General features: G+C 42.2%; 1 protein-coding gene across 1 annotated transcript; it reads left to right on the top strand.

The window, feature by feature from the left end:
• The first annotated feature begins 14,880 nt into the window (after positions 1-14,880).
• On the top strand, positions 14,881-51,570 carry CPZ (carboxypeptidase Z). Its single transcript, XM_050896590.1, has 11 exons — positions 14,881-15,213; positions 27,458-27,481; positions 28,725-29,099; positions 29,891-30,103; positions 32,214-32,410; positions 33,648-33,809; positions 40,734-40,892; positions 45,090-45,225; positions 46,312-46,451; positions 49,124-49,223; positions 51,019-51,570. Exons 1-11 carry the CDS (start codon positions 15,126-15,128, stop codon positions 51,372-51,374), a joined length of 1,950 nt encoding a protein of 649 aa, XP_050752547.1. The 5' UTR covers positions 14,881-15,125; the 3' UTR covers positions 51,375-51,570.
• The last annotated feature ends 20,519 nt before the right edge of the window (positions 51,571-72,089 follow it).

Below are 72,089 nucleotides of genomic sequence, written 5' to 3'. Positions count from 1 at the left end.
AATTCCGTAGCCTCACTGAAGAACAGGCATGTTATTCACCTGGGTAAATCAGCACCTAATAAACTTTTGCAAATAACCTGTGCAGCTCAGTGATTACTGAGTACATATTTACCTTATCTTAACATGAGTAATGCTGGTACTGAACTTAAATTTCAGAGCTAATTGCAATGTTAGGCTTATTACATGGTTAAGCACGTGGGAACCAAAGTTCTTTAATGCAAGTGCTCTTATACGACCAGAGAGTGATCGTGCTCTTTACAACTCTGGGTTAAAATTTGAGCTTTTTGAGAAATTTAGCAGCATTAAGCCTTGTTGAATAAAATGACCTGTGACAAGATGTTCAAACTCATCTAGGCAAAGTGCTTTAAAAACAAAACAAACAAACAAAAAAAACCCCAAAAACTAAAACCCAAACTGAAGAGAACTATCCTGTGTGAGTGGGAAGGTTTGACTACATCACCTGGAGGGCATATTTTCTGTTTTATTGAAGGCTTTTTTTCCCAAAAATAATTATGTGCACTTGTGCATGCAGAATGAACAAGCAACTGTGTGTCTGTCTCAAAAGCACATAGCATATTTCAGGATTGTGAAGAGCAAATGGCTTGTTCGGTCTGGTTCAGGAGGACACCTGGTTTGTGGGAGGTGTTAATTACACAAGTAAATTAGAGGTTCTGCTTTCTATTTTTGGAAAGCAGGTCCAATTAATATTTAATGGCTCAGCTGGAGACACAGCAGAGGTGACCTTAAGAAAGGTTGTAAATATATGAATATCTTTCAGTGCCAGAAGCTTGGGAGAGCAAAATGTCACCTGGCACAGTATATGCAACCAGCTCCTTCTCTGAGCTGGAGCTGCTTTTCCCTGTGGCTTATGAATGTGACACAGGCCAAATGACTGGTCCCATTTCTGTATATCCCTGGTTCTTCTCCCTTTAACAGCAGGTTTTCCTTGCCAGGACGTGAGGGTGCATGATGCAAACTAGGTGCTTCTGCTCTTTTCTGTAAGTGAGCAATGCATGAACCATGAGTTCATGGCCTCCCAGAACCTGGCCTCCCAGCCAGGCTTCTCATACATTGTCCATGCAAAAGAGACATATTGCAAAGCATGTAAGTTAGATGTTATAGGGTCCATATGGTTAAAGGTATTTTTGAGTGTTGAGAACTACAGATCATTCCAGTCCACTCACATCACTGTTTTAACCAGATGCCTTCAGAAATGTTATAAACTGTAACAGAAGCATCTTCATTTCTGAGTCCAATCCAGTATCACAAGTGTGCAAGTTGCTGAGCAGTCCACCGTGGACAGTAAAGACTCTCCAGACAAAAACCAAAAACATCGCCTTTGGGACATAACCTAAGTTATTTGTTGCGTATGTTTCATCCATTTCACTGCATCCTGCTGTTTGCACATGGCATATACAAGTTTGTATCCAGCAAATTTGGAGCAAATTATTCAGCATGTGTTTAAGTTTCCAAGTTTCCTTTCCTAAACAAAATGGATTGAAACCTTGAAACACTTTCCAAGAAGACCCTTGCTTCTCATGCCTAGCCCTAGAGTAGCTTTACTTAACTGATTTTCTCAATTTGAATTTTTTTTTTTCAACTGAAGGCTTAGCACTCTAATAGTATTTCTGTGAAGCCTGACCTTAAGTGGCAGACTCATTACCACCTTCTTTTCACTTTCATAATTCCTGTCTTTACATATCCAACCACCCTGTTCTCTTTGCTTGCAGCTGTCAGCCCTGACACACATTTTCAGGATGTTTTATCGAAACCCAATAAATTGCTCAGTGCCCTTGCTCCATGGCATGGAACTGGAGACTGCGTTTGTGTGTGCATCCTCACGAGAATATTTAAGCATGTTTTAGGTCTTCTGTTTCATATTTGTCCTTATTCATGGTAAAACAAAATGTCGATAGGTGCTACATGACCTTTGTTTTACAAATGATTGCTGATCACTCCTTACAGGTGCATAGCTCAGACTGGCTTTCAGCTTGAAATCTGGCTTTTCAGCTAATCAGGCTCTTACTGTTGTCATTGCTGATGAAGCCTGCTTTAGGCATTTAAAATGTCTTTTGGGCTCCCCACACAGTAGTCTGAATACTTCATTATCTTTTTATTCTTACTACCTTGCTGGAAGCCAGGGAAGCACTAAACTGCTTTTATCAGAAGACCTGAGGCACAGACAGATGAAAGACCACACAGCCAAGAAAGGATTAAATTACATGAAACACAGTTTAGAAGATACCTAGGAATGGAAGACAAACCCTTGCATCCTGACTCTATCTGTTGATCTTTTGCTCAGTTTCTCAGGCTTTCAAAAATGTGCTTCTCATGATGGCTGGGGATACCTCAGAGTTGACAGTGGAGCTGAATTTCTGGGAGAAAGCTATTTAGGATACAAGAACGAGATGTTCCTCCTCCCATCCTGAGGAGCTTGTCACACCAGCACCATGTAAAAAGGAGTGACAGACACCCCTTACTCATAAAACACACCTGCATGTGTTGAAGCCATAGCTCCCGTTTATGCTGTTCTAGATGGAGACAGATGGTGTGAGAGCTCAAGCTGGAATCTCTCTTCTTGGAGAATGTCATCTTGGCCAGGCTGGAAGCTAGGTAGAAAGGGGTCCTGCTCTCCCTCCATACAAACAAGAATTTGGGATGCTGTGTCTGAGAGAGCATGGACTCCATGTACATGATGGTGAAGTTTAGTGGGTAGGGCACTTATTACAAAGGGGGAGATGATGCTCCTGCTCCTCTTCTGAGGGCTGCTGTTGTGGTTTAACTGCAGCTGTGCAACTAAGCATCACACAGCTGCTCGCTCACTCCCCCCTGGTGGGATGGGGGAGAGAATCAGAAGGGTAAAAGTGAGAAAACTCGTGGGTTGAGATAAAGACAGTTTAATAGGGAAAGCAAAAGCCGCGCACACAAGCAAAGCAAAACAAGGAATTCATTCACCACTTCCCATCGGCAGGCAGGTGTTCAGCCATCTCCAGGAAAGCAGGGCTCCATCACGCGTAACGGTTACTTGGGAAGACAAACACCATTACTCCGAACGTCCCCCTGCCTCCTTCTTCTTCCCCCAGCTTTATATGCTGAGCATGACGTCATATGGTATGGAATACCCCTTTGGTCAGTTGGGGTCAGCTGTCCCAGCTGTGTCCCCTCCCAACTTCTTGTGCACCCCCAGCCTACTCGCTGGTGGGGTGGTGTGAGAAGCAGAAAAGGCCTTGGCTCTGTGCTCAGCAATAAGGAAAACATCCCTGTGTTATCAACACTGTTTTCAGCACAAATCCAAAACATAACCCCATACTGGCTACTATGAAGAAAATTAACTCTACCTCGGCCAAAACCAGCATAGCTGCTTGTATCTGTATTGCATCCCACTCTTTTTTTAGTGGGCAGAGGCATAACTGAAGGGGAAAATACATTAAGGGTGAGGGTAAGATCCTGGCTTCACTGACTTCAGGTGGAGGTAAGCCAAGATTTTACTTGAAGGTTTTCATCAGTAGAGTCCAAGTCTGAATTTGCAGAAATCTTTCCAAAAGACCATGTAAGACCAGCTCATTTAAGAAGTCTACTCACTGAATTAATCACATTTAAAAACAAACAAACAAACAAACTTGCGTTCTTGTATGTCCTAGCAAAACATATTAACGGCACTGAACGGAAATGTAATCTGAGGTGTAAGTTTTTCTTCAAATGATGACATAAAGATATTAAGCAGACTGAAAATGCAGATGGTATGGGTAGAGAGGAAGCTGCTCTCCAGTCCTCTGACAGTCACTTACACCTCTGAGCCCTTTTTTTCCCCTAAGGTTTCTCATGTCTTTCTGTGTATACCCCTGATGTCCTCTCTCTGAAGGATACCTGTGGCTTGCTGAGCATCTACAGTCATTCCAGCCAACCAGATTTGGCACTTGTAAGCTCCTTTCTTCTAGACCCAGAGGAACACTGTGACAGTGGTTCTGAAAAGTGATTCAAACCCAGGGTTTGTTCCTTCCTTCTTAAAAATCCTATTTATTCTTATTATTCATAAATTCCTATCTACTCAGTCATTGTCATCTCTGGGCTTAGAGCTGAACAGATACAGGAACAGCAGCATTTGCTCTTTGCATCTCTGCTGGCCTGTGCTCCCTTTGCAACTGCTGAAAGCTCAATCTCCATGCTTCCTCCACCTTCATCACCTTTTAAAGTCTCTACCTGGCCTCTGGTTTCTCATGCCACCTGAAAGCCAGGCTATTCATACCCCTTCTTTCTTTCATGCATTCCGTCAGGCTATTGTGGTGGCATTCTCACTTCTTTTTTTTTTTCCTGTGGTTTTGGTTTTCTGCAGGGTTTTTTGTTGGTTTTTAATTAGTTTTCCACTGACAGCCTTTTCAGTTTTTAATTTTGTGCATCTGAGCAGGATTGTAACATGCAAATTAAATAAACTAGAAAGAAAGCTGTGCCTCTCACTTTTCTGTGCTCAACAAAAAAAACAGGGAAAGGAATCAAACCAAGAATCTTACTGAATCTATTTTGTCCCTTGGGATTACAGCCTACCAATTTCTGCAGTTGGTGGCACACAGGGAGTAGTAATATGACTACTGTCACATTCTCACTTTCAGATAAAATCACCAGATATCCATTTATGGCTGAATCAAGGTGTTCAGCATGAATTCCTCATAAAAATAAAATTATTTTTTTTGGAGCTTCAAGAAAACTTCCCACCTATTGTCCCAATAAGCCTCATGAAGATTGGATGGAAATGCAACCTACCCAATATGGATGCATAGTGGGTTTCTCTGGGCTTGTTCTGCAATGGATAAATGTCTCTTATTGCCCTGGCAGCTCATAGCCTCTGCTTCCAATGCTGATGCTCTCAGGTTCAGCCCTTAGAGTGTCAGTCACCTTTTGACTTTCAATTGTACATGACATGAACGTGCAAAAAGACAGATAAATGGATCCCAGGACCTTTTGCCTTGTAATTTCCCATACTGCTGCTGCATTGATTTGATGAGTCTTGAGAGTAGCTGTTGCTTGGCAACTTGAAGCTAAACAGGTCCAACATAAGGTGGAGTATGTAAATAGCTTGCTTTGAGCCAGCAAGGTTTCTTGACATCCTGACTTCCTCACAGAGGAAAGTTGGAGGTTGGACTTGCCTCCTGGTGCAATGTAGTTTACTTCAAGGAGAAAGAAGGAGCTATTGAGAGCTGTGTCTAGCACGATAATCTGTAGAAAAATGGAAAAATTCAGCTCCTGAAGGAATTTCTCTGGATATCGGTGCTCCAAAGGTGTCCTGCTTAGCAGTGGTTTAAAGGAAGGTCCTGACTAATCAAAATTTTGACACATAAAGTTAATTTTTTTGAGCCACTGGTTCTTTTTTGTTCCCTAATCTTAGTAAAAGAATAGAGGATAACTCAGTGAAATGAACAGTTGAGGGAAATTAGAAAAATACAAATCCCTAGTTGCCATGGGGAGATCACTGTCGCAGTAGCTCAGGGAGCTAATAGCATGGCTAGGATGACCGACGACAGCTTTTGAGCTGCTAATGGTGTTATCCTGAAGCCTTGCAGGCTGAAGAAACCTCTCCCATAGAGCTTAGTTTGATATGTGGACGATAAGGCATTTCTCATATCTGTACAAAACTTAGCAGTTCTGGATCAGATCTTTAACCAGAGCAACATCATGATATCAGTAGCAGTAGATTACTTTACACTGGCAGAGGTTTTAATCCAAAATGCTGGCTTTTTGAAAAGCAGGGAGAAGGATTTGACTAATTGATGGAGCTGTTCCCAGAGTTTAGCCCATGGCTGGTATTGTTCCGAATTTAGCCTATGGCTGGTAATTAAGACCCTATGGCCTTTCTTTTACTCTCCCCGACTGCCCTGTTCTTGTTCATTTGACCCTTCATAACTGTGGTTTGGCCTGTCCTATACAACTTATTTTTTCAGACTCCTGAATATCCAATTAGTCATTATTTGGGCAAGAAAAAAACATATTCAGCAGCTCAAATTATTTCTCACAATGAGTCAATGCTTAAGCCCCCATCCTATTTGTTACCGCTCTCCAAATCCCTTCCAATTTGTTAATGCTTTTCCTGAGATGAAAACACTCATGCTTTTAATGTCATTGGATGCACAACAACGTGACAGAAGGGTGGCACATAGCAGCGCTATGCGGGACTCTAGCTGAACCCTGGAACAAGTCACATGAGGCAGCCCTGAACCAGTGACACCCCACCACCACCACCCCAGATATTGTTACAAACTACATTTGAAAAAGATGTCCATATTTAGGAACTAATGACTTTCTTACAAATAACTTAGGGAGCTGAGATGCTGCATATGGGTCTGGCATGGGTTATGCCCATATAGACTTTGATAAAGCTGGGAGAACAGCTCCGTAGAGCAGGCAGGCTGTTTGCGATGCCTCTGTGGGGCTGGGTATCATGCTGCTGAATATGCTGGCTGCATGGGATCCTGCATGGTCCCAAGGATGGCCTCCAACCTGGTCTCTCTACTTTTGCTATCCCTATCCAGCACCTTTGGTCTTTGTTTTTTGTAGGCAATTCAGCACATCTTCAATCTGAGAACGGCAAGTGGAGCTTGCCTGAATCCCGCAGGCTAGAAATACTGTCTTCCAAAGGTTGTCTGGAAAAAACAGACCTTACAATTGTTTTATATTTGGTCTCTGTAGTTTCCACCGATGGTGGAAGAAAATAAAAACTGAACTAAAATTCCTTATCTGTTAAAAGACTCTCTATTTAGGGAGAATTTTGGTTGTGCCACTCTAAAGACTTGGAACCTTGATATAGAAAAAAAATCTTAAGACACTTAAAAATGATCACGGCCCAGGTATTTAGTTGGACGTAGACTCTCAGTATACTGATATGTAATTTTAAAGTGCCTAAATACCTTTAAAAACATCCAGTTTTAACTGGTTTAACAGCCTCTTTCTCCTGGCTTTCAGGGAGGTTTGGGTCTTGATTTGACTCGTAAGTTTATTTCTGAAAGTGAAGTTGAAATCCTCAGAGCTCTCATGCCAATATCATCCGAAATGGCTACTGGTCCTTGCTGTCTGAGTTTAACACACGGTTTTCCGGGGAGTGTCAGCCTTGGAGGGCCTGATTTTTTTTGGAAAGTGCTGAGAATCTGCCTTCAAGGAATCAGGGTCTGTTAAGTGTTTCCCCCATCGGGTATCTACAAACTAAAGCACTCAAAGTCACTTTTTCAAAATGCTTCCCAGAACCTCTGCAAATGTGCGAAGCAAGCCCTAGAGGACTTCTTTTGAATGTTTTGGCATTAATGTTCTGCGAGACAGGGAGAAGAGACGAAGTGAAATGAGTCTCAAAATAGGATTGTCAAGTTCTTTTCTGGTATAGCTTACATTAATTTTTAATACTCTATCTGTGATCAGAAGAAAAGAAAGACCTTTAGTTCTCAGCACAGATCTTTTTTGAGCAGACTTATTTTTCTTTGTGGCCATTATATATTCAGCTCCATGATTCACCAGCTTATTTTTATTATTTCTCTTACTTTACGGGAGTCAGGCAGAGTCACCTGTGGGCCTCATCTTGAACTAAAACTGCAAAATGCATTACCAATAATCCTGCTTTGCTACTTTACATGTGGGAGTAATAAGAGGCAGTCTTTGAGAGGATAACAAGGTCCTCATGTCAGTTCTATCTTTTTAATGATGACGACGTTTAAATAGTGTTGTGTGCTTATAGCAGGGTTTGGTGATTGGTGCGTGTTATTTTGCACATGTTCTCCTGGATATAGAATCATATTTATTACTGTCGTCCCTTTGTGGTCTCATTCTACCATCTGGTGCCAGGTTCCCTTCCAGGTTTTTGTATCACTTGTGCCTTTGATCATGGCTGAATTTTAACTAGACATCATTTTCTCCTGTCATCAAAAGAAACTTTCTGAGCGGCTTCTTTTTTTACTGATTAGCCCAAGCAAGCACAGAGATCACCTGAAGGGTATGCTAAAAGAAAGGCATGTATTCAGTTGAATCTTTCTGGGATGGTAAGGCCTTCTCCTTCTTTAATTGCATTCCTCTGCATTATGATAAGATCAGTTCAGTGGATCACCTGGAAGCGGTATAAGGAAATAATTTTGTGGGTCATTGACTTAGTTAATCTGTGACAAGTCAGAAGATGAAAACAGAATTTAATTACCACTGACAGTACTTGTATTGAATTTAAATGATTTAAATATTTTTCAAGAGCTGCAATTTTTTTTTTTTTACATTTATTATATTTCACCAGGGACAAAAGAAGTATCTGTGACTCTAATATTAATAGGGGGAAAAAACCCCACCCACTCATTGCTTGCTTTTGTTTCCAGCATATGAGGAAAAACTGGGGGAAAGAAATTGGCAAAACATGCCAAAATGACAAAAGTAAAAAGAAAATAATTCAAGTCTGATTTTGGAGCCATTGCAGGAAATTTAGTTTTTGGAGTATGGCTAGACTGGTTCACTCTGGGGAGGTCTACCAGAAAATTATTCCTCCTCCCTTAGTGAGCTGGTACAAATACGGACTGGGTCAATAATGATCAGAAATAACTGCTAGAGGCTACAGGGGATTTGTGAAGTATTGGAGACATGTAGAAAGTTGCAGTCCATGAACCCTTCTAGGTTAAACTCTTAGGGTACAGTGTAGGAAAACAGGAAAACTCTTGTTCATGTAGACTTTTTCTCTACTCTTAGTCTCTCCATCAAATTTCTGGCACTTAATGTTTATGTGTGCTAGTTTCTAAAGCTGGTTTAATCTTGTGGGTCATAAGGGGAACAAATTGAAAGTTGAGATAAAAGGCACAGCTGAAAAAATTCTCTGTGAGAAAGTTAAAAGCTTCCCAAGCATAATGTAGATGGTCCCAGAGGCACAGAGAAACACCCCAAAATATCTGCTCCTCTTAGTAAGTGCAGAGCTCAGAATAGTCTGTGTATCTTTACAGCAAAATAGCCATTTCTCTTCTCCACATGCATGTTAATTTGAATTAGAAATATTTGTTTAGAGAACAAATGTGTTTTCCTCTTTTGACTTAGCACCTAGAAGCTGAAAGAGAAGCCCTCATGGGCCTTTCTCAGACCTCTGCTGTTGCATGAAGCGCAATCAGGGCATAGGGGGATAAGGCCTTGCAAAGATAGGTAGAATAGGGTTTTTTTTTTTAAAAGTTGCTATTGCTCTGCAGGAAGTTGCTAATTCGTTCCCTCTCTGTCCTGAAAGCAGCTCCTCTTCTCTACCCTGTTCTGCAGAAACTGAAAGAGGAAAAAAAAAAAAAGCAGGATGGGGATTGGTTTCTGCTGTGCAAATGAAAATATCTCCTGGATTAATTTAAACTACTGTAAAGTCCTAAAACTGTGCCTGCTGACTTTGTACCAGAGCAGATGTGATGTGCTGCCATACACCATTCTGCCAGCTTCACTAGCACCTAGTGAGGGAGAGAATAACAAGCCATGAAGTAGCATTTTGATCTGCTCTCTCTCTGTTTGTCCTTCAGAAAAGTTATCTAGACAGCACTGCTTCTGTTTATTGTTCAACCTCCTATCAGCAGAGTCAAAATAAAAAGAACCAGGTAATGAAAACTAGTCTGAGTCTGATATATCCCTCTGCTAAATTTCTCTGACAATAGTAAGAATCATGAGAATGCAAGCAAGTTAAATGTACTGTATTTAATCTCTCTTTGAGTACCTGCCAAAGACATAAACCAGTTTTGTTATTTAGTCCTGTCTGAGGATTTCTGGATTGCTGCTGTACTGTGGACTGTAGGCTAACAGAAAGGTCTGATCAGGAAAGAGGTAGTCAGCAATAAGAGCTAGTAAAATTATTTAACTTTATTGTAGTGATTCAAGTGCAAATGATTAAACCAGCTGATGCTGCTACATCTGCTCATCACTCTGGGATTTGTTTGTTCATTTTTAAGATTCTTTTAGAAATGGGGCGAATATATCATATTTAAGCCTAAGTCAGAACTTGATGTCAACTCTCTGGAAAGCTTAAAATATTTACTAAAACCCAGAAATAAAGAGACAGAGGTGGGGAAATCCCTCTATTCCTAACCATCCCTTCCGTAGCTGCTTTTAATGCTTTTAGGTTTTGGTCATGCACCTGTGCAGTACCTGCTAGTAGTCCCATTTGATATACTCAGTGTTAACACACAACAAACATCAGAAAAGGGCAAGTGATATATACAGAGTACTAATAATGGGCTGAAAAATAGCCAAACAAGGTAGAAATGCTGGATGGCTGGAAATATTGTGTGGGTGGGAGGAGCAGTAGCTGAACTACTGTCCCCCTCAGAAAGGTGCAGATCTACAGGGGAACCCAGAGGCGGCAACCGTGCACAAGGGAATGGACAAAGCTTCACAGAAAGACACACTGTAAAGCCTGGGATCAAATCCCTTGAAAAGGAGGAAAAGAACAGACAATCTAAGGTAAAAGTAAATGAAATAACCCTTCCAGACCTTCTGTTCTCCATGCCTTACAGCATGCAACCATGGACATTTTATAGATGGTGGTGACAAAGTGATAAATTTAACTTTGTTGCTAATTACCTTAATGTTATTCTTAGGCCTCCATCTACCCTACTTGTGCTATAAATTTTTTTATCTTGGTATTAAATAGACATCCTGCTTGAATGTAAAAGGTCTGTAGAAGCTGAGAAGCAAAGAAGTTCAGAACTTTTTGGATGCCTGCTATTGAGGGTTTTATTTAGTTGGTGCAGTGGAGCTTGTTAAGGATGTGATGTTTGTGGGTGCCAGATCCAGGCAATCGGAACCCAGGGATTCCCCCTTCCTGGGTGTGCTCTGACGCCCAGGAGTCTCTCTGTCCCAGACCTGTGGGTGCAGCTACTGCTGCTCCCAATTGCAGGTTCAGCCAGCAGCGAGGATGAGTCCCACAGTGGCACACACACACACGTGTATGCACATGCACGATACAAGAAGAGCCCTGCCCTTACCAACAGCACTCACATAAATGTAAGTCCAGAGAGCCCAGTCCTGTTGCCCCTCTCTGGCTGTTCAGGATTGAGGTTCACTAGTGAAAACACACATGCTCCCACTCTCTGGGTTCACATGTACGCTCACATTCACAGATCACTCAAATATCAGCACAAGCTCCCAGGCCATATCTGCACCCTGGCCCCCTTACCCAGCCACTGATTCAGACCTTGAGTCTTTCCAGATGCAAGTCGTCTTCTACTTGCCTGTTAATCCAGAATGAAGTTTGCCAGCAAACTACACGTGCACACACATGGACATGGGATTATATTCACTCAGGAAATATAAACACACCCAGGTCTCTCCAGTCATTGACACTTAGACCTTGCAGCTTACGCCTTGGTCTCTCCAGTCGCTGGTATTTTGACCTTTCAGCACTCACACCTAGGTCAAAGAAGGAGATTCCATGGGGGGTGGGGAAGTGAAGAAAGGATTTAATATGAAAATAGACTCGATTGCAGGGACCAGGCACAGGACTGTCAGATGAGCATACTGCCTGGCAGCCTGCCTGCATGCAGCTGTTCCCTTTATCCCCCTCCTCTCTGATTTTCCTGCTCGTGTGCCTCCCTGATCCACTCTGGTACTTCCATTTGCTACTTCCCCTAAGCAGGCCATAATAAGTTTTGCATGGTCCCTGAAGTAACTTCTGATATCGCATAATATTAATGATAATCACACTTCATGTTTCTTATCAGTGACAAAGTTCAGGCTGACCCTCTTCGAGGCTGTTCCCAAATCATTGCTTTAATGGCCCATCAGTCAGTAACCAACATGTTCTGGTCCCTGTTAATGTCTCCCTCATCACCTGCTCATTAATTCCTGAGTGTCTGTGGGTTTAATGTATCACTTTCCTTCTTACTTGTTTATTCTGTTATACTGAATAGTCCTTAACCAGATAACTTACTGAACCAAGTGCTCCTTCATTGTGCATACCCATGCAGAGCTTACTCAGCAGTATGTTGGTGTGTATACGAGCCATACAGCACACCATACCCCAGGTGCTGCAGGGGATGAGCTAACCCTGAGCCAGGCCAGTTCTCCCATTCTCATGTTTGGAACAAACCTGGATGTGCAAACCTCAGGTATGGGTAGTGTCTGACAGCAATGCCAAAAGCCTCTGTCTCTCCTCCTGCCCAATACTTCCTCTTGATCCTTTAAGGAAGTCAAGAAAAATCAAAACGGAAAGACAAGAGCTTTAAAGGGCTCCTAGGCAGCCCGGTGTGCACGATTATGGTGTGAGGCAGGATATAGCCTTGGAAGCACAAAGAGTGGGTAGAGCTCTGCTGCTGTCATCTGAGATGATGGCCCCTTAAAGCCACTCTGTAGTTCTAGAAAGAACTTAATAAGAAACTTCATAAGAAAGAACTTCATAAAGAAACCCAAGGTGACCTGCAAGGGTGAGGGCACCACGTTGCAGCTGTGTGTAAAAGACGGTAGCTCTGGTCCTGGAAAGCCTGCACTGAGGCCAAGGAGTCCTGACCCTTGGCAAGGCTAATTAGGCTGAGCATATTGCTATGATGATGAGACACAATGTTCTTTTTGTTCCAGAACTCATCCAAGTTAATCACTAGGTTGTACTGCCTTATGCAAGGCAGAGAAAATATTGTCTCCATTTGATTCTGATGAATACGATATAACGGCCCAAAGGCTGGTTGAACTGGGGTGTGTGTGTGGAAATCAATGCATAGACAAGCTACAAATAATATTAGATGGATACAATAATCTTGAGAACAAGAAATGATATAATGCGTACCACAATAGTTTAATTCAGGGATGTAACGAATGGACATTCCCAAATGACACCAAATCAGTATTCCCAGTGTGATGGGACTTTGTCTTATTAGTATTTGAGATAAAGTATGGAGCACAGTATGAATATGGAGTATCACAGTAGGGCTAATAGCGCTGGTGAAAGCAGATGTCAGTGGTTTGCAAAATGTTTTGGGGAATCCTGGTAAAGTGGACTGACTTTTGCTGGTATTTTAAAATATGTGATCCTAAAGTATGTGGCATCTATGCTGGGGCTGGTGGCCTGAAGTGCAGTGGAGGGGAGGAGACGCTCATAGGGATATAGTGCCTAGGCTGAAGGATGGGAAATCGAGTGAGAAATCACAGGCAGAAGCAAAAAAATGCTGACAAGAAAAAGACAGAAAAGAGGAAAGCTGACGGGATTACAGCTACTGAAGGATTAGTTCTGCAGCAGAGCTCACCTCAAAAAGCATTGGGATGTATGGGAAAGATGTCACTCCATACTCTTAAGGGCTGCAGAAAATTACAATAAAGACATCAGCATTTCCAAGGACTGGGGGTCAGCTTCTGTTTGTAGGGATAACCTGTGCAGCCTTTTTTGCTGTAAGGAATTTAGCCACATCAATTAGGTTGGATCTGGGCAGCCTCATTCTTTCCCTTTAACATGAAATGCATGGCCCAGGTACACAGCAAGCCTTGGGCTCAGGCGCACCCTTGGCTGTACCGGAGCACATCGGCTAGGAATGTGGCAGATTGGTATTCAGAGCAGCAAACCGCAGGCTACCAGGGAGCTGGGCAGAAGGTGAAGTACTCCTGCCCTTGGAGACCACGCTTTCAGAGCTGTGTTGGTACTATCTTTTTTCTCAAGAGTCCAGACATGCTGTGTGATCAGGGTAGAAAAAAGGCAGCTAAATAGTATTCTTGTCCTTAGAAGTTTGTTCTTTGAACCCTGATGGGCTTTGGTGCTGTTTACTCCCAGGGCAGACTCTGCAGTCTCCGGATCTAGTAGGAAATCCTGGAGGCAAGAAAAGCCACCCTCCCTTGCAGAGCCTGGCAGCAGAGGACATACTTTACTGCTGAGCTTCCCAATCCATCTAGCAGTGCAACCTCTTCCAAATATGATGAGACGTCAATTGCTTTTCGAGATGCATACAGCTTTCTCCTGGCCTGTCAGCCTCTTCAGTGTGTTTCCCTATAGGGGGGTTTATTTGATTACATTATCATATAGCACCGTAACTCCCTACTGATCTCTCTGATAGTGATCAGCAGGAGCCAGTGTGCTCCAACTGCAAGGACAGATTCTCTGCTCTCATGTGTAAGCAGATATCTGTCCTCAAAGGAACATGCACCGCCTGGAAAGATAGGATGCTTTGGTCTGTTTTGGTCTAGATTTTTGAAGAAAAATTCCTTTTCCTGTGATACAGGATATTTTTTGATGTGTAGGTAAGAAATGAGGAGGTCACATTCTACCTAAGGCAAGCTTCTCCACCGTACCTGTTGCATAGGGATAAAAACATACAATGCATATTTCTTGGAAAAAAAACAAAAACAAACAAACAAAAAAGAAAGAACAATCAATTTAAGATAAACTTAATATAGATTCACCATCCAATTAAAGCCTGTGTTGTTGTTCTGGGATCTTATCTACAATTTTGTGAAGTTATTTTTTTTAAGAATAGACAGAAAAGACTGGTATTCCTCCAAGTTTGCTTCTGTAAACTGAATCTTAAGTAAAATGCCCAGGAGGAGCATGCAGAGGGGGCTCCTGGTGGCTATTTTGTGGGTTCCCATTCTCGCTGTGCTGGAGGGTATGCAGTTTAGAGTCCCTTTGCTGTCAAGTTGTGTCTTAAAATTGCAGTTAAGTGCGTTACGAAATACCATTCTTTGGGAGGAAAGTTGCTTTCAATTGCTTGCTTTTCTCTGTCTCTTTTCCCCCTGCTCTCTCCAGGCAGTCGCTCTCGGCTTCAGCGAGACACGCTTTAACGAAGCTCCCATGTCCCTTAGGAAAACTGCTGCATGAAGACCAAAGGCATCGGATCCGTGGCTGAGGAGCAGGCAGGCGCATCCTTGCAGGGACCCCTCTTTGCTCAAACTGTTTATGAAATTGTAAACCAGGCTGCAAGAGGGAGACAGTCAGGAGGCAGAGGGGAGGGGGAGCTCATTCCTCCTCCCTCTCTGTCTCAAAGCCGTTGGCTTTCCAAGCTCAAATGCTAGCTGAAATCTGACGCCTGGACTGCATATACTGTGAGACGTGGGCATGCCCTTGCAGTGCACTGATTTCCTCTGCAGCTTGGAGAGCCAGAGCTGCGCTGAGGCTCCGAGCAAAGAGCCGCTCTATCAGGCAGCGAGTGCCACATCACTGTGCTGCCTGCGCAAGGGGCTCCAGCATGGTCCTGAGGCTCCTGCTCCTCCTCGGCGGGCTGCTTAGGGCCACCGAGCCGGCGCCCCGCTGTGAAACCGGCCAGGAGACCCTAGGTAAGGCTAACCACCCCAAAAGTCCCCCTCCTTCTCTCCTTCCTTCTCCTGGACATGAGCAAAGGGCTCCAGCTTCGAGGTGAGGGAGGCAGGAGCTGTCACTCTCTCCTAGAGACAAGGGGATCGGCTCTTTGGAAATCTGCAGACAGTTGTAAAACTGGGGTGGTGCGTGGGAAGCATGGATGGGAAGGCAGGAGGTGATGTGGCTCTGCAACAGAAAAACAAGTCTGTGACGTAAGGGAACGTAGTATTTTCCCATCACTGTCTTTTAAGGCCATGTGTAGATGTGTCTTTCTGTCAATTTATGGAGTTCCCAATCAGTAGGATCCCCCTCGCTGTCGTGGGGAATGCAGAGGATTTGCCCCATCTCTGGCCTTGCCTTCTAGGAATGTGGTAGTCAGACTGCAAGAAGATGAACTTTCAACCTTTTGTGTGCTTTTCTGCTTAAGAAAAAATCTTCTCCTTACATTTAGCTTTAGGCCAGTTACTTCAAGTCCAAACTATGAGAAGATTTATTAGGATCTGACAGCTGTAGGGTGTGTTTTAGCTTGCTATAAGCAATATGGAATTTGTATGAGTTGATTGGCTGGAAAAGCAGCTTTACCCATTAGAATAAAGGTTAGATAGGAGCATGCTGCTAAATGAATTGAAAGCTTTTGGTTCAGTAACCAGTTGACTAATAAAAAATATTAACAGTACCTTTTTAAAATACATAGTGTTTTTCATCCAGTGGCTTAATTCAAATTTCATTCATGTGGGGACAGTGGAGAGTTGAATTCCAGTGTAGTGACAAGGTCTATTCCAGGAAAACTATTTTTAGAGGGTTCAAGCTTAAAATGATTCAGAAGAATATTTATTTTATGGGAATACAGGAAGGGATAAGCTAACCTGAAACTGACCTTAATGTTACCAAAGGAAATTCAGCTATATTTCAGTGCTTAAATATAAGCTGTAGATTGTCACTGGCATTGAACTGCTACACAATGCAGTCCATGTGCCGTGTACTGCATATAATTTGAGAGTGCTGTTCCCACGAACATCAAAGTGAGGTCTACCGCAGCCTAAAGGGATTTTATTTTTAGATAAAGCTGCACAAAGAGAAGTGTTGTAGACTATTTACAGCCAATTACAGGAAGAGGCTGTGTGGTTTGCAGCATGCCCTTTCTCTGTGAGGTATGATTCTGCTCCAGTTCCAGCTGATCAAAGTTTTGCCATAGGGTATTAATCCTAGCAACCACAAATGTATGGATCATTGAGGGGTAACTCTGCTGTGGCAGAATGTTTTGTGTGTGTTGGCAACTGTGCTGTCTTTAGGGGAGGGCTTGAGGAAAGGCAGGCGATGGAAATACACCTTGCGTGTGGTGGGGTTGAGCTGCTGAATATGGCCCTAAAGGGATGGCCAGCGGTAGGGAAAGTGAGCTGTCAATGTCACTACGTGGTGTGCAACGTAAGGAAGAGGCACACTTCACACTGGAGGGATGTTGGACCAGGGAATGAAGTAGCAGCTTGGACATTGACAGACCTGCCAGATTTCTAAAGGGGAGATAATGTCCTGTCGGGCCACATGAAAAGAAAGGGGACTGCGGTGCTGCACATGTTCACAAATAGACCTTGCAGGGGTCTCCTCTCAACATCCAGGGCAGTAGGTTATGCCTTCAGCTGTAGCAGTGGGAGTTTCTCCCCTGTTTTGGGATCCCTTGTGCAGATACTGGTGGATCTCAGTGGCCAGACCTGCGGTGCCCCGCAGGAAGAGGCCAGCCTGGAGGTGCTCATGCAGGAGAGAAGGGCAGCGGGAACCAGCACCACTGTCTGACTCCCAGCAAGACTGGAGCTGGTTTCTGCAGGCTGCCTGGCCTTCTTGGTGATATTTGCTCTGCTGTGATTCAGTTTGCTTTTTTAAATAAGAAAGCAAAATGAAACACGGTTTACAATACCAAGATCCTTGCAAAATGCTTTGTGCTCTTCTGTTTAGAAAAATAGCAAAATGATTACTGTCATCAAGCCCCACAATATGGCACAGGCATCACACACTGTGTGGGGAGCTTTTTGAGTAGCAATTGGGAACCGTTGCACTGAGAGAGGGCAGATCGCTTCTCCCGAACTGTGTCCTGTATCCCTGGGGAGCCAGTAAGCCACTGTCTCCCGCAGTGATAAAATGCTACATTGCCCCATTGTGAGGCAGCACTTCCAGACCCTGATGAGTTTTACTGACCTCTTAGCCTCTAGTTTGGGTGAGGAAAGTACGGCTTAACATGTTTCCCCTGAAAGGCGGCCAGCCTTTGGTGGAGGGAGCTAATAGCACAGGTTCCTGTTTTATCTGAGTTGTGCATGTCTCTGCTGCTGACTGATGTATTCCAGTGGTAATGAGTTAAATGCAACCCTTTACCATCACTGACAACAAAAATAAAAACAAAGTAGAAGGAGGTTGAAGTCCCATGCCTTGAAATACTAAAAGCGGGTGACTTTCCTTGCAACTGGGGCCAGCTCTACCATTGAGATGCTACCAGGGGTCAGGCTAAGGCTGCAAAATAACAGCGATAAAACCTTTCCTGATCACTCATCTTCAGAGAGCGCTTCACTGGGGACTTCTGGGGCAGAGGTACGCCAGTGCTCAAGTGGGTGTGCGAACCCCCAGGGCTTACAGGGTGAGCGGGGAGGCAACAGCCGAGCGCTTGCACCGGCCCGGGTACCGCTCCCGGCGGGGCCGGACGGCAGCGGGCGCTGGGCGCTGCAGCGCTGCCTCCGCCACCGGCTCGGGGCCCCGCCGCCGTCTGTGGTGCCACCGTGTGGGCTCCTCAGCTTGTACAGACGGCTTCTGGGGAGACACCGGAGCTGGACTGGATTTAACCGCAAAAGGGATGCCTGAGCCTTTTGCCACCCCCGGCTCCCTGTCCGAGCATTTGAAAGGTGTTTCGGGTACGTGGCATAGCCTGTCAGATGTCACCGCTGAGGACCGGAGCTGTTTGACCTGAAGCTGTGGAGGTGGGAGAGCAGCTGGAGCGCTGCTCCCGGGGTAGCCCTGGCTGGCACACTTGTCACCTGTGGGCCTCCTCCTCTCCCAAGCACCTTGGTGTTTCCCATCGTCCTGGCTCGCTCTGCTCCTGAACCAGACCTTGCCCCATCCTGAGGGTCTCTGAATTTAACCTCCGGAGATGGGAGTGGGGAGGTATAAGGAAGAGACCTGGGGAGGGAAAAACCACCAGGGTGGGAGGCAGGGGACAGGTACTGTGTTTCTTCTGGAGCCCAGAACAGATTTTGTGGCACTGGCTCCTCTCTAAGTTATGGCATTGCATAAGACTGATTGTCTTCTGGAAGGTCAGACTGACAGAAAAATTGGCTTCACATATAGATGCTGTACCTTCCCCTCTGCTTTTCTGCTGTTCCTGTATCCATGTGTGCCATGGTTTTTGCTAAGTGAAAGGAAAAAAGAGAAAAGCCTTTTCTTTCCGTGCGCCTCACGCTGGCCCCAGCTTCATGGGACCTGAGCATATTAGTTCACCTGCTGTGGACATTTCTAATGCTTGTTTCCTGGCGCAACCCATGTCTGTGTGCACACACACAGGCAGAGCCTCTCCAGCTACTGCTGCTCTCATGCATGTGACTGCACTGGGTGACCTGGCAGTGGTCTGGGGTCTGCTCCTCTTCCTCAGGGCCGGTGGTGCTGGCTGGGTCCCTCTTCCTGCTGTGGCTGGCACGGGCAGGTGCAGACGTGGAGCGTGGCCACAGTACTGTGCCGCCATGTGTGGGAAAGCCCAAGCTGTAGGAATGTCGCCTGCTGCACCCGAGATGGATGTGTCCAAGTCTTGTCAAAACTAAAAAATGCAGAACTAGCGTCTACATCATGCACACTCACGAGGTCAGAAATTCCAGCTCTCGTAAACCCAGTTGTCATCACTGAGTCATGTGAGCTGCTCTGGATTCCCGCCACTGACTCTAGTATTTCTACACAATTATTATTCTAGCAACACTGATCTTCTGCTACATTTAACATGGGAAATGGGATCAAAACCAGCCACTTACGTGGGGAAAGTAAGTTTATCTTGAAAATATAATACACAGGTATATTCTTTTACTGCTGAAATAGTTTATGCATGATTTTAATCTAAAGGCAAAGTTTTCTTCAGAATACTTGTTCAGATATTTTTAAAGTGCGGGTGTGTAAATACATAGAAGTCAAAACTTGAACAAAAACCCCATTGCCCTAAGGCACAGCTAGGCTTTTAGCAAGACTTAGTAACACTAATGGTTGATCCTCTTCAACATTTCTAGACGTTGCCTTTTCTTTCACACAGCCAATTAGTGGCTGGTTGGGGGTGCTGGCTGGCTGATAGCTAACATGGTCCCCTTTGGGCTGCCCAGGAAATGAGAGCCATCCCCTCCTCAAGGCTGGACCAAATGTTGGATGTCACAGGTGCCATTGTTTGGGGGGTGAGGGGGCTGAGCATGGAGGTACCATGCAGAAGTCACCTATCATGTCGTGAACATGGTGTTTGAGGCTGGTGGACTACATCCTGGTCTCTTTGCTGGCCTTTTATGACCCAGGGTTTTTATGACTGCTGAATCTTGTTTGGACAGTCACCCTCCCAACTGGACAAAGCTGTCACAGATCAATGGAGTTTAAGGACTTAGTGTCGCTCTGCCCATTGCAGAAATAAAACTGAAATTTCAATCCCTTTGTTTATCTTGTTGTAACTCCATTGATTTAACTGGCACTATTTCAGTTTTACAGGGTTATAACAGGACACCCTTATCTAGGAGACAATATGAGATTAAGGCATGGATTTAAGCCAAGGCTGTTGAATTAACTGTCAATCTTTTGTAACATAAAAATACCACATTTCGCTAAAACTCAACTACCTACGGAAGAACCAGTTGTGATGTTAATTACAATAGTTCCTATACATCTAAACTAATGAAAAGACAGAGTTATGCTAGGGGGCTGCATAGACTGTGTTTAAAGAGGATGGAATGATGTTTTGGCAAATGTTTTGGAAGGGCTGTAGCACCAAAGATAAAAACCTCAGTTTTTCGGATATGATCCTCTGTCCCGTGGCATTCAACAGAGTTGAACTTACTCAAAGGTAAGCTTCTGAGTCTGTGATAAGCTGTTGGCCAAAGCACTTAGAGAGTACTGCATCCTTAGACAGTGGGAACTGAGCTATAGAGAGTATATGGTCACAAAGTAAAGCTATGGAGGCATCACAGCTCCAGATTACCAGCCTAATAAGTGTTTTCACCCTTCCCCAGTCACCCTGACAAAAATTTGATCCTTCAGATGATAGTTGTAGAGATTTCCTGACCTATCCCACCTTCTCACCCCAGCTGTTGTTTTAACACCAGCATCCCCGAGATCTGAGCTGATTTCTCCTTTCTTCACTGACCAGACACTGAGAGATGGTATCTATATGTCTCCAGATCATCTTGGTGCACAGCGAATGTATGTTCAGCAGAAGCCCAGCCACACACGCAGCCCAGCAAGTCCTCAGCCAATTTGGCAACTGCTGGGCCGTTTTGTTGTCATTGTCTTTGTTGCATTCTGTTTTCCCAATTGGTAGTTTTTCCCTCACAACTTGGAAAAGATCTCAGCTGAGGCCAAAAAAGGGCATTTAGTGATTTTTGTTTTGGGAATTATGCTTCTGTTCAGGATTTTTAGCTGGGAGGACTCCCTGGAGCAGTACTTACTGGCCAGAGACACAGCTGGGGTGACACCAGGGATCCTGTCTCTAGAGGCACCGAGACAGGCGGTGGGGACATACAGGCAGACAGAAACACTCTTTGTGAGTTCTTTTAGGCTCCTACAACTGCAGCCCTGTTTGAGTTACATCTGGACAATTAGAAACAAGGGAGAATTACCAGCCACCACTGAGGCTGGCTTTGAGCCGTTGCCGAGTGGCAGGTCTTGGTGTGCATCTGCACAGATTTTGACCTGTGGTCTGCAGGTTGCGTGAACTCCCATCACCCATGGGAAAGCTTCAGCATCTTCTCGCAGGCCCTAGACCAGTCCTGTGAGAAGCAGTCCTGGAAGAGCCGACTGCGGTGTCATCACTGTGGGAACACCTTCAGTAATTCAATAAAAATGGGTGTTTAACTGAATGCCAGGCAGCAGGTGGGTTAAAAAGAAGGGTGATTAATACCGAACACTGGCTTATGTCTTCCTGCTGTGATCTTGCTCTGCAAAGTGAAGGCAGATTAGGCATTAATCTCTTTCAGGTGCTTTCAGGCTTCTTCATGTGAGGGAGCAGGGCTAAAACAGGGCTTGTCTCACTGCCTGCACATTGGGCTTCTGCATACTGCTTCTGCTGGTTTGCAAACACATCACTTCCCTGGGGCAGTTACAGTAATTGCTGGAGTGGAAGATTAGTAACAGGAATTCAGTCCTCTACTCACAAAAGCTTTGATGTATCCAGAAAAGGAGTTAACCACGTGGGCTGCTTTTTGCAATCACTCCTCTCTCCTCCAGTTTTCCTGGAATTCCTTTTCTGTGGCTGGGGATCTTCTCCACTTCTGCCTCTGCATGTATGCCTTAGATACGTAGCTACGTTCTCTCCTGGGCTTTCTGCTTGACCATTTTCCCCTAGCCAAGCTACTCAGCTGCCTCATTCCTCTGCCACTAGTCCCCTTACTTCTCCACTCCTCCTGCACCCTTCTCCTGGCAATTCTGATCCCTTACAGTATTCTGTAATGGATCTTGTCCTGCTCCTGTCCTTGTGCTGTAGCCGGGAGCTGGCTCTGGGGGGTAGGCTGTGCTTTGCCTTTTGCAGGTGCTGTTGCAATGTTTTGCAAAATGGTACAGCCCAGCAGTGTTTGCATATTACCACTGATATTAAGTTTTGTCTCTTTAGTGTTACAAGGCAGATTATTGTTGCAAAGACTGACCTGATGAACTGTGTAGAACTGCAAGGAGAGTAATACTAGTATGATCACAAAACTGAAATGCTTTGTTTGGAAAAGCAGAGGTTTTGACTATAAACAGACTAAAATGAATACATATGTCTTCCAGTTTAAAACAGTATTGTAAGAAACCCAGAAAGCTGGTAGGGGGTGTGCTGGTCTCTACAAGATAAATTATCTGATCTTGTTCTATCTGTCAGTCATAACAATGCAATTGTGTAAGCCTCACCGAATGATTTAGATATTTTGCATTTAAGACTGGCCCTTGGGCTTATTCCACATCCTCAAGCACACAAGTCTCCTGTTGGCTTTGCTCTTGAAAAGGCAAGTGGCCAAGCCATGGCACTGGAAGTAGCTGTTGAGCTCTATTGTCTGGGTTAGGGTTAATCATAGCAGCTTGCTTCTTTCAGTGCTGAATCATCAGGGGGAAAAAATGTAAGCTTGGCAGTAAAATACGTATGTGCTGCATTGTAGATTTTCAAGCTTGCCTCTGCAAATTAAAACCAGAAGTGTGTATTATAGAGAGGGCTCAGAAAGCTTGAAATGGCTTTTCTCCTCTTCAATAAGTTATTTTACCCATAATCTTAAATAGAAGCTGTGCTACTGAAGGGACTTTTGTAGCTCTGGTGGAATAGCTAGAGTACAAAAATAAACATAAAAAATTGAAAAGGCTGTTCTGGGTCAGGAAGAAAAAGGTCTCTCTGTACCAACCTGTCTGCAGATGGGACTATGAAAGGAGGTGGCACTGTCTTCCTCTGAGCCCGGGGAAGCATCTGCTCAAAAAATGGAAAAGCTTTAGGCTCTTTCAAGCACATAAGAAGCAGCAACGGAAGCTTGCCAAGTTAATCTGGAGACCTGAGGAACTCTCTGTGTATCATTGCCTGTCATTCCTCTTATGAAAAAGAGGAAGGGAGTGGCTGAACTCTTCTGGCATTGCCAGAGCTTTGACAAAATGAGCTGTAACGGGTGGGGATGGGGATTTGCTGGTCATTTCTGTGTGCAGAGACCCAGACCCGCGGGTGCAGCGCTCCAGGAGCAGAGCGTGCAGCTGCAGCTCAGGAGCTGGCCTCGGAGAGTTTCCTGCCGCCTGCTCTCCAGGCAGGCAAGCTCTGGCCCAGCTATGGGCATCCACACTTATTTATATAAGTACACATACTGGAGAATTATCTTTGGCCCTTGCAGAGCCGCACCCTCCAAAACATATGCAAGCATTGGCATTAGGAAACATAGGAAAAGTCCAAACACCACATCAGCACACATACACATTTAAGACTTGCTATAAAACAAGATCTGGTATAAACCAGACCTTTTCTCTCTTGCTTTTATGTATATTAACTCCTGATAACCTGAAAGCTCAAGCTGTTTCACTCCTAGGTGTTTACAAGACAGAGCTGTGGCTGATGTATGGATCACATGGCAGCTTGCACGGGGCTGTGATGGGGAAAGGTGTTACAGTTTGGGCAGAGCTGGCCTCTGAGATGGCAGAAGAAGCAGCATAGATATCTCTGGCAGAGAGAGACAGAGAGAAAACAGCACGGCATGCTGCAAAAATGTGAGGCTTAGGTCTAAGTTTAGGCTTAGATCTAGGTTTAGGACCCAGAAGGAAGGAGTAAGTTTTGCTGACTCAATGGGTGAGTCTTGGTAGCTCTGAGTTTGTGAGGGACGTCCTGGGCCAAAAGTAGTGGAAAAGCTTTATCCCGTGTTGAAGAATCACCTCTGCTTATCACATACTGAGATGAACAACTTCAGTTGCCATGTGAAAGGTTTATATGGATTTGGGTTCCTCATCTAAAAAATAAATCTATCTTCTTCAGTCAGTGTCTTTGTTAATGAGTAATAGCCATGTTGCTTAATAGATTGCCTCTCTGTATAAGTATGGTAAAAATAACAAAGTGTAGAAGCCAGGTAGCAGACAATCTGAAACCAGAGTTGTCTTTACCTCTCCTGTCCTAACATCTGCCCTGGCTCACAAAATGATCCAGTCCTCTTGTGAACCCAGCTACAGCATATGACTTAGCGAAATTTCGCATGTCTCTTCCATCAGCTATCCATTGCTTCCTGACACCTCTCCTTCTGGCCAGCTGAGCAGAAAGAGGCATCTGCTAAACGCAACAAGACTGCTGCTGCTGCTCGGAGAGCCAGAGCAGGGGGAAGTAGCAGCACCATGCCCAGACCCTGCCTGCTGCATTTTTCCTTTGGTTTCCTCTGCTTGTTACAGCATGTTGCCAGAATCCCTTTTTGCTCCAGCTGAATAAGCAGAATACTGAGACACCATTGAGAATAGGTTGGTGCCACGTATCAAACTGACTGATGGCTATAGCACTCCTGCACAGTAATAGCGGTCTGGGAGATTGTGTGTGCCTCAGTTTCGTTATTTGATCAGTGCATGTCAGAGAGACAAACAAAAAGGACATTTGTAGCTTGGTCACAGAGCCAGCGGAGGGGAAATGCCTCCTACCTTTGAGGAAACATGAGCAGTTGTAGAAAGACCATTCATACTCCCCAAATGAACCCATGAAGAACTGCGCTCCGCACACATGACCCTCTAGTCTAAAATAATAGCTACAATACAGTAATTTTCTGCTGAGGAGAAAAAAAGAAGTGTCAAATATTTCTTAGCCACTCTTCAAGGTAATGAAGGGGTTTCATTGCTAATGACCCTGGTAATAACCAGAGATAGTGTCACTCTGCTCATTGGGACATGGCTGAACTCAAGCCAGTCCCATCCATACCAAGTTTTCCCCTCCGTATGGAACATTTGGCTGGCTCCAGACTTGTGTCCAAGGCCTCATAAGTTGTTGTGGGAGTGATGTCATTAGGATATAAGACTATCCAGATTCAGGGAGGTAGTGACATCCAGTTTTATCAGCAGGGTTAATTGCTGGAGCTCTTACTAACAAGAGATCACTCCTTTCTCTTTGCCAGCTAGCATTGTACAAAATGCTATTCCTTGATTATCCCCAGATGTAAAACTATATGCAGTATCTGGCTGCAATGAAGCTTTTTTAGAAATGCATTGACCTTAATAACTAACTCACTGAGGGGATTGTGCCTAACTAAGGGAAACACTGAAATCCTACAACGGAAGGCACTATTGATGAACCAGGTATTATTTATTGCTATTAGCATAATGTACCAAGCCAGGAAAGGAGTTTGTACGGATATAATTTTATTCCAGCTTGCTGCTTACCAGAACTTGCTAGTGTTGGAGATGGGCTGTTTCTGCTGGTTCTGATCCCTCATTTATTTTATGAGGTAATGTGGATCAATGGCAATTCATAATATAGAACCAGACTAATTTCCAATTAAATGTCTCCCTCCAAGATAAAATTCCAGGGTTAATTTTGTCCTCGTTATAATGATTTTATTTTGGCTAAAGAATGATCAACTCATTGGCAACACATATGCAGATGATTACATTTAAACAAATATGCCGGGAGTAGAAGTTTAAACTTTCCTTAGTAGGAAAAAAAGAAAACATAATGAATTTGGTCTTGCAAGGACAAATGCCCAGTTCACTGAGCAAGAAGCTAGAGGCCTGTCCCCCCAGTGAGAGTTAGAAGAAATAGCAACATAGCTAGATCCCCAATACATCACAAGGAAAGCAGACCTGTTGGTGTTTAAAAAGCTTGCACATTGTGGCTTAGCTCCTATGAGGCACTGGTGAAAACAGCTCCAATACCTTGGCAGCAATATTTTTCTTTAGTTGCCAATATCAGAGAAGGGCAATATAGAATCATTGGCTACAGGAGAAAAAGAGGCCTCTCCTGGGTCATCAAACCACGTTCCTTCAAAATCAAGAAAGCTTCATTTATTTGACCTAGTACATAGAAAGCTAAGGGGATCTCATTGCTCTCTGCCAACACACGATGAAGGCATACACTGGGGAGCACAGAGAGCTATTTAAGCTAAAGGACAATGCTGGCACAACAACACATGGATATAAACTGGCCACGAATACTTTTATGCAGGAAATTAAAAGGCAATTTCTAGCCATTAGAGGAGTGAGCTTTTGGAAAAGCTTTCCCGTGAGAGTAGTTGGGGAGGGAAATAATTATTTTTAAGATGTTATTAAAAGGGTTATAAAATGCAGTTGCTAGAGATAGGATGAAATAGGATGGGGAAGAAATACGTCCCCTCATATCCACCAAAGGCTTAATTGCTTTACAGGAAAGGTATACATAGCATTATGTGGGACCAATAGATTTGTTAGGGGAAGATCCATAAGGCATCTTGGTATGTACAGAAGGACTCACATGGACTTTTAGACTAAATCAGGTTACTAAAGACCTACATTTTCATTAGTGAAATTTCCTAGGCACTTAACTTACAGTTTTTAAGCATGCCTAGAAATATTGTCAAGTTGTCAGGGCTGGACAGCTCAACGTCTTTTTCAAGCATAGGCCTGATTTCTTACGCAACCACACTTCAGATATATCGTCAAGTCCTCCCTTTTTAAAGTGGATCAAAGACTGACTGGTCAGTGTGCTCGTCTGGCCATACCCTGCGCCTGATCCTTGCAGTCTGTCCTGTCCTCTTACTAAACTCCATTTCCGACTCTTTGCCTGGGTAAGGGTCTCTTTTTGTGTGTGAATGGAGGTGTGTGGGGCTCCACATGCCAGCAACTGGTGTGAGACCATGGGTCAGAGGGGCTTGTGTGTCTGGGGTGCAGCAGCTGGAGGGACCTGAGTTCATGTGCCTTGTGTGTCTATGTCAGTATGTGCAATTGCTAGCAAACACCAAGCTGGATTAGCAGTGGACAGGACAAAAGATTTGGGAGCTGGGTATTTGAGCGGCTGGGATCCTGGGCTGGATACTGAAGAGACAGGAGGATCTCAGAGTTGGCTACTGGAGGAACCAGGAGGGCCAAGCCAGCTATTGGGAAGACCACTTGTCTGGGGCTTGGCTACCAGTGAGACCCTAGGTCTGGGCCAGCTAGCAGAGAGACCAGCATGTATGTCAGCGCATGAGGCAACTGGGAGATCAGTGGATCCAGGGGTCATCTACTGGGTAAACTGAGCCTAGCTACTGGGGTTCCAGTGTGTCTAAGCTGAGCTACTGGAGGGATCCACCTGCACTTCTTTTCCATCCATGGTCTTTCATCCTGATTAGCCAGAAAGGGGAACAGGATGACACCTTTGGTGCTGGTTGTGTTTGCCTGTACTGTGTTTTGTCTTTGTGTATGTATGTAATATGTGCCTGTTGAGAATACGTGCTTGTCCCTGGTGTGGCTGGACCTCAGGACATAGAGCTGCAGCACCCTCTGCTACCAGACTGGACAATTCCTAACATGAGGGAGGTACCACAGATACCTGCCCCATAATGCTGTTGTTTTTTCTCTCTTTATTTGCAGGTCAATGCCAAACTGTACAGAAAGGTATGATGTGACTTTACTCACTGTCCTTGGAGAATCTCGAAACCTTAAGTATTTCTTCATTATTTCCTGACAAGTTTTCTAATATTGGTGCTATATTAGGTCTTGTTCCTAGAGAGATAATCTCTTTCGCACGAGGTAGGATTTTGCTGCTTTGACAATGACATTTGTTACCAGCCAGAGACATTAGCAAGAGGAGAAGGCTCAAATGTAGGCCCATTACTCTAAGAGCCAGTAACTTTATGAAGAGACATCTATTACTCCCTTTTCACCTCTGAGTGGGTTGAAGGTATTACCAACATTTATCCTTCCTAAGACCTCTTAACCTGATTTCTTAAAATGTATTAGGTTTATGAGAATATACGTGTAAGCACATTTGTGGGCCTACTTGCCTGCGAGTCAAGTCCCAGAATAACTTTTGATCTCTTTGGGCAATTTCAATCAAACTTCACAGAGGGGCTGCAGTTTCAGAGATATTAAAGTCTTACAAATTTTGTGAGGCCAAGCAAAGAAGAGAGATATCTTACTGATACCTTCCCCACTAAAGAAAAAAATCTGTATGATCTCACACCTCATCAGTGAATCCATACTAAAAGGCAAGGACAGGGGAGAGAGTGATATCACAAATACACTTTATTCAGGAATCTGAGTTTTTCCCATGTTAGACACCAGCAAATTCACACCTCAACAGGGGATTTTTCTCTCTTATGGATTCTCTGGTGTTTGATAAGCTCAAACTGTATTCTTAATTTAAATCAGATAAGATTTAATTGAGTATGAGACAGCCTTTCCTTTGGAAGCCAGGTTTTATTAATTTTGGTGGTTTCCAAGCTATTTGTTAAATGAACTCCCTTGTGGGCCCTGTACTCCAGTGTTTTCTGGCCAGGGATTTGTCCTTTCATTGCTGTTCAGGTATTGAATTAACAAAATATATCTTATTTTAGGAACAGTGCTTATCAATCAGATAACCCCTGATGACCCATCAAATTGTCAGTTACCATTTGAATTCTGAATGACATCTACTTGCATCAAACTGTTTGCAGTCAATCTCCAGACCAAGCCTACTTTCCATCATCTTTCTATAAGTGGTTTTAGACATCAAATTCATTTGAGAGTGTTGCAAACTGCCTCCAGTCTATCTGTGAACAAAAAAAATTTCATTGAACATGATATTTGTTATGTTGTCTTTGAACTATTCAGAGTGTCGGTGAAGCAAGTTATTTTTCATATGTTCATCTTTTCATAGCAAAATGCGTGGACATTGCCTTAAGTTCTTGTACTGATGTTGCCTATACTCAAACGATGTATCCTAATTTTCTGGATCAGAAGTCTCGAGAAGTGATTGAGTACAGCTCTGAGTACATCCTCATCAGCGTGCTGCACAACTTGCTCCAGGGAGAATGCAATCCAGACCTGAGGCTCCTGGGCTGCTCGGTGCTGGCCCCGCAGTGCGAAAAGGACAAAGTTATAAAGCCCTGCAGGCATGTCTGTGAAAACCTGAAAAAAAATTGCCTCCCTGCCTTTGATGCAATAGACATGGCTTGGCCCTACTTCTTAGACTGCGACCGCTTTTTTGCTGGGGAAGAAGAGGGATGTTTTGACCCGCTGGCAAAGCTGCGAGGTAAGGAAGGAAGCTCTGCTGACACATCTTACTCGTCTAGATGGGAACAGTCTCATCTCACTCAGCTTGACATGTCTATGGCACAAAACCTCTCTGCTTGTCATGTCAGCTTGTCGTCTTTATAGACACCTGTAAGGTGTGATTCATTTTGTTCCACCTATTTTAAACACTTAATTAAACTGTGCTCAAGAAGCATCTGTTTCTCTCCCTCATATACAAAGAGCATCAAGACAGGCAACTCAGAGCTAGATGTTTGGACTGCCAATGTGCATTTAGATAAGCCCTGCCCTGTGTGATAGCTGTCTGTATATTTGAAATATTTTATTTAAAAACTGAAACATTAATGCACTCATAAAGTCCTGACTACTTGACAAGTTTAACAGCTCATTAAAATAATCTCATTAATGATTGTCACAGATTTTTGTTTGGATGAAGAAGATCCAGATAGCTGAAGACAGCTGAATCTCACAAAAAATGAATTTGATCCACCAGATTCAAAGGGAAAAATCTGTACATTTTGTGACTAAAATGTGCTAAGCATGCCAAAGGCCAAATTATAACTGGAGGTTGCACAAAATATTTGTCAGTGTGCATATGCATTAGTATGATTTTGCGAGCAAAATATGCCACAATAAACAGTGTAGGATGTACTACATAGATTTAAGGTTTTGATTGCGGCTGTGTTTTCTATAATTCTACTACTGAAAAAGATATTTTGCAGAGAAGTGCAGGCATTCGTACAATCCTCTGAGCACCATGGTTTTAAACACTGTTACAATTTTTCTTTGCAGGAGAAGTAGATGTTGAGGAAGATATGCCTTCAGACTTGCCAGCAACTTTTATTCAGTTCAAACACCATTCATATTCCCAAATGGTGAGCACATTGAAGAAGACTGCTTCTAAGTGCTCCCGTATTGCAACAACTTACAGCATAGGTCGCAGTTTTGAAGGGAAGGATCTTTTCGTGATTGAGTTTTCAACCAAGCCTGGACACCATGAACTGCGTGAGTTATATCAGTGTTGATCAGGTTGCTTGAGGGGAGTCCAGATTATCCAAGTGAAAACAGGTCCTTTTAACGGGATATCACTTAAACTAAAAAAACATTGATTCAAAAACATTCCTCCTCCTTTCTGTTCCTGAATTACAGCGATAGCTGATGATTTACTGTAGCAATTACAGTCCGGTTGCAATTTCCTAACTTTATGACCTCTGTTTATGACCATGGTTGATGTTCCTTATTCCTAGATGTATGACCGTATACTTGGTTGCAGGGATATGGCTATTATTTATTTGTGCCCAGCGTACAAAGAAGTTGGGATAGTTTTCTGTTACTGACCTGCCCTCTCCATCATCTACCATTTCCTCAGTCTCCTTTTATTTATCACTGTACCGTCAAACACTACACACTTCCTATGAGTAATACCTATCCCTAGTCTAAACATAGACCTTCACATCCTAAAATATGTACAACTTGTGAGAAGGCCTCAGATACAGAAGAACATTGACATCAAAAAAGGGCAATGCAGCACAGAAAACAATCCTCTTGAACAGAGATTCAGTTCAGTGCAATACCCATCAGTGTAACAGGTGAATGATACCAGGAATTTATGTTATAGTGCCTGAATACCTTTAGGATATGAGTCCTCACAACTTTTCTGCAGAGGGGAACAGTGCTGATCTCTGTTTTGTAGATTCATCACTGAGACAGCAAGGGCTAGATTTTTAGATGTTCTAAATTCTTCAAAATGCAGATAATTTTCTTGGGGAGTATTAGGTATTATTTTCCAGTTACCGGCTCCCAGCTCAAATATAGTACCTGACTAAATCTGGTGGACTGCTATGGCCTTTGCTGCATACCAAGAGCCTCAGGTTGCTTCTCATTGGACTAGCTCCAGCATCAAAGCAGCCTCAGCAGTGTAGCAGAACTGAACTACAACTGACTTAATACTTTATTGAGATTATCATCTCAACTCAAGCTACTCTGTCCTCTGTGTGCTATGCTGCAGGGGAGGCAGAGAGGACAGCGAAGACTGGTGTCAGCTTTGTTTACTCTTGGCCATGCTGCCTTGCAAGGTGTAGACGTATTTTGAGGTGTCTCTAAACTTGATCAAGATTCCAGTAGACGTCTTTAACAGAGCAAAGATCTACATTACTGTTTCCTGGCCTATCATCCTTCCTCTCTTTTGTAAAGAAAAGAAGTTGCAGGTGTCTTTTTAAGCTGATACTCCATTTGCCAGGAAAACACAAAGCCTATGAATCAGGCTTTTCAATTAAAACTGTGATATGGCATGATAAAAAATGGTAGTTTAACACGTTTCCTTCTAAATCTGTTGCTTCATGCTGCTCAGGACAGCATAAAAGAGGGTGGAGATAGCTCTACAGCTGGAGATTTTGCCAGCCTGAGCAAGCTGGCATAATAGCTCTGTGCCAGCCCTCCTCCAGTGTCTAGTGCTCGAGGCTGGCCAAGATCAAAGATGAAGATGAAAGGATAGACAGGAAAGGGTGTCTCCAAAGTGCATCTATTTTCTACTTTCCATTAGTCTCTAAGGAAGGATGGAAATTGAGAGAATAACTGTGGGGAATTGTGAAGTTATATGTTTCTAATAGTCTTATTCCAAGGCTATTTAGCCTAAAAGCCACTTTTTATGCATGACCTAATTTCTGTTCCAAATAGAGGGGTAATATATTGCACATCTGCAGGTCGTTTCTGGGATCTGTGACAATATAAGGCATTGAAGCTGCCCAAGGTAAGTGAGAGTGCCAGGGGTGTATTTTGTTCCTTCCCAGCCATGGCTTGACATTTCTGTTTGCAGCATTCTTTGTTCACAATCAATGATGAGTCCAGCAAAATCTCAGAGCAACGATTGCCTCTTATGGTTTGGGATCCTGAAAGTATGGACTTACTGTATTTCACACTATTTACACTGTCGCTGAACTGACTTGTAACGGAGGGAAATTCACCTGGAACTGACGTGTTATTTACAGGAACGTATGCATTAAATTAGTGTAAATAAAACTTTCTGACTCATCAGTAAGCTATTTGGGTTGCTCTGCTTTTGGAACCCATCCAGGTATGATGAAATTAAAGCATCTCATTACTTCATATTCCACAGTCAAGCCAGAATTTAAGTACATTGGCAATATGCATGGAAATGAAGTTGTGGGGAAAGAACTGCTAATATACCTTGCACAGTATCTGTGTTCGGAATATCTTCTCGGGAACCCTCGCATCCAGACCTTGATTAATAATACCAGAATTCATCTCCTACCTTCACTCAACCCTGATGGGTATGAACTGGCTGCAGAAGAGGTAAAAGACTTTTTATAAGGAAATGTTCAGGGCTTCATGTTTCTAAAATTCCCCATGGGAAAGGACAAACTGGGAGGGTAGTGTCACATATGGGAAGGGAGTGTTAATAATCGGCAGCCAGAATCCCTGGCTGGTTTGATGGTAGGTTGCTTTCCAAAGATGATGTGAACAGAGCTAAGAGGAAATCAGAGCTGTGTTTGTCATGTTTGCTGCCTGCACGCGATGACGTGGGAATGACTGTGTTACTTTTTCACACATTTAGTACTCTCTGCTATCGGTTCTAGAACAAAATGCACACTGACTCACTGTAATGACTGTTAAATTATTTTATAAGGAAATGTAGTTTAATACTGTGGAATAGATGTTCTTCCTCTTTTAGAAGAGCAGGTATAATAAAAAGTGAATATTTTCTGTACTGTCACACTTTCATAATGGATGGCAGTTTTCAGAGATCAGCTGGTGTCTGAAGGAGACCTATGAAAGCAAAACTTCTATTACATGTTACCTGACATTCTTCTTCTTTTCACCTGACTTTTATCACCAGCACCATTAGCATGAAAATGGGACCTTTCTTTTTCTGCGTTGCTCATGTGGTGAGCTCCATCTGTTGTATGAGTCTGGGGTTATTGCATTCTGCCTGATCCTGTCTTGGAGCGTCAGCTGTATTTTCTTTTTCTCCTCCTCTAACCCACTCTGCATGCTCCTCTGTGATGAATAAGAATCATAGAATCATAGAATCATAGAATCATAGAATGGTTTGGGTTGGAAAGGACCTTAAAGATCATCTAGTTCCAACCCCCCTGCCATGGGCAGGGACACCTTCCACTAGACCAGGTTGCTCAAAGCCCCGTCCAACCTGGCCTTGAACACTTCCAGGGAGGGGGCATCCAGAAGTTCTCTGGGCAACCTATTCCAGTGTCTCACCACCCTCACAGTGAAGAATTTCTTCCTAATATCTAATCTAAATCTACCCTCTTTCAGTTTAAAGCCATTACCCCTTGTCCTCTCATGAGTCACATCACTGGTGAGTGAAATACTTCCTGCATGCTAGCTAGCGCGTTAGTGTTCATGGGGATAAAAAATTATTAATAAGTGTGGTTTTTTAACAGTATAGACATTTTCAGTTTACTTCTTTTAAAACTTCCCCTTGATTAAAATGGCATTTTAAACAATTTCCACAAAGTGATATTTTGAGACAGGAAGTTATTCTGAGATTGGCTTCTATGTTGCAAATTAGGGAGCTGGTTACAATGGATGGATCATTGGACGACAGACAGCTCAGAACTTGGACCTGAACAGAAATTTCCCTGATTTGACATCTGAGGCTTACAGAAGAGCTGGGATTCGTGGGGCCCGCCTTGACCACATCCCCATTCCACAATCTTACTGGTGGGGTAAGGTATGAATTACAGATTTTATAAATCACTTATACTACAGAGCAACTCAGGAATTAAGAAACTGAGATTGCTTCGTCTGAAGTTATTCTCTGGTAATCAGATTTTATAAGTAGGACTAAACTGGACAGGCTCAGAATTGGCATGAAAAATCATGGTGTAGGTCTGGCCAAAGAGGCAGGTGTCACAAATCATTGGGAAAATTTGTGGATAATTTGGATTTTGCTATTTTAGATTAAGAATAATGACTGTTAGGAGGAGGTCACAAGTGTGTAATGATTCATCATTAGTGATTTAAACTGTGGTAGCATGTTAAAGACTTTATGGATTTGGCTTTCATTGCACTAAGCTCTGACAGTTTTGATGCAGTAGTGGTTTCTGCCTTGGAAAAGATACGAAGGTTTCGTGTGAAGTTGTGTGGCATCAGCTTCCACAAAAAGGATGTTTATAAATGACTGTAACCAGCTGGAGCAATGGAAACAGCCTGCCAAGCTGCAGTGGTGCTGGAAGGGAGAGTTACTGCTGCCTTCAGTCCTGGGGAGCAGGATGGAGGCAGCACTGCAGGGCCTCGCACTCATCATCACTCAGCTTCATGTTATGTGATGTCCAGGAGTGCAAAGCTCAGTCCTACCTGTGTCACTGGCAGCCCAGCAGCCCCCAACACTAGCAACTCGCAGTGGAACTTAGTTCCCCTTGAAAGAAGAAACACAGGAAGCCAGATCTGTAGTTCTGATATTGGGAGCTCTGCTTTTCTTCTGTTTTTAAACTCGTTTTATTCTAACTCAATTTTTATTGCTAGCACAAAGCCTCAGACAGGTGAGCAACAGGGTTGTTTCAGCAGCTGGTGTATTAGGAAAAGATTTGAGAGACCATAGTTCAGTTTTCTACTCTGCTGCAGGTGACCTCATATGAGGGCAGGTCTAAATCGCAAAAGCATCTCTGATGCTGCCCCAGTGTTTTGGTACCCCATTTCACAGTAGTGAAATCTGGATAAAAGCACCTCACTTCCTCAGGATAATGTATATATGAAGATGTACGGCTGTGAGAAGCTCAGTAATGCACACTGTATTAGACCATTGATTTTTGACATAACTAAACTCAAGAAGTTTATTCTGTTTTGTGCATGTAATCTTACAGATCCCAGCTCATGTCACTAGATTTCTACATGAGTATAAGGTCACAAGCTTAATAGTTTCCAACTTTTGACTGAATAATGACAGATAACAGTGAGCTGGTAAATACAAGTAGAGTAGAGAGCCTCTGATGGGAAGGAAGGGTTGAGAGCATGTGGAGCAGAGCCTGAGGTCAAATGAAAACAGCTGGGAAAAAAAGAAATTTTAGGAGAAAAGTCTAGAGAGATAATAGTTTTGATTCACCCCACTTGTGTATAGTAGTTTTCACAGCTGTACGTCTAAGAACCATGTGTAGATATCAAACTGAAAGTTTTCTTCAACAAATGAATGGTGTATGAATGAATATGAAGAATTTCAGGAGCAGGATTTGGCCCAGCCTTACAGATACCTCCTGTGAAACCACGTTATTTGCAGAGGGGACCTGAGCACTGCAGATGTGAGCTCTGAGCTGGATGTACTACAGAGTCTTACCTGGTCTCCTAGCAGGTTTGCCTTCCCATGTAGGACTGAGGCTTGGAGCCATCCCTGTTCTCTTTTTAGGAAACCCTCTTCCTCATCCTCTAAAGCCAGGACTTTGGCTGGTGATGCCCGTGTTTCACAGCAATTCTCTGAAGATGGCTCACTTTAGTTCAGTATCTGTCATCCTGTTCCCATAGGGCAAAACAAGATTATTCAGTTAGTCAGGAACCTGCCAGCTTTTGTAACGTAAAGTAATGTTTACTCAGAAGAACATGCTAAATCAAAAATATATAATAAAAAAACAGTCATTGCAAACATATATATATGTTTCTAGCTTACTGGTAGTCACTGTGCTATTTCAGACCCTCTGGCAGAGCCCATCTCTCTTGGTCACAGCTTCTCACTGGGTTCCTGATTTGAGAGCAAGTGTTGTCTTGCTCTCAACTTTGTCAAGGTTGGCCATTCCACGCAATTGCAGGTCTGTTACATGCCAGGCTTTTTGACCCACATCAATGTATGTTCTTTCCTGGGGGAGATACTTACAGGGAGATTCCCTGTCTTAGAAACATGAACTCGCAGCCACTTACTTCAGTTCTTGCCAAGGTTGTATAGCTCAGCCACCAAGCACTGCCACCAGCCTTTCCACAAAGATAAGGCTGATGAGTCAAATTGTGTCTGCAACATCCCACTTACCAGACAGAGTCCTTTCTTTGCATGGCCCTTTGCAGAATCAGTAGTGAGGGTGCCAGTCTCCTGGGAGCTCTTTCATGGGCTGTATTGTCCCCTGCAGACAGGCTACAGGAGTGCCTGGCATGCCTAAAAAAGTCATTGAAGATGCCTTTGGTTTTCCATGGAGGTATCCAGGAAAGCTGCTTTTGCCCTTTCGGACTGGACATAGTGGCTGCACAGCAGACTTCGAGGTATGAAGGAAAGGATGGAGATCTCCCACCAGCCATGTGCTCACTCTCTCTGCGTCCAGAGGTGCAGGGTTGAAGACCCAAACACCACTGAGGAAGGACAAACATGGCTTTGACCCCTCTTTGTGCCAGTGCCTGGTGCAAGCAGTGAGCTTGTCTCACACTGTGCAGCCCAGAGTCCCCGTGACTCTCTGGATTTTCTGGCTCCAACCTCCTCACTCCCTCCCCAAGTCCTACTTCTGCCCTAGTCCTTCTGATGGTCTTCGGGATGGTCAGTGGCAGGCAGCCACTTGCAGAAGTCATTTTCACAACCATGATGCTGTGTAACATCGTAGTAGCTTATAGAGGGCTGGACGGAGACAGCCTGACATTTCTCCCACAGTTACCCCCACTGCTGCGGCCAGCTCTGCCCCAGCTGCAGCGTGCTGGTCACCCCGGGGTGTCTGTCACCACAGACAAGGGACCAGGAAGCCTTGGCACACAACCACCCTCTGTCTGAGCTCTGCCTCACTGGGTGCAGACCCGGGGTTATAAATACATCCCTTCTCCCGCAAACCTCTTCTTATTTTTGAAGAAGAAGTTCAAATAAGGTGGTGGTCCAATGACTCATTCCTCAGAGCACCAAACCTCAGGGAACCTCTAGATGCTCTCCTGACCCCAAAGTGGGTCCTGACATAAACAATACCCAAAGCATCTCCAAATCCATGTGCTTTGCAGAACAAATGAGGGAAACAATTTGCCTGTGACCTGGATGGCACCACAAAATCTCCTTGCCGACTGCAGTTTCACATGGTTCAGAAACGTGGCAGTAAGCAGTCTCGCAGCCTCACCTCCCTCTCCTCCGCCGGTGGTATCACAGGACAGCCAAATCAGCTCTCCCATAATGAGCTTCAATTTTGTCAGGCAGGTGAACCCATGGCTCTTACAGTAGTTGGCTTTGTGCATGCAAAAGCATTAGATTGGATGTTTCAACACCAGCCTCTCAGCTTTCATTTACTTAATAGTGTTTATTACCTGCCTTATTAAAGTAATTATCTGAGTATTGCAGAGCATTGTGTAAAGATCAGAAAATGGAAAGTGAGCTCCCAGCCAACCCCATAAACTCAGGAGAGCTCCTGCCTCCCCGTAACCTTTGTTGTACAGCACGTTTTGTTCCCCACTATTATGAATTATTGTAATAAGTGGTCTGAGGGCTCAGACTGAGAGACTTCAGGCTTCATCTGAAATGAAGTCAGTTAAATTGGCTTGATTCAAACAGAATTTGGAAGTCTGTGCCAGTGGAGGCTGGCATAGTCTTTAGGAAAATGAGTCTGGTTGCTTCTAAAAGAGAAAAAAGAAATCTTTGAAAGCCATGGAGACAGTGACTAATTGCAGTATAATCAACAGAAATGAGATTCAGGTTTAAAAAGGGTAGTGGCCATTCACTGTGCTTAGCTGTTTTCTAATTGTGCCCCAAATTGTTCTTGTGAGATGGATACTTTAAAACTGATCTCCTCTGACTAAAAGGCAAGAGTCCTGGTGAAAAAAAAATCAAAACCCACAAAACCCACATTAAAGGAAAAGTCTATGAATAGTCAAAGGGCAGAGTGACACAGATGATAGCATCTGCTATCATCCGGTGGAGCTGAACCAGGATGTGCACATTTCAAAGCCTTAATCACTGTACATGATGTCACTGAAATGCTATTAGGATAAAAATAGTGACATTGAAACCCCTGATTTTCCACAACATTTGCTTCGATAAGACGTTGGCTCTGTGACACAGCAGTGTCTTGTGGCTTCTGCAGGTATCTAGCAAGCAAGTTGGCTAATCAGGGGGAGGGACTGAATTCAGGAGCTGTCTAAATAAAACTGTGCGTTTCACCCTTGCCCACTGAATTGCAGAAGCAAATTAATCTTCTTATCGAGGCCCGAGACTGCTGTTTGAAAGCAGGGCTGCTTCGGGCGTCAGGCATGCCCTCTCTGGCTGGGCAGCGGGAGCTGGGGCAGCTGCAGGCAGGGCGGGGAGCCGCTGAGATTTTGGGGCAGCATCCTCCGGGGGAGGGCTGGTGCTGCAGGGCTTGGAGGGTGAGGTCTTGGTACCAGGTCCTCAGCCACCCTCTGAACCCCCAAACAGGGATCCATGAGGCAGGCAGTGCTGCTCGCAGCCCCTTACAAGCCACCTGGGGTCTTCTGCTCTTCAGAAGAGATGGGCTCAAAGGATGAACAAAGCACTTTCAGGGTTCAGGTGAGAGTGGCTGGTTCAGTCCCAAATTCCCTTGAGATAAAGGTCATTATCAGACCATCCCAGGGCACTGTACAAAGACCAGAAAAGCAAATACTTTGACCGCTGCTGGTAGCGTTCTTTGGACACTGCCGGGTTCCCTGTCACGAAGCCTGGTGGGCTATTTTCTTCTCCCATCTCTGTGTTGTGTGAGTGGGTGTGTGAGACTGCAAAAAGTGCAGAGCATTTGTCCTTTCCTTTCAGAGTGCCCTTTATTTGCCTTTTTAAAAATGTTTTTCAGGTCATGCCCTTCCTGGGAACTCTGTGTCTAATCTTCCTAATTATGCAAAAAACCTTGGTTAGGTTTCTGGTGTACGAAGTGCATTCTGTGTGTTCCTGAGTTGGTCAGACTTTACCTGTTACATCTCATCTTACATTTAAGTTGCCTCTTTGTAATACCAAGGTTGAAAGGGTTGTGACACAGAGATTCAGAGGCTACCACTAGGTTGAGAGATAAAATGGACCTGGCCTGTTTCTGCTGAGGACAAGTGGCACAATCTGACTTGTGTCCATACGCTAACCACAAACTACTGATTTAATGATTCACCTTACAGCAGTGGGAACCCTCAGGTTCCTGTTTCTTCCCAAGTACATGGTACAGCCTTTTCAAATAGCACAGCTGCAGTGGCTGGAGGCACTAGTTCAGCTCAGCGACTACAGAATGGCATTTTAAGGAAACCCAAAAACTAGGAGGACTCAGTGGCATCTGAAGGGAGGTGGCCTCCTGCCTATGTCAGGACTGGGCAGGGTGATATCTTCTTAAATCGTTCCAGGTAAAACTGTATTTAGACATGGCTTTTTCCAGAGACCCTTTGCTTTCTACCTCACTGCTGGGAGCTGTAATACCTCCATGGTGCACCTTTGCTTCACAGTGTTTTTCTCTGCTCCACACCTAAGTTTGTGCTACCCACTGCATACCCAAAGCTGGGATTTACCAATACAGAATAGGAACTGATCCAAAGAAAACAGGAATTACTATTATTGCAACCCTAATGTATAGGTCTTCAGGGTTTTTGGTCGGTTGGTTTGGTTGGTTTTTGGTTGTTTGTTTGTTTTGTGTTTTTTTCCTGCACATTGCTGACTTAATTCAGTTACTAGTCATTAGCCACTCTAGGATCCTGGCTGGATGATTTTCTAACGGCTGATGGAATCAAAGGAAAGGGTGACATGCAATGTCAGCAGCCCTATATAGATGCTGGACTAAATCCATCGTAACAGATCTTGCTCATCTTTTTAAACCCTGCATATCTGCACTTGTGCAAAGCAGTCCGGCTTAGCAGCCTCTGCCCTCCCCCACTTTTCCCCTGGTAACTTCACAAGCTGCAAGGCAAAGAACCTCACCTCCTCCAAGGGCACTGGCGTGTGTCTGGGCTTGCAGGGACCGGCCACCAGATGACACTGTTACCCCTAAAAATTAACTAACACCGGAGCAGGTCCGTGAAATTACTCCTCAGAAAAAGGGGGTGAAGGAGCCTCCTGCATGCCGGGGGAGATGGATGCCTGAGCATCTTTGGGAGTCCAGTGTCCATTCCCTTGGCCACTATTACCGAGCATGGACTGTCAGAAAGACAGATTTTGTCAGAAAGACAGATTTTGTGATTTATCTTCAGCAGTTCACTGCAGGTAAACTGCAGTCTTTGCTGTGCTTTATATACATTAGTTTTCATTTATTTGCGGATGAACCTGGACCAAAGGGTAGCAAATGAGACAATGTATTTCCAACAAGTGCTGAGAATTACAAATTGATCCTTGTATTCCAGTTTATCCATCCAAAGTCAATCCTGTTAATTCAGAAATGAAATTAGATAAGGAGTTTGGTTTGCAAGTAGTGGTACAACACCACAATTTTTCAAGCCTAAAATGCTGCCATCATCACTTTCAGCTGCTGAAAATGTCACTGTAATAAAAAGTTATTCTTCTGTCAAAGTTTCTCTTTCTTTTTTTTCAGTTTTTCCACAGTGAACAGTGTGTCTCATCTGTTCCCTGGAGCAAAGTGACACTCTTCCCCCATTAACCTTTGGGATGGAAGCACCAAAGAGCCTCAGCATTCTCCTTTCTGATACACTCCCTTCTCCACTGGGCTTCATCTTGCCCAGGATCAAATCCCTTCAGAGCTGCATGACTACTCACAGCTTTTTTTTTCCTCCTGGATTTCAGGTGGCCCCTGAGACAAAAGCAGTCATGAAGTGGTTGAGGTCTATCCCGTTCGTGCTCTCTGCTAGCCTCCATGGGGGTGAGCTGGTCGTGACCTATCCTTACGACTATTCAAGGCATCCTATGGAAGAAAAAATGTTCTCCCCTACACCTGATGAGAAGGTAATATTGTTTTTTCAGGGTGAGCATATCGGTATGGTTTCCATGTGTGGAACTATAGAAACTTTTTCTTTTAACAAGTAACAAACTTTCATTTATTTAGATTGTATACATGTGTGTACATATATGCATGTATGTATTAAATATGTAATAAATCACGTATTTATATATAATGCATGTATATATACATATATAATATGATTTATACACTTATTTAATGTGCTTTAAAGTATAGGATCATTTACACGTTATCAGCTTGATCTGTAAAGATTTACCCATGTTTTGTGAGGCCAAACATGGTTTCACAAGGCACAGGTTAGGAAAAGCCAAGCTTTTACTATTTAAAGGGTGTAGACTGTGATATTTTTACCACTGATTTCCAGAAGAAAAGGAACAAGCCTGACCAGCAGTGTTATTTTCTGTTGAAATCTGTAGGAAAAAAAAAAGGCTGGCTGCCATATGGTGGCAGCCTTGTAACATTTATTCCAGGTCAGATGAACGGGAATGGTTTTCCCCTCTCGTCCCTGGAAAGTTCCCCATTTGGGACTCACTGTAAATCTTCTGTGAAATTTTTTGCCATCTTTCCTATTTCCCTTTAGGTTTCCTCAATCTAGTATTCATTGCTGACATGCCTACTAGGAGAACAGCTAGTTTTTCAGCCTTCTAGTGTATGTTAAAAATGTCCCTGGCCTCTTAAGAAAAAGTGTTCTTTATATAATGAACAGCAGTTGAAAATAGTCAGAAGTTGATCTTTGACTTGAAGCATCCGTTACCTTTGAACATATCTCTGGGCTGACTTCTTCTAAAGTGACAGTTCTCACCAGCACGTGTTAAATATTTAAATATTTATGACTATTAAACATCTTCTATATCAATCCATTTCTTCTGAGCTGTATGATACTTACTGACTATGCGTGTATGACAATGATTTGGCAGTAAAATAAACCAGGCACTGCACAGCCCATGTAAGAAATATCTGATGGGTGGTAATGAAAGCTACAGAAGCTCTTGGTGAGGACTAGGGGAAATCATAAAGCTGTGCACTTATATCCCATTGCCTGGGATATGGGTATCCTGATTTACACGTAGATGGTGGAGGAATATGGCAGCGTGTGCCTTATCAAGCAGTTCACCTGTGGGATGGAAGGACAGCAGTCCGTCCATCATCTCCAGTCAGGGACAGGATGTGCATTTTGAGTGAAACGATGCAGTCACACGGACAAGGTGCTCCATCCCAACGCAGTGCACAGCTGGGCAAGCCCTAATGGCATCCCTGGTTTGCGACACTGTAAGACAGAGGACCTCACGCCGGTCACAGCTGCATAGTCAGTGGCTGCAAAGCCTGGGAAGTTAGCTGCAAACTTGGAAGCTTAAAACATACAGGGGAGGGCTGGGGATGTCCTCAATTAAAACCAATTTTTCAAATGAGTCAGCACAGGAACCTTAACAACACCATCAATATCACTTTAAATTTTGCCCAGAAAGTTATAAAACCTCTACCTGTGAAGTGACCTGCATTTAAGTGGTGTCATCTGCAGCTGCTGCTGCCGGGGAACGTGCATCCTGAAATATAGCAGCTTGTTTTAGCTGCCATACATTAGCCATAACCCTTGTTCTGACCTCTGACCTGTTGAATTTGCTGTGCAAGGGGAAACGAGGCAAGTTTGCACCCTTGGCTGCAGCCCAGGGGGAAATGGTGCAGTGCCAGAAATTAAAAAGTCAAATTCTGCGACGTATATTCAAACCGCATTGCCCTGTTTGAAAATGCATCTGGGTGCTGCCACCTCCCTGTGTCCCGCACGGTGTATGTGCGGTAGCATGAGGATCCTCTTGGCACCTGCTCCAAGACACTGCAGATTTCAAGACTCTTTAGCCTGCATCACAGCCTGGCTGGTACCTGCTGAGACCAAGGAGTCTCAAAGCTGGACCATGTCCTTACACTCACATTCTTGCATCTGTTTCAGCCCACCTCATCCAGAACTTTCCCATTTTTTGGATCTTGTGGAGATGGCTGTTTTTAGCAGGCTCTTGTTGCTTTGTGTTACACAAGAAGCTGCATTGATGCCTGTGCTCACCAGAGCAGAGAGGTGCACACCAAGTCAAGTTCACTCCCTTTGGTGAATGGAAACACTCCCTTCCCTACCCCTGGAAAACCCAACCTGTGACAGTCAGTGGGGTAAAAGTGCTGGCCAAGGTAAAAGTGCTGGCTGAGGTAACAGCACTGACCTCATTTTACCAAACAAAGCATTACACTTCCAAAGTCACAAGGATTCCTCTGTGGTTTTTCCCTTTTTGTTCCACTGTATTACACCTAAATGTCTAAGTTTTTTTGAGGTCCATGACTAGTCATACATTAGCTGCTAAGTGATAATAAATGTATTGCTATCCGAGCACATTTTAACTTTTTTTTAAAAGACTTTAACTTTTTTTTTTAAATCAAGTTCACTTGATCTTGGATTTCTCACTTTCTCTTCTCACCACCACCCATCTTCGTTCACTTGCACTAGTGGCCAGGCAAAAGCCTTATGCCTTTTGTTGTGAAACAAGAGAAGAAAGACTTGGTCACTGGAAATAAAACATCTGCAGATGTCTTTGGGAAAGGTAAGGAACATACTCCTAAGTCACATAGGCACCTTCTAAACTTTTAGCAAGTATCTTCCACAGAAGGTTCAGAAATGGGACCCAAATTCTTGTAGAAATTAAAGATATTGGGCCTGGCCCCAAACTGTTGGCAGTGAAAGTTCTTCTTCACGTACTTAATTTCTTTCCAGCAGAACTTTGAAGGAGACTTAATTGTCTGGGCTGAGCAATACCTAGACACATAGAAACTCAAGGGAGATGCAAAAGCATTTTATGTTAAGTCAGGATTTTTAGTGCCTGGTCATCAGAAGTATTTTGGTAAATTGTCTTTACACTTACATAACACCCTCTTTCCACCTTTCCTTGGTCACCTACCTGATCCCATAATTGGCTCAGCTTTGTGATTGTTAGAAACATCCGTAAATATTAGATCAAAGTTGTGTGCTATCCTTGATGACAACATCAAGGACAAAGTTTTAGGATCGCTTCTAAAAATAGGATTTTAGCCGCTCAACTTGTTGCACACGTTGTCTTAAGCAATATGCAATGAAACTCATGATGCTGAGTAGTAGGATCTAGTAGCATTTAATAATTGTTAATTTAATAATTAATAATAATTAATTGTTAATTAATTATTTAATAATTATTTTAATACTTTACTATTTCATTAAATAAATAAATTAAAAATATTTTATTAAATATTAAAAATAAATTAAAATATTTTAATATTTAAATGATAATTTTAAATAATTGTTCTTATTAATAATATTAATAATAATAAATAATTTAATAATTCATTTCAATGTTGAAATCTGAAATTATAGCTTTTGTAGACGAGGTTCAAATAAACAAAAAGGAGACAGGGAATTTCTGTACAAAGTTGGACTAAACATTGGAGAAAAATGGCAGGAACATGACTTAAAGAAGTGGTTTCTGCAGGTCACTGCTGTTTCTTCTGTCTTCACTACATGTGCCTGTCACTTTTCCTTTCTGGGTGGTGACTCCTCTGCTCTTTATCAGTATCAGCACTCTTAGGAAATCAGTGGTGACATCCTCCATCACCACATCCTATCCTTCACTTTTTAGGAATGGTTGCTGCCCCACAAAGAAGCAACTGTCATGGAGATCAAACTGACAGGTTGTCCTGTGTGAGTGATAAGTGCAAAGCAAATTGACACTGTCTATTTTAAACAGCAGCAGCCAATGCAAAGATCTGGTTGGGCTGAGGCTGGTGTAGGTATTTTAGGAAGGGTAAAAATAGCAAGAGCTAAAACATGATGGGGAGAGCTAATTTCAGCTTTAAAACCTGTGACTTGTAGTACAACCAAACAAGCTCTCTACTCCTGCCCCAGATGATAGGTTGAAGCCAAGTATCACAAAATCCACTGGTATTTAATGTTGTCTTTGGCTAAATGCATTGGATTGCAGAGAAGGACCTTGGAGAAGAAGACAAGTGAAAACTTCCTGGCAGAATATCCTTGCATGGAGGTTCACCCCCTCCATCAGCCTTGAGGATGCAGGGTGCTCATTGTCTGGGCTCACAACAGCAGTAGTTACTAGCAGCAATGACAGTGCTTACAGTTTGTAAAAGCAAATGTGTTTCAAACCCTTTTGTTACAGATGTTTAAAATGCTGGCTAAAGCCTACGCAGATGCACATCCAGTCATCTCGGACCGATCCGAACTTCGTTGCGGAGGAAATTTTGTAAAACGTGGAGGTATTATAAATGGTGCTGAGTGGTACAGCTTCACTGGAGGTAAAACCACTTTACCATCATATCAAGTGAGGTAAAACCTCTATATGACCTTTATGAGACACAAGGGTTTGAAAGAAATAATTTTATTCATTTCAGTTTGCTTTAGGTCAGACTCCTGCAAAACGTAACTTGTAAGGGATTTAAGTAGCAAAATGTATGTTGGTAACATTTATATTCAGGTACCATGGGATGTATTCAGCCCTGATATGACCTGAGGAAGGATAACAAGTTATACAAGGGTCAAATTTGTTATGGCATATAATATCATTCTAGTTTTTGAATCTGAAATGTAAAAATAAATGCTTAATGCTATGCTCTCATTCTTTAGCAGCATGAATTTGAATCCATCTTGCAGACTGTGCAAGTGCTGCTTTTTCAGTCTGTTTAAACTCACTCTTTTTCAGGGAAAACTACAACAGAAACAAGCATCCCATTAATTTGTGCTTAGATTGCTAATGTGATTTCCCCAATAATAGTATTTAGTTTTCTTCAGGATTCCTGAAATACTGGCATGGATGAAGTATCAGTGTTCATAAATTTTCAGCAGTGTTTCAGTTGTGTTTTCAAATAGGACTCAGCTGGATCCCCAAATAATTATGTTGAAACTAGGCATTTAGAAAGCTTTGGGGCATGAGTGAGAATTAGGTTTAAATAACTTCGGCTTACATTCTTCTGAAAATTATATCCAATGTCTTTTGTACAGAAACAGTTTTGAACATACTAATGGCAAAAGGTCATCTCTTTGCTGGTGACCCTTGGCAATCACCTCTGATACAGCCGATTATCCAATTACCGTGATTAACCAATCCTTATCTCTCTATCGCTGCTTCTTGGTCAGGTGAATAATAATTTAAAATTATGCTTTTTCGCCTGAAAGAAATGTCATTGTCATTAGTTAATTCGTAGTTGAAACGAGTTGTAGAATTCTGAATTTGTTGAATACTTTTTATATATTGGCCATGAACACTTTACAATATATTAATCCACACCCACAGGGACTGCATTCAGCTGACTGCAACAGCAAAGCTCCGGTTAAGAGTTATATGGCTTGTTCATGATCTCTCCTGCTTCTTTTTAAAACTCTAGGTATGGCAGATTTTAATTACCTTCACACAAATTGCTTTGAAGTTACCGTGGAGGTAGGATGTGAAAAGTTTCCTTTGGAGGAAGAACTGTTTACAATTTGGCATGAAAACAGAGATGCCCTTCTGAGTTACATGGAAATGGTACAGCTCTTCTTTTACAGACCTTTGTGCTTACCGTTTTTCTTCTTCATTCTTTGTCAATATTCGTTTCTTTACTGTTTCCCTAGTTAGTTATCGAGATAGCACCGAATCAATCATCACACTCCACCAGGGGCCCTGGTGCCTCAGTTTGTCTAGCAGGACACACAGATAATATTTTGCCTATATTGCAGGAAGGATGGAGATTGAGGACTGTAAAGGCCTTGAAAACAGTGAAAAAGGGAATTGTCTGTAAATACTTTGTGCAACATTATAAATCAACTGTCCAAAATTTAATGCTAGAGAAAACCACATATTCAGAAAAATATGAAGCAACCTTTCTCTTGAAGAATAAACCAACAAGATCTGCTTTCCAGAGAGCTTCCTGGAACTTTTTCCTTTCTGTATTCCGTGTTTGTGGTCCAAACTCTACTACACGGCAGCAGGAGATTTAGATTCAGCTAAAATGAGGACGTTCTAAGTATCTTGCTAGAAATGCCGTTTCCACACTTTTCAGCTTGATTTCTTTATGAAAGTAGTTAAAAAAGATCTGAAGCCTGATCTTCTAAAGGAACAACTGTATGTCTGTGAGCATTAAAACATGCCATTTAAAAGTCATTTTTAATAATAAGTTTAAGCTCAGCAAAAACAAATACCTCACTGACAATAAGTAAGTGAACACAGAAACAGAAGTTGCTCATCTTTCAGCCATTAGTAGATTAGCTTTCTGTCATGCGTTATTTTGATAGAGTATGCAGTAATTTAAAATTGTTAGGAGTGTTTTTATGGCCTTTCTAAGCAACCTCTTGCTACTTGTGGTAAGTATTATCATTCAATAAAGTCTACAGTACAGACCACCAAACTCATTTCATTTTACAGCTGTCTGATGAAAATGAGTTTTAGTGAATCCAAATGGAGCTGGGTTAAATCCATATATATTGCAATTGAAGTCTTCAAGATGTAAAGATTTTTATAGTGTGAGATACTGTAGAAGTCTGTGCCGGAAAAGCTTTTTGAGTAAATGCAGGACAGCAAGCAAACAACTTTGTAGATAAGGATGACTGAATTACTCCCGATAAGGATTAAGTCTGCCATAACCAATTCGAACTTTTCCTATTCTGATATATACCAGGCTGTTTGGTGTGTGTACAAATCTACTTGGCTTAACATGCAGAAGTAAAATTCATTTTCATAAACGCTGATCTCTTCTCCCCGTCAGAAGTGATATCAAGACACTGTCCCAAACTTATGTGGCACAGACTTGAGGCAAAATGAAAAATAGTATATTTACTAAAGCAAAACAAATCAACATTGTTACAGAAATTTCAATTTTGTCATTTTTTTCCCATCATGGTGTAATTGCAAAATTATTATTGAAGTCGGATGAGGTCATACTACTTTGAGTATGTCTACACTGTAAATTAAATTTGGGTCTGAGATGACTCTTCTGACCAGATTTACCCACTATCCATATGATAAATCCTCAAGTCCATGCTGAAAAGGAAATTGCAGTGCTTCATCTTAATAGTTCTTAAGGGACAGTGTTCAAGTCCTTATACTGAGTTGTTCCTAAACCCTCCAGTGAATAGCTCCACTCAGTACGGAATGGCTGTTTAACAAGAGCAGTGACAATACAGCCTCACCTTAAATAAAAACTGCTGTCACTAGACTAGACTCTTTTTTTCCAGCTTTGTATTAAGAATTACTGTAAAGTTGGATATTTTAATGTTTATTTTTAAACATCTCTATATTCCAACAGAAAAGCAAATATATTTTTTCCATCATTTTGGTGCTTTGTTCTTTTTCCTATTCTTTTGTGACAAAGGATAATGGCGAGGCAAAAATAAGAGGAAGAGAAAGAAGGAGGGGGGGAAGTGAAGAACAGCTCAAGTTGATCATAGCAGTTCAGGGGAAAAATCGAAATGGAATTTCTTTTCATTTAAAAAGGTCATATAGAATTTCCAATAGAAAATGTTTTCATTTCGGAAGGTTGGAAAAAAAGAACCTTAAGAGGTTTAATGTTTAAATACTTGGATTTTTTCCTGTTTTGTTTTTTTCTTGAACTTCAAATATAGTGAGCTGTTTGTGCACCTCCTTGTACGACAGAATTCACATCGCTCTTTAGTTTGTCACCAAGCACGTTTCTCATCAGCTCAAGCAGCTCGGTTCTGTGCTTGTAGAGAAGGGAAAAAGGATATTATACACACTGCTATCGTGACATTCTGACATGTAGTGAAGTGTAGGCAGCAGAGCGATGATGAGTCCTAAGTAGCTAAAGTGATGCCTTCTCATTGTGTATAGAGCATCAGATTGTTTTTTAAAGCCTTAACTTTTCATTTCTTTGTGGTTCTGGGTCTAGGGCAAACATTCAGAAACAGTCTTTAAATACTGTGGTTAGATCATGAGGTGCCAGTGATCTGTGCAGAGAAGGGTCGCTCAACGCAGAGCCACATACCTAGCCCAAAATAGCTCTTGTTCAGTTATCCCTTTCCCTCAGTCCCCTTGGAGCTCCCAAAATAGAGGACATGATCTGAAGGGGCATTAGCACCCGAGAGCCTCTATAATGGGTTGAACCTCTTGAAAGTTGTTTCTTCTCTACAGGGGTTTCCTTGTAGAAGAAGAGGAGGTGGTACTGTAATAAATAACTCCCATCTAACTTTGCTTTGCTTTGCCAGGTTCATCGGGGGATAAAAGGAATTGTGTCTGATAAGTTTGGCAACCCAATAAAAAATGCTCGTATCTCAGTCAGGGGCATCCAGCATGATATCACCACAGGTAATATTTTTAGTTTGAGCTTTTTCCTGGGGCAGGGTGAAAGCACTGAGAGCTTAACCTGCAAAAGTCTTGTCGTATTTGATAGAAATGGCACCTTAATGGAGAATTGAAGGCTCAGCTGTGGGTTTGTTTCTAGAATAACAAGAGAGAAGACATGTCAAAGTGGCTGTTGAGTCTGTTGTGTCTCTGGGTTGACATAGTCCTTGCCATTAAAACTTCCACCTGGAACTGTCTGCTGTCCATCAAAGCCAATGTGTCTTCAATGAGATTCAGAAATCCACCTTTATGTTTCAAGTTTAGGGGAATATGGCAATAGCCCTGTTCAGGGGCTGTACCTCAGCATGGGGAGGTGCGGAGCCCTGATAGAATAAGTTAGTTGAAATATTGTGGGCATGAGGTGTAGACGTTAGAGTAGGATCCACACTGACTTTAACAACTGGAATAACTGCAGTGATTGAAGGGCCCACAACCTTTTTTTTGTTCATGTGGAAAAGCATAAGTATATGCAATTTTTGGACAATAGTTATATCAAATGCAAAAAAATAGAATGTTGAATTATGTTCACCTTATACCTGCCGTCAGCTGGTAAACATGTGTTGAGGCATATGCAACTGTTAATTTTCACAGTCATAAAGTTCTGAGCTTTTAGGCTCTCACTGAAATCAATGCTCTCCTTTTATTATTGATTTCAGTGAGAACAGGGTAGGCCATAGGAGTGCAAAATAGAAGACATGAATGGCAACATTTTGCTCTAATGATAGTTGTTGAATCAATTCAGAAAGCCAGAATGGTTTATAATTTAGTGGATGCTTTCCAGCTTTCAGAAAAACTAACATTAGAGGGGATACAATAGTGGAGATGATGCAGATTCTTGAGGCTGGTGGGAGACTCTGGCATGAATTAGGGTCTTTTTCAAACTTCTTCCCAGACAATGGCTTTCCATTGGCAGTGGACCTTTAAAGAATTAAGAATTAAATAAAAAATGTGTTTACATTGAAGGAAAAAGGAGTATTTGTTCTTGAGTTAGGTGGGGTTAAGAATGTGATATGATTAAAAGGTCTTTTAATTTCAGTGTTAAAAAAGACTGAGAAATTCCATGAGAAAATAGCATTAATGCAACATTAACTGAGCTAAGAAACTTACCATTCAAAATGAAGGAAATATAAAATGAAGAATAAATATTCTGTTTTAAAACTCCTTGCTTTTGCCTGCAGGCTCTAACCTTCAGCTGGAGGAAATTTACACCCATTTTACACTAATGGCTATTTATACCAGCTGCAGCTCCAACTCCATAGTCTTATGTGCTATAATATCTGCAAAGTAATTGAATGTAATATAATAAAAGCAGAGATTTCTTAGCTCCGTAGACATGTTATATATATATATATATATATATATATTGCAGCCTGGATTCTGCTTTCACCTCCTTAAATTTCACATAGTTTTAAATTAATTTGATTTCTTTGGAGTTATTCCTTGTACCCCTGGGAAAGCAGCATGAAGGAAAGCTTCCCTTCCCTGTGATACAGGCACAGCAGTTACTGACATTTTGTATGTGAATTTTACTCCATTAGCTCCCAAAGGCCAGATTTTCACAGGTGGAGTCTCTTTTTGTTATTCAAGAATTTGCATCTGAACTTTTTTCAAAATCTGAATCAAAATCTGAGATCCTTTCAAAACCTGCCCCCTAAATGCTTGTGCTATCTGTGCATGCACATGTATGTGAGTACGTAACTATAAAGGATGCAAGACTAAAAACTAAGCGCAGTTTTGTTGTGCCTTTACCTTTCCTAAGCTGCTGATGGAGACTACTGGCGACTCCTGCCTCCGGGGACGTACATAATCAGCGCCCAAGCAGCGGGATACAGCCGGGTGATGAAGAGGGTCACCCTTCCTGCCAAGATGAAACGGGCTGGGCGAGTCGACTTTGTATTGCGACCTATTGAGGCTTGGCCCAACAAGCTCCTCCGCCGGTCGATGGAAGACGTGTATGACCCATATGATCCGCTGGAACTTTTTGACCCTCACGCCCAACATGGGCAGCCCGAGGCTCGAGGGGGGTCACCGCCGGGCAGGGAGAAGCCCTGGTGGTGGTCTTACTTCAGCTCTCTAGACCTGCACAAACCTCTGTGGCTGCTCAAGCGGCACTGAAGGGCGTCACGGTGCTCTGCTCACCTCGCTCTGCTGCCCTTCCACCCGACTCCAGATGCCCTCACTGCTCTTGGCAATATTTAAATCTGTTTCATTTGCAAATACAATAATTCAAGTGCGCTTACCTCTTCTCTCTTCACACACAACTGAGTATGTTCAAGTGTTTTTATATATTAAAAACAATGGTGCAAACCCATTCCAAGGCCAGGTTTTATGCAGTTTTTTTCTTGGTAATGCTCTGTACTTCTGCCCATGTAGTTAATCATCACATTCATTATTTATTAGGTTCTAAGTACCTGCAGGAAAACATTCCTGATCATTTAGTGCATTTTCGTACATATCTTAACACATCAATGACTGTATACTAAAAAGAACTTTCAGAAACATTCAGAAGACTCTTTTCTTTCCTCTTTTTACATTATTTTAGCATATTAAGTTCAGTTCATTAACTCTTCTAATACAGCTCACAGTGATTTTTTTAAAATCCATTATGTGATATTAGCATTGATTTCAGACAGAAAAGGAAAATCATTAGGAATTAGGAATTTGGAAGTAAATCTGCATCCGAATAAGTAACATGTTCAGTAGGATGGGCTGCTCATAGGCAGGTCAGTATCAATAATAACATATTTTCCCAAGTAAAGTTTCAGAAGTTATCCTTTGAAGACATATGGATTAAAAGTGTTAAATGTTTACAGCCTTCCTCCTTTGAAATCTCTTGCATCATGAGTAGGCCCATTAAATCAAGAAAAATGTTTGGAAAGTAAAGTCTGTTCCAACGAGTCTGAATATCCAGTCTTTATGATGTTTAAATGTTAATATAATTTGAACCGTTTTTACTCTGTTAAGCAAATAGATTTTTAAACTATTTCAGCAAAATACTGCAAGAAATACCCACATCCTATGATGCAGAAAAATACATGAGATAATTTGTGAGGAATTTAGGTTAAAATGTGACATATTACACTAAGATTGTTATCATCATGCACTGTTTTGAGTGTACATACTTGTTAGTGAAACTTGTAGGCACCAAAGAAATCATGAACTTCTTTTCAAGATAGTTGGGTAAAGCTAGGTGAATAGCAGTCTTGCAAGATGCTGTCCTCTCTCAGATATCAGATGTAATGTTTTTTTAGGGTAATTAAAAAAAAATCCTTAATTTTGATAAAACACACAGGCTCACACTTCCTTTTGGCTTGAACTGGTTAATGAACTCTATATACTGACAGTATTTCTTCATCTAAATGCCGTAGTGTGTGAAGAGGGTGATTGTTTGGAGCTGATGTACTTGCTGCAGGAGCTGCTGGATTAGCTGTCTGGATAGCCCTTTGATTTCCAAAACCTTTTTTGCTCATCTTAGGTAAAGAAGCCCACATTGCATGAATCCTATAGTCCATGTGCACATACCTCATACTATAATTGCCTGAGAAGACCCAAGAGATGAATGATCTTAATTCTGCAACCAGATGCTGCACATGCCTAAGTACCTTATTCGCAGTTGCAATCTGACTGAAGTGAGGAGTCTGTTATTCATGTGCTTGAATGTCTGCAGGTCTGGACACTACGTAAAAATGAAAGAAAACCATTTCATAACATTAACAAAAAGTAATTATATGGGAGTGAATGTACTGCATGCACATGGATAAGTGTTCCTTGCCCAGGCTTGCCAAGTTAAAGAAACTCTGAATCCTAAATATGCCAAAGATAAGCGAGCAAGAGATACACCTCCAGACTTTATTTCCAGTAATAGGTATTACTACTGTTTTCTGTGGTCATTTTTTTCAAAGCCGCCATCCTGTGAAAACAGTGGTAAAGCTAACAAAATCAGAACAATATGCCAAATTTTTGGCTATTGGCTGCTCTTTTTATGCACATAATGTATTGCACACTTAGAAAGATGTTTTCTATAAGTATTTCCTAAATTCTCACAGGGCTATTTAGAATTTTTTCAAGTAATCACAGTAAACCCAAGCCTGCTGAAATGCAAAACAGAATGACTGTGCAGAAAATCCACTTCTTTCCTGGAGTCCCGAGTTGAAATAGCAGATAGCAGTCAAGACTTGGGAAAGATGATTTTCTGGGAAGATGATTGTAAAGATGTGTTATGTTTGAAAGAGTTTGAAAAACTAGCATTCTATACTACTATACCACTAATGTGAAATTGGTATGATAGAGCAAGAGTAGCCTCCCTGTGTCTCTCTACCTCATCCACAAAAAAGTCCAGCAGAGAGAAAGTTAATATCAGACTTCTGCTAGTTCACACACAACAGTCTGTATAGATGGGATGTATTGAACTGCATTGAAGCAACTATAAGGGTCTTGGGAAAAGGTATACCTCAGTCTTCTGAAACTGCTTCAAGTTTTTGTAGGATAAAATCTTCAGTTTTCAGTTCCTTGGAGGTGGAAAAGACTGCCAGAATTCCCTGGGTGGCTCTCAAAAATCCATTTGAGTTTAGATTAGATTTAGGACATCTTTATTGGTGCTTTGAGGGAAAGAGAGAAAAAGAGAAAGAAAGAGAGAAAGAGAGAAAGAGAGAAAGAAAGAGAGAAAGACAGAAAGAGAAAGGAAGAAAGGAAGAAAGGAAGAAAGGAAGAAAGAAAGAAAAGAATTGGTCAAAACCAGCCAAATAACAATGCAACCAAAATTAGTATCACTTTTCCATTTTTATTTGAGATTAATATAGATTCAGTTCTACATTTATCTGGGAAAGTATTGGCTTGAATTTGTATCCTGGGCTGGATTACATAAATCTTCTTCAATATTTATTTCAATCAAGGAATGTGTATTCAATATCAGATAGTTTTGTTTAAAAAACAAAACCAAACAAAACAACCCACCCCGCAACTATAATATGGTTAAAAGGATTGTAAGAGGTGACGAAATTTAAGCAGCTGTAGGCAGCTCTGTAATTAACACATGAAAATGAACACAGTGATCAGCTCTCTCATGCACCTCTCTGGAAGATGCTCATGTGCAGAGGTTAATGGAACATAAAGTTAGGAGCATACTAAATACTTTCTGAATAGGAAGAGAGATTGAAATGCTTCAGTGAAACATGCCCTCCTACAGCTGAAGTACAAGTAACACAGGAAAGAAGTGAAAACCAACCAAAGTTCCCTGGCAGTCTTCATCATGCTTAAACCATGCCTTACAGACTGGGCTTGGCCTTTTTCCAGTGCTACTTTGGAGGGTGACATGTTCAGCAGCCAGACAGTGCTGTCAGGAATTATAGTGTGTGTTCATGAGACTCCCTCTCCTTTTAAGTCAGAGTCTACATAATTTTTTTCAATTACCTTCCAACCACATATTGAACAGTATTGATGTATGTTTTTGTAACATCCTCCTTAATAATTAATTTCCTAGTCTCCACATTCGTTTCAGAGGGGATCTTCTCTACCATGGAGCCAAAATTTTTCTGCACAAAGCAATCACATTAATAAATGTTCTGACCTGCCAACTGTCCAGACCTCATCGCTCTGCCATCAATGAACCTTCCCAATAAGTGAAAGCGTGCAAATCTAACTAACAACATTGCAGGTTGTTGCATAAAGAGCAAGGAGAAAGGTCTGCTTATGCCATACGTGCAATTTCTCTTTCATTCATATGGCAGAAAAAAGTCAAGGACACATACAAAATATATCAGGAGATAAATCACAAGCTGTGTGCGTGAATTATACCAAAGAAGATTTGGGTCTCTTTGTTCCATTCATAAAAACTTTTTAGATCAAAAACAACAATAATAAACAAAGGCAGAAAAGTTTGCAGCTGTTGGCATCTTCGTCTCCTGTAACACAATGATGTTCCGGTCTTGGGCCACCCACGTATAGGAAGGAGCATCTTTATTTTCCTAAAGATAGAAAAGAAGAGAAAGGTATCTTAAGCTAACTGCCTGAAAACAAAACTTTAAGTGTCAAAATCACTGACTAATAGAAGCTCTTTCTGCTACCATTTTTCATAGTGTTTATACAGTTCTTCTCCTTTTCATGTCTCAGTTTAGCAGCTAAAGTGAAGCACTCCAAAACAATATTGCAGTCTGTTTTGAAGTCCTGCAAACCAGCTGTCGAGCAGTTTGCCAAGCCAGTGCCATTTCTTTGTGTCCATCAATCTAGTATTGCACTGCAATTCAAAAACAAGCCAGAGATGTCTTTAGCGGTTACAAAAGCAGCCGTCAAAGTGAGACAAGACTGTATGTCTCTGCAGTGATGCCTGCAGACAGACTGGGAGATCCCTGTGATGGGTGGGCATCCCCCCCACAGCAGCAAAGCACTGAAGATTCAGCCTTCAGGAGATGAGGTACAACAGGGAACGGAGCCGTTCAGGTGGCTTGGATAGAAATGTGAGCTGAAGCTGATACGCCTTTTTACAAAGCTCCTGTCAGAGGCACTCTCACGCTGTCTTCCTTTGCTGTGTAAGATTTGTCTTTGAAGCTACCACAATGTAAAAGGAGTGGATGGGGATGTTGCAGTATACTTCCCCTGCTGTCTTTGTCTTCACAGCATGTCAGAGGAGAGATCCCGTTTGACGTTTCTCTTTTCTGACGTTGTGTAGCCTCAAGTTGTGCTGCCAAAGGGTTTCACGTCGGCTTCCTTGGTGGGGCAGCCAGACATCTGCGAGGAGGTGTGCTGCTTCCAACCACCCATCACGCACAGGGGGACACCAGAAGAAGGGCTTCTCTGCAGGGGCTTTTTGGTGGCCATGTTGTTTCTGGCTCCAGGTCTGCTTAAATGAGTGTGTGATGAATGGGGGATTTCTCCCCAGTTTGGCAGCTCCTCCTGGCTCCCAGGGGCCACCAGTGTCACACTACTACAGCAGCACTGGTGTTGGTGTGGCCATGGTGGTATAAGGAAAGAGGCTGAGCACCTCTGCAGCACATCGTCAGTAAGCATCTCACTGTAATACCAGGACTGACCCAAATTGCCTTTATGGGCAGAGCTTGGAGGCATAACACCACTTTCCCATCCCGTTTGGAGATGTTAATAGTGCATAAGGCCAGCTAGCAAAGTGTGGTCATATCACTGAACAGGCAAATAAATAATTTTATACATACAGGAGTTTTTGGCAAGTGCTTGCTACTGCAGTGTCTGTGTGGAACTGGATTATGGAAAGGGATGTAGCATTTTTAAAATATTTTTATAAATTTACATATATATCTTTGAAATACACCTATAATTTCAGTATGTAGGTCCTAACGTCAAAAGCAGGCAAGAACAACAACAACGAAATCATCAGTATACATCTGTAACTAATCTTTGTTGTCAGGGAGTATTTTAAATGGTGGGAGAAAAGATTTAGAAGTTAAATATTTCTCTAAGGGGTTATATCAACTTCTAACAATAGAGTTAAAAGAATAGTGATAGTGGATGCTGATATTGTTTTTAATTTCCTTCTTTCAAAATGGAATTTAAAGATTTTTGTGCACTCAGTAATGTAATGCACGTGCAGCCCTTTCAGTTTTCTCTTTCTGCCACAAGATACATGTTCTTTATTTTCTTGCAATTAGTCCTGGCATTGCTCTACACTGGATCTGATTAAGCATTTTTAGGATTTTTTTTGTTTAAAAAATAGTAATTCAATGAAATTGACAAGAAAGAGGCAGTGGAAAATTCCTTTCTGATGAAGTCAGGATATTTAGCTTTTCATGATTCATACAGAAGCACAGTTCTGAAATATCAGTTTCCTGCAGGATGGAAACTTCATTTTACAGCTTGCATCTAGTTACATTTTGAGGAAGATCTTTCTAATTTCTATTCCTTCCCTTTTAGGAACTGTGATTTAGTGTGTGAAAAACAGGCTTGTTCTTCTTTTCTACGTCTTTAGTAACTGTTATTTTGAATAATCAGATAAAAGTCCTAAATTACAGTATTTGGTTTGTTTTACTGTTTTAAGGAAAGTTTTTTTCCTGCCATAATGCAAAAGCTGTTAATTTCTCATTAACTGCTCATAGTCTGAGCAGCCTCAGACTATTCAATGTAATACAGGCTATGCAGTATATGCTGGGTACCACCATTTATCCTACAGCTACATGTATAAAAATACCAGCAGTGTTGCAATAATTAGAAATTAAACCTTGAACAGTTTAAGGGATAAATGTACAAGAAACTTTAAGAACAAAATTGTAACTATTGGCCCAGAAGTTCAATAAGTAAAGGCGGGAAATCTCCGCCTAACTTTGAAGGCTTTGTGTTCTAACTTACAGCCAGTGATGAGCTGTAGCTATTTGAGCTTTGCTGCTTGGCACGCACAGCGCTGCCCTCTGTAGCAAGGCAACCATCACGACCCTTTCACACCGCATCATGTGAACATCCCAAATTAGTTTTGCCTCTTGCTTTCTTCCGCTGCCGAGCCCAAGCAGATAAGCCAGGGTCTGCACCGCATTACCCATGCAGGGCAGTGGCTGCCCCACGCTCAGGGGACTCCTTTACGTCGTTGGCTTCGAAGAGGGGTAGTTCAGCTCCACAGGGGAGTGCTCCTGCTCCTGCTTCTCATCTGCAACTCTCTTCCCTAATTTTAATGCTATTCCTAATCGTTTGCAATAAAACAATGCTGGTAGTGCCTTTGTGATAACATATTTAAGAAAGGGTAGAAAAATGCGCAGCAGCTGTGAGAGAGAGGAGTAAGAATATGTGAGAGAAACAGCAGACACCAAGGTCAGTGAAGAAGGAGGGGGAGGAGGTGCTCCAGGCGCCGCAGCAGAGATTCCCCTGCAGCCCGTGGTGAAGACCATGGTGAGGCAGGCTGTCCCCCTGCAGCCCATGGAGGACCATGATGGAGCAGATATCCACCTGCAGCCCATGGAGAACCCCATGTTGGAGCAGGTGCATATGTCCTGAAGGAAGCTGTGACCCCCTGGAGAGCCTGGGCAGGAACAGCTCCTGGCAGGACCTGTGGCCCGTGGAGAGGAGTCCACGCAGGATCAAGTTTTCTGGCAGGACCATGGGGACCCACACTGGAGCAGTCTGTTCCTGATGGACTGTACCCCATGGGAAGGACCCCACGCTGGAGCAAGGGAACAACATGAGGAGAAGGAGCACCAGAGATGAAGTGTTACGGACTGACCACAACCCCCATTCCCCATCGCCCTGCGCTGCTCAGGGTGGAGGAGGTAGAAGAGTCAGGAGTGAAGCTGAGCCTGGGAAGAAGGAGGGTGGGGGGAAGGTGGTTTTGGTTTGGTTTGTCTTTCTCACTATCCTACTCTATTTTTAATTGGCAATAAATTAAATTAATCTTCCCCAAGTCAAGTCTGTTTTGCCTATGACAGTAATTGGTGTCCTTATCTTGACCCACAAACTTTTTAATCTTATTTTTCTTTCCCTGCCTTGCTGAGAAGGGGGTAGCGAGAGAATGGTATGGTGGGCATTTGGCAGCCAGCCAAGGTTAACCCACCACATAGTGTCTGCATGTCCCAACGAATTTTGCACTGAGTGACATGCCCTCTATATTGTGAGCAGGTATATAACATGGGTTTTGAATTCCCCTAAGCATCAGGGCCTTAAATAAAAAGATGTTGTAATGATGAGGACAAAGTTTGCTTGTGAATCCACATAAGCAGGCCTGAGGTGTCTCCTAACGAGTTGCTGGTGGTCCTTTCAGCAAACTGGCTGCTGAAAAAGCTAAGGGATTGATTAAGACTATGCATGGAGGTGATGATAGAGTGAGGATTGGGTCTTATGGTTTCTTGGCTTCTTCAGCCACATGGAAACCAATGGCAGTTCTTCTAGCATGTATTTCCATTAAATTTTGCTTGACTATCAGTGACTAGTAGGATAGCTGAAAGAGCCCTGTGCTTATTCTTCATTCAGGTACATCCACGGCTTACTATAGCCTGCTCTCCTCAGCTGCACAGTGGTATTAGTTTAGGTGCAATAACAATGATCCATTTAAAAATGAGAATTTCTATTAAAGCTACACATGTAACAGCTAATGCAGATGATAGCAATAATACATGATTAACGATGAGTAGACTGGTGAAAACCATATAAGTTAGATTAATAAAAAAATGACTTCAGAATTCACTGCGTTATTCATCTTTAACAGGAATAAAGATAACATTTGTCATCAGAAAATAAAGTTTCACAGATAAAAATCACAGACAAGTATGCAGCAATATATTGTAGAAAGCAACGTACAGCTAACCAAAACAAAAATAAGACAGTATAGCTCTTACACTGACATTAAGCAGCATTTTATGCCTGTAATAATATTTCAGCTAAATATATATTTGAACCATATAACCCAGTATTCAAATGAACATCATTAAGTCATACCTCGGATGTCTCAGTCGACCTTAATGTCAGTCACAAATGTAGTTATAAAATAGTCCATAAATCTACTAAAAAATCAAACTGCCTTTACCCTATAGAAGGAGTCAATCTCTGGGACATAGATCATGTACACGTACAAAGAAAGGAATACAGGCAACACATTTTTGTACATGAATATAATCCAGGGAGAAGGTGACTTCTAAAAACAATAGCTTGTATATTGGAGGACTGGATGGTATGACTGCTACTTAACCTTGGAGAATACTTTATCTCCTGTGCAGTCCAGAGAAAGTGATACCCAGTTTAATCATAAATGTACTACAAACTTCAAGGAGAAATTAAGAAACTGGACTGCACAGGAGTTAGTATGAAGTAAATCCATCTAATGGTAAGGATTATCAGACATGGATAAGGCTGGTTTTATCAGCCCTTCTGATCAGCTTTTCTTACAAGAACCAAATTGGCACAGGCTTGTTACCCAGGCTGGCTTGTTTTGACCATAAGAAGCCAGGGCAGGTGATCAGTAGACCAGGGGCATGGTGAACTTTTGAGTGGCAGGGTGGTGTGAACAGAGCAAGAGGGTGGTGAGGACTTCAGCTGGCACAGCTGCCACCCAAGGGGAATGAAGGAACTAGCCCAAAGGCTGGCAGAGCTATTTCCCTGGGGGAAGAAGAAAAAACACACTTCTGCGATGATATGACTGCATCCACAGGAAAACTCTTGCTGGACTAACTGGAAGTCGTACCCACCACTGACACAGTCAAATCAGCAGAGAGGAATGCAGGAAACGCTGGTCTGGATCAGACCAGTGGTCACCTCTGTGTGACGCTCCCCGAGGCTGGCAGCTAATCCATCCCAGACAAGTGGGACAAGCCATGGCCAGGGAGCCTTCACCCTTAAAGGAAGTTTTTTCTGGACATTAGCAACTTTAGGCAGGGCCTGAGTTAGGCAGACAAAGGTTGTGTGAAGTGGCTGCATTTGGTTCACAATTCCAGCGCTGCAAAGTGCTTCTGAACACAGCCTCGGCCACATTGCCCAAGCAAAGATGCTTAAATTGAGCTGGTATGTTACCAGCACTTTGAGGAGCGCAGAATAAAGCAAGATGGTTGTGTCAGTGCTCAACTGAACAAATAAAACAGCCTCTTGCCAGGGCTCAGTTCTGGGATGGCATCATGTCCTGCTGCCAAGGTCTGGGATAGCACTGAGGCAGGTCCGGAGGTGTCTCTGCATCCCTGTGCCCATGATGTAAGTCCTCCTTAGGCTTTAAGAAATGCCACGAGCCTTTATTAACCCACAACATGATATACTTTTTTTCTTACCCACATGGATAGTCCTCTAAATGAAAAGCTAGACTGGAAAAGGGATTTTATGTTTATTAAATTAAAAATGTCACAATCCAGAACTCCAAAAATTAGAATGCTCATTTGGAACATCTCTTACTTTATACTCACACACTCATACATACATATGTGTACACACACATGCACGCACACATCCATGGAGGCATATTTTTATATAATGCATATATAAACGATAATGGCTTATAGGTTACATAATATATTACTTATTATTTTGTATTACTATCAAAAAGATATTTGAGCCATTAGGGATAAAAAAGTAATATTGCCTTTATTTAAATTGGTTGTGATTTTTGAAGGCGATAAATATGCTTTCTTTCAAGTCAAATAAAGGCTTCAAAAGCAGGTGGGTCACAAAACCTAAGGTATTTTTCTTCATTAATTTTTTATCAGCTAAGTTGAATGAAACAATGATGCAGCCAAAATATGAATATGTGAGTTTTCTGCCAAAAATTAGCACTGTACAAGTGATTTAGTTAGTTCTGCTGCTTTTGCTAATGTAAAATACCAAACTTAGGCAGTTCACAAGGTGCAGGCCTTCAGTAACAGAATTACTACTGAAATCAAAGGTGAGATCTGAGCAGGTTAAAGCAGCAGCAGTAAGGTTTAGTGGTTAGGGCTAGCAGGAAGCAAACAAAACAGAGAGACATGGCAGCTAAAACGACACTGTTGTGTGGCTAGTGCAATGCTCAAGGCAACGTTTCTGCCCTCCAGTAGGTAACTGGGAAATCATAAGTTTGTTTTGACAAAATTTCTGTTATTTCACTACTGTTAAGAAACGAATGGAGAAAGCAGAAACTTACTTAAAAAAATGAATGCAGACCAATCTATCTCTAGTAAATAAATCACTGCAGTCAGCTGAAATCACTAAGAGAACATTTGTCGTATTTGTGTAGAGGAAAACCCATTTCTGACCAGAAGGCCATTTAACTTTAGGCATAGGAATTGGACAAGTCCAAATTTTAAAATATCAGAAGCCTTGCTCAGCTACTTCCATTTGTGTACCAAAAGTATGCAGGTTACTTTGCTTCTGATGTTAATAATACTCACTTAAATGTCTACTTGTCGGCTTGCTCAAAAGCATCAGTCTTGGCATGCTCAGGGGTACAGCTCCTATTTCAGTCTCTGCTGGGATTCACAAATTGGATTTTCCTCTGACTACCTCCCCTGAAAGGTTTGGTCCAGTCAGCACTCATGTTGCTCATCTGAAAAACTCCAGTGGCTGTGTCAACTTGCATTTAAAACCCAGCTAGAGAAGGCAGAGCCTTCAATAGCCCAGTGTTTACAGTATAGCTGCTACATCTTCAGCGCTTCCCTCCATAAAAAGTGCTTTTGTGCCATATTTTCCTTCTAACTGGATCATTTTCTAATCACTAAGCCATTCTGGGTAAGCTACTTGGTATTTCTTATATTTTTTTATAAATAAGTTTTCAATAAAAAAGACAAAAAGACAGAACTTTATATCATGGTTATGCTCCCTGTTTTCAGGGGTTGTTCACTCTTATTAAAGTCTGTTGAATACACTTACCAGACTGGACATGTGAAGAGGTAGAGTACCTGTGGAGGGCTTCATCTCACTAGACTTTAATATAAATGTATGAAACCAAGATAATAGCTCTAAGCTCAGTTTATAGTTAATGCAGGGAATTACGCACTTTCAAGTCATTACCCATCTAACCTAGAGGACTACTTCATGTCTGCTTTGAAATAGGATGGATTGTCCCAAGATTGCATGTATTTCTCTCCATTGGCTATGAGGTGACTATCTATCTTAGATGCAAACATTTTCATACCAACTCCAGCTAGGTCCCAAGTTTCCAACATAGGGGCAATTTCTGGCACAATTCTTGGCACACACAGAAAACATGTGTGTAAGTTACTGGAGAACTTTACTGACAAAACTAAGAAATCTGTAGTCTTCAAATAGTCTGGGGTTAGATGATGTTTGAGGATCTCATCCTTTAAAGGATACTGGTAAATTCTACCAAGGACCGTTTCAAGTCCTTTTTATATCACTTTATCATGTAGAAATATACGTTTATGTGTAAAAACTCTACCAAAACCCAATCGCCAATATGAAGCACCTATGCACTAGTAAGAGAGCACAGCTCCACCTGGTTTATGTTCAATCAAGAAAAGAAGAAACAGAATGGACCTCAGTCTCTGTGGCTTACCGCAATGTTTTTTGACTGGCACTTAGTCTGAGTCCAGAATATTTTACAAGTCAGGGAGTGTGTTTCCAAATTTCTTATGAAGACTTTAAAGAATTGATTGGAAAAGCATTTTGGTTAAGACCTGACAGGTAGAAATATTCAGGAGACACAGAAAAGGAGCTGTAAAAAACAATCTTTTCGTTGCATGACTAGTGTCTGTACAACCAAGTTTTCTTTTAGCAGAGATGCAGCGGTTGCTGTTTTTGTGGATACTCTTTGACAGGATCCTGAAGGTGCATCAGCTATTGTGCTTAGCTTTTCTTCACACAAAAATGACCATTGTAGATTTAAAAGTCAGACATAAATAAATCTGTTAGAGATGGGGACAATCATCTGACCTAGAATGTCTGCTTTTTAGAAGATCTTAGCCTTTAAGTTGTGGATACAATCACGAACTCCTATGTAACTTTCTACATAATCCAGAAGAGAATTCCAATTTCAAGTGTATCTTGCTACTGCTTGAATATCTTTAAGGTAGGAGGGGAGATTTTCTTAAAGGTTGCTGTCCAGTCACACCACTGATGCAGTATATATGCTCCCAGGCAGGTCCACACTGCTCTGCAGTGATTTCCCTGCTTCTCCCTCCACCCTCCTCTCATCCAGCCTCTGCCTACTTCATTGATGGAAAACAACAGCAACGTGATACGCTACACTCATTCCTCTGGAAGACCTGTCTTCTTCGGGATTTCTCAGAAATTCTCCATTATGGGAAGAAATGCAGTAATAGATAGTGGTAGAAATCTTAACTTGTGAGCTTATATGAAGGCATACAGTTCTGGTGTATAAAAAACAGTATCTCCTTTAAAATAACCCCTTAACATATTATATAGTTGTGGATGTCTTCACAAGCTATTTAAAGTCAACTGTTATGTTAAACTCTTGTCAAGTACTTTGCTTCAATTCTACTCTGAGGCAGTGATTTCCATAGTTTGCAGACATTTTAATGCTCTTAGCTTTATTACAATGATGTTGCAGTTTACTACCTAAATAAAGCTAAGCCCCACTGCTGAGACTAGGAACAACTTTCAGGAACTGTGATGCAGAAATCCCTCTGGTGGGAACTGGCCACTTGCCTCTAACTGAATGTAAGTTTGAATGCTTTCTTGAGTAGGAATGGGCTATTGGATTTTGGCAAAGGGTGGACATGGAGCAGATACTGCATATTGGTCCCTAGGCTGTGAGAAAGTTTTTCAGGCTGCACTAGCCTGTGTGATAACTTTAAGTCTTATATTTCTTTAGGGACACGTCTTGGGGAGGAGCAAAGGTCAAGGACTCTTCTGCTTTCCTCCTGCTGCTGCTAGTATCCATTCAGATCCTGTTCTGCTGCAAAAGGGAGAAACTTGTGGCATGTCAAAAAGTGAGGGGGAAAAAAGCTCTGAAGAGCTCAACGTGGCTATGGTTAGACAATTTCCAGTGCCCACATGTACTTGGCTTAAAGGTAATTTGGGTAACTTATTACCACTCAACGTAGTAGTGTGCAGTATAGCTATACCATTAAATACATCCTGCACCCTTAACAATGACTGAAAATTTATTTGAACGGGGAGGTAAATGCAGAGATTTGAAGCTGGCATAACACAAGACAGTTTCCTTCTATTTAGTCCATGTTAAAAATGCAAAAGGGTGGTGCAGGCATGCTCCTGGCAGTTTGGTTTATAAAAATAAATATTGTGGTTAAGTGGGTGGGGAATACAATGAGGAGCAGAGGACCAAATGGGAAACGTCTCCTTGTTGAGGAATGCTTTTGCAATCTTGATTTTCTGTTTGTAAAGTCAACCTTGCAGTGCGCAGACTAAGAGAAGAGACCACAGAACCCTTTGGGGCATATGGGAGTAGTCATTATGAGGACCCAGAAGTGTTTGCTAAGATGCCCTAATAATCGAATAAAGTAGCTAAGCTGCCTTATCTTGCTGGAGAATGGATAGCTTTCTTATGCTAATTACAGAAACAAAGCTGAACTTATTTTTTTCCTCTTATCATTTAGATTCAAATTCTGCCATCCTTCATCACCTTATGTAATTGATTCCTCTATAGACAATTCCACACAGCTAAACTCTGGAATAATAAAAAATATTGTACACACTTCCCTGGAGCTTTTCAAGTGTCTGACTGGCTACATCAACATTGACCTTGGAGTGATGGGCCAAGGAATTGGCTCAGGTCTTATTTCCTTAGACAATGGTGGGGAGACTGGGATGTCTACACTGGCTCCACATTGTAGGATATGTTGCACCAGCAAAGGCAGCCGAATGTGAGTGCTCTTGGCTTAACTAGCAATGTCAGTAAGAATAAGCCAGCAGAGCTTCTGCTCAAAAGCTTTCTAGTGAAAAAAATACCTTTCAGAAGCAACTGTACCCCACCATGACTATACAGGTACCACTGATCTGCTTTGTCTTTAAAAGTGAAATAGCTGTTTTGTTCAAAGGAGATTTCCTTTGAAATTGCCATCTTCCTTAATGACTGCAAAATGACTCCCAGATCAGCATGAGCAAAGCAAATATTCTGGTGGCAGCAGAAAGTAATAACAGCACAGAGGACCAGTGGTGAGTACACATAACTCTGTGAGCACAGGAACCAAGGATGTCTGGTGTCCTATTGATTTGTGTCTCAAGGCAGAGTTCCCAAGAAAATCCCCCAGGTCCAAGCAGGGCTAAACTCACTGTAAGGTTGCCTTCTCAGTGGGAGCCTTAGCAGGATTTCTTTCTTTTGAAATCTTTCTCCCTCTCTCAAATTTTGATTACAATTGACCTAAAGTCAGTGGAGAGTAGAGATAATCACATGAGCACACATGCACACGCACACCCACACACAGCCATAAGTGTATCAAGATCTTTTCCGGCAGAAACCAGCCCAATACAAATGCAAACACATCTGCCCCAGACCACTGGGGTGGACTGCCATTCCCTCCTGGGTGCAAGGGTGCCCAGTTGCTGGGAATCTAATACCCATCTAGAAGTGACGAATCCATGTGCTTTAAACTGCCTTGCCAGTGATACAAATAAAAAGCCAGAATGAGCTCCTTCACTTTACAAGCAGTGATAAATGCAGTAGAAGCCACTTAATTAGTCTATGATAAATTGCATGCCCAATTAATTGTGATGATTGCCTAGCGGGCAAAACCCAACTCGAGGCAGTCTGATGACTCCAAAGAACAGACTAATGGCATACTTTAGTGAGCATTGGAGAGTGTCTTCCCATGCCTGTGCTGCAGTTGTCGGTAGCTGAATCACAACAGTTAACTGCCAGGGATGTATTTGCTTGCACCAGCTTTGCCCCAATTTGACCTTTTCTTCATTTTATGCTGGTTAAATGAATCAATATTATCTTAATACAGTGTTTCCTTTCGGCCTCCCAGTAGCTGTGCGTGGTTATACTGTGGACTTAAAATGCAATTAATGAAATATTAAATGAGTGCAATGGGCTTCTTTATCCCTCAGAATTGCAGGTGGGAATTGGGAGGAAACACATTAAAGGTAAAGGAGTTACCTGAATGTCAAATCAGTGTAGATCCGAAAGCCATGCCTCATAAATTTATGTACAGAGCCTATAAAGCATGGCCATTGCAAGCAAGGTTGTACCAGTTTGAGCAAAAAGGTACTTTTAAAATGATTTTTCTAAACCAGTGACAAAGACCATGCAGACATTGCTCTTTCAGTTTTAAAACAGTAAATGACTTCACAGGGCAGAGTCAGGTCCCAAATGTGCCATCTGCCTGTTTGCGGTTTGTTTACTTTATACATGATTGAGTTTAGTGCTCATCTTGGTTCCTTTTACATAATGATGTTATGATAACCACATAATTAATGTTTTTAGTGTTTAGCAGATAAATGAGATGTAAAAAGAGAGAGAGAAATATCTGATGTTTAAATAGAAATTCTTCTACAATGCCCAGTAGGAGCCAAATTTTATTCTATGATATTTAATCTATAATTTAACATATATAATATTTAGCATTAGCTTACAGTGATAATAAAGGTTGTTCACAGACCATTCCTGGGATGTTAATGAGCGGGTGGAACAAATCCTTTTGTCTATTTTTTTCCTCACACTTTTTTTTTTGCCTCACAGATATTAATTTCCAAAACTTCACAAAATTTCAGCAGAAAGTAGATATCAAGTGACACACGATTAAGATAGGCAAAAGTATTTCACTTTATTTGGGGAGCAGTTAAAGGATCTCCTGGAAATCTCATGAAAAGTGTATTCTTGAAAATCTTTCCATTTTTTTCAGGCCTTCTACTCCTGCAAGCATTTGATTGCTTACACTCTTGCCCTTTCTTATTTTTTATACAAATGTGGAGCTTACACTCTTGCCCCTTCTTATTTGGAAAGTTGACCTCTCTGCAAATGCAAGTAAAGTTTGAGCAGAAACATATGGAGAAAATACGTGTTGTTCTTCTGGTTCCATGAAAAATTATGAAGTGGAGGTGAAGAATGTGAGCTTAGTGGAGGAAGACGAGGTCAATGAGGAATTTGTCCCTATTTCAAATATTTTCCCATCATAGACTAGATTGGGCAACGTTCTTCCCAGGTCAGGATCATAGAAATGTGTCTCCAGTGATTTGACTTTAGCCTCTCTTGGGATGGATTTCTGTCGGGAATTCTCGTAGTTCTTAGCAATGTTTTAAGTTGCAAATGTTCAGATAAAGAACTCCATATATTCACAAAAACCAAGTTCTACTGACTTCTGTAGTAATGCACAAAGCTGATGTCTACTATTAAGAAAGTGCTTTACAGGAATAATTTTGAAGTGGAGTTACACATTATTAATGGAGACAGATCTGATGGTGAAGCAAACCACATTTGGCAGCAAGAACATTTGCTAAAAATGTCATTAAAGAATTTAGGCTGCATGCTACCAAGTATTTTGTAACTCCCTCCACTGACTTCCTCGCCTCCCTTTTTCTTTCATGTCTGGTAAGTAGCTTGAGGTGGTTGATGAACATTGGAACTGAGGAAGTCTGGCTTCTCACTGCTGTTTGTCTAAAGGTTTGTTGGCTTTGACCCCTAAGAAGAAGTAAGCTCTATCCCAGTCCATGCCTCGTTTTGTGCATTTAGAACTTTCCTAAGGCTTCTCTTTCATCTACGTTCTACGGTGTCAAAAAAGAAGTAGGGTTTTTACCGTAACTATTTCCTCAGTGGAGATAAATTTACAACTTTTTTCTAATAATGAGTGCCTATTTCCACAATTCAGAAAATTTGGGATCTCTTCCAACCTACCCCTGACAAATTTGTACCAATATAAGTTGATAAATTTTGCTAAGATTTTCCACTAAATGATAAAGAAAAATGGACAATCCAGTAGGCTTTAATATTCACTTAGAACGACACCACAGGACTCATTTCTTAGAAATCCTACCTTTAAAAAAGAGAAGCCATGTGGGATGTATTTCATCATACACTGCATTCAGTATCATCTTTGGGAAAAAATGTAGCTTACTGCTGCATCTCTTACCAGGTGGCATCTCTATTTGAAATGCTGAGGCAGTGAAATGAAATAGTTATGTTTGGAATGAAATGCAGCCTCAAAGACTGGTTTACTGGGACAAGAAGTTACCACCCAGGTGACCTCTGGGACAGACTGGAAAGACCAGCAATAGCCCTGCTTATATAGCGCTCATTTTTATTTAAAAATAGGTAAGGTGATCCTATTGTTCTTTTGAAATTTAGTGATATCACAAAACAATGCAAGTACCTAGATTCTTTTCTGCCATACCACTGAATGTTGGTTATAAATAAATAGCCCCACAGAGCTGCAATCAAAAAATGAGGAAGTATTTCAAATGAAGGGAAGATTCACCTTCAGCACCTGAAATCTAAGCAGATGGAAGTAAAAAAAAAAAGATGTATATATATTTATATAATTTTTTTTTCCACTGGATATAATTTTTTTTCCACTGGATATTGGACAGCTCTGCAAGGCCTGGCACTGAGCTCTCTACTCATTGAATTTAGGGCAAGAACCTGTAAAGACTATATGGTCTGAAGCTGGACTTCTTCAGTTAGGAGTGTGAGCTGGCATTCGTGATCTGTAGATACTACGACCTTGATTCCCAAAGGCAACAGAATTTTAATCATGGACTTTCCCAACCCCTTAGGGAATGCTGAAGGCACAAGGTATTTCTTCCAGCAGCTGTACAACTTCCCCAGACAGATGAAGTGCCTCTCTCTCCTTAGGGCTTACAAGCAGACCTTTCCCTAAAGGTAGGTCCCTCTTTTTTCAAAGTCTTACTGGGATTTGGTGTTGGCCTCATCTCAACCTTCCCAGGAGCTGGCTGGAGCCACCACCTTGGAGGCTACCCTGTCCTCGGGGAGGCTTCATAGGAACATGGAGGAGTGGATGAAACCTATGTCTGACAGTCTTCCTGAGGAAGAGTTAAGTTTGTTCTACTTTTCACCAAAGTACTTAAATACTTGTTATGCTGGAGGGAGAAAGAAGGAACATGGCATTGCTTAAGTAAGGGCAGTCCAGCTGGGACCAGCTCCAGCAGCTGTCCACCTTTACTGGGGAACCCTAGTTACTGGTAAGTGTTTGCTGGGAAGTGACACCTGCACCCACACTTTGTAGAGTCCAAGCTGATGTTCTCCATCTTCCAAGCAGGGCAGCCAGACCCACACCCTGAGCGGAGGTACTTTGGGGGCTTTGCTGGAGCAGAACTGCTGGGGCATCAGGCGTGTTGACAGAATGTGAATGTTTCCAGTGGCAGATGAAAAGAGGATGGTGGTTTTGAGGAGTGAAATTTGAGTAAACACACTCCAACCCTACAGTCTATTCAGGAGTTTGAATCCCTCTGTGGATATTGGCCTATATAAAAAGCCGCTGGACTGTGCTTTTACATAAGATCCTGAGTGACTTTGTAAGCCTTCAGCAGCTTCCAAATCCTTCACTTTCAACAACAGTGCTCTTTTTGTACTAAAAATTTAGTATATAAAGCGGTATCATAGACTTGGGTTTGAATATACTCTGAAAAGTTCCAGGTAATGGCATCTTAATGCCTAGACAAATGCAAAATTAATATACTGAAGTTCCCTAGCAGCAGTAAGAGTAAGAGCAGTACGATTTTTTAATGTTTTGTTGGCTTTTTTTAAATAGCAAGCTCTATTTTTGAGACAGGCAGAGGAAAATCTTCTCAAGCTGTAAGCTCAGTGTCCCTGGAGTGAATAGGATTCAATGTAGCATGGATAATTTGTTTGCTTTGCAATTATTTTCCGTCAGTGGAGACAAATTGATTTGTACAATAAAATTGACGGTCATTGCAAAGCAGCTGGCTTTCTAAACTGTAAAAGAATTTGACTAGGTTAAGTGAGTACCAAATTTTTGGAGTACCGGGATGTCCTTTCGTACTGGTAAAACTTGCAATGGTTTTCGGGCTTGCCAGTGATTCCTATGTGAAATTCAGCATCAGAGAATGCCAGAACTGTTATTCTTAATACCACTCTGAGCAGGACTATTGCCAGTTTATTAGTGGCCTGCTTTGAAAATTATTTCCACCAAAATAGAAATCAAATGCAGAAAGAGAAACTCATAGTAGAGCAGATGAATAGGTAGGAAGGAAATAGCAATAATTGCCTGCAAACTGTCTTCTTAATAAATAAAGGAAATTAGATATTTAACATGAGCCAGAGTTGAGGATGCTGGGCAACAAAAGAGTTTTTGCCAGAGAAAAGCATGAAGCAAAAGCTTTATCTGGAAAACAGGACCATGATCTGTCAGTGAGGTGTATTTCCAGAAAATGTTGGTAGTGGAAGCAGAGAAGAAATAACCATTTTGTGCTGCAACTAGAATATTTGGATGTTTGTCCAAATAAAAATATTTAAAGCCCATAAAAACTAAACAGCTATTGACATCCATTCTTTTCCTTTTCTGTTTAAAAAACAAAGACTTGATTTGGCCTTTCAAAAGCCCTGGCAAAACTTTAGTGCATGCACGGTCAAATGCTAAGTGTGATTAGGAATGCCATAGTACCTGGTAGCTGCCTGCAATGAGGCTTTGATTCCACTTTTCACAACACTGGGCTAATCAGGACATACTGTCACATTCAATCTAAAAGCAGAATATGCCCCAGAAAAATGCTGGACCTAAAAGTTCAGTAAATTGCTATGGTTAAACTTCATTTGGATGTTCCAAGTGTTAAACCTCATTGCAGACATCAGGATTAGATTAGTGATACTGTCAGTTTTGCAAAAGTCCAAGATCAGCACTAAGTAAGGTAGAAGTTTGCTAAGACAGAGTAGTTTCTCTTTACCCAAAATTAAAGGACCTGGGAAAAATTGATACTGTACAGTTCAAGCACATTTGGCTGGGCTTAATACCTAAGGTAATCAAAGTGCTCCAAGCACTGATCAAAGTGCAGTTCTGGGGGCCAGTGGCGTGATCTTTAGGTGTGAGAAAGAAAGTTTTGAGGAAGAAGGTCACATGTTTGAAGCTCCAGACAATCAGGCTTTGGCTTGACCTCTCTGCCTAACTGGGAGCAGCTCTCCTCAGCTACTCATGTGAGCAGGGTTCAGAGGTTACCAATTACTTAGGGAGGCTGAGAAAGTTGTATGTAGCTGCTCTCAGCTGCCATTTCACATTAGCATCAGGCCACTTGCAGGTAGGCTGTCGCGGTTAATGATTCACTGCCGGTCACTGATGTTCTTCAGCTTGCAGTTGCCTGAGCAGCAAAGTAGTATCTCCCCATCCTGCTGAGCGGATCTTCGTGTCTGCCCTACAGCACAACCGCTCCAGTGCCACTTGCCATCCCCACGCATTAATGCATCGCATATCTGCACCCCCACTACATGGAGGTTGTTTTAATTGCTTAACTGTTGACCAGGTGACATTTTTCTCCCTTTTTTTCATTTTTTCCTTTTTTTTTGCCCCCACTCTGAATATTTCAGAG

Source organism: Gymnogyps californianus, chromosome 4, assembly GCF_018139145.2.
Source record: "Gymnogyps californianus isolate 813 chromosome 4, ASM1813914v2, whole genome shotgun sequence".
NCBI classification, from domain to species: domain Eukaryota; kingdom Metazoa; phylum Chordata; class Aves; order Accipitriformes; family Cathartidae; genus Gymnogyps; species Gymnogyps californianus.
This window is presented reverse-complemented; position numbering and strand designations above follow the sequence as displayed.

Bases quoted from the DNA above. Each gene is read 5' to 3' on its own strand.
- CPZ (XM_050896590.1), top strand. From the start codon at position 15,126: ATGGTCCTGAGGCTCCTGCTCCTCCTCGGCGGGCTGCTTAGGGCCACC. The intron at 46,452-49,123 runs GTACAGCTCTTC...TTGCTTTGCCAG, and splicing joins TTCTGAGTTACATGGAAATG to GTTCATCGGGGGATAAAAGG. The intron at 49,224-51,018 runs GTAATATTTTTA...ACCTTTCCTAAG, and splicing joins CCAGCATGATATCACCACAG to CTGCTGATGGAGACTACTGG.